We start from the raw sequence: 72,089 nt of genomic DNA on the forward strand, positions 1-72,089 counted from the left end.
TATGAGTCCAATAGGGCTGGTATGGTCAAGTGCCAAAAGTTTGTCATGGTGAGTCTCTGTCGTGGGTTTATTTTGAGTCTCATTGATTGCCCCTAAAGCTTGGTTATGCTTCAGTGGGGTAGCATACAGGTAAGATTGTCCTGCATTGTGAGGCATTATGGACCACACATAACATCCTGACACATTGCAATGTGAGGCAGTCACATTAGCATAACACCACCATGAGTTAGCAGCCAGTGGATGTATGTGGTCTTCACCATGGTTACGTCCAGTCCAAAAATGACCAAAAGTCGCATCATTATTTTCATCATCATGATACTTTACTACTGGGACAATACGACGTTCCTTTATTGGTAAATCGATGTTACCTCCCGTAACCTGAGGTTTGGCTTTTGGTATTAGGACGCACAGTTGAAAACTGAAATTTGGGTCTGCTCCCGATGTGTCTGGACAGAGGGCAATATTTAGACAACCTTGTTGTGTTGGTATGACTATCAGATTGATATGTGTTTGGGTCTTTGTCATATTTGGGAAAACTTTCCTATTATCTTGAGCTGTTTCAAACAATGGCCAGTCATAATGTGCGTTTTTGTGAGTTGGCCATTATGTGTAAAGAAAAACCATATCCCATGGTCCGCGATATGCTTTGTTCTTGCCTCGTAATGAGGCTTCAGTCTGCACGCCTGCATACCATTCATACTTTTTGTAATCACTACCTTTGCATATGTGGTCATATTGTGAAAAATCAGTACCTACACCTGCCAGGTAAGCTTCGCACATCGGGCAATGAGTTTGTAATCCTGACAGGGGTAGTGTGAAACACAGTAAGTATAAGGATATGCTGGACCTCCAGACCAAGTGTACGCCCCCTCTATTGGCTGGATGATGGGACATGTCTTTGCCAGGGTTTCTGGACCCCAGATTTTGGTGCGGATGTTGCTTGGCGTCGAATGGGCTAGCGCAAGGAGCAGGGCGATGATAAGGCCCCATTCTAGGATGGTGACAAGCATGTTTATTAGAGTTCAGTGACCTTTTTGCAGTGACTTTGGTGAATCCAGGTGTCTCTTTCAGCGATTTTTATGGCTGTTGGGGTGGTGAGCAGGACTGTATACTGGCCTTCCCACATCGGAATGTGGAAAGGTCTGCCTTTCACTGCCTCAAATGGTATGATGCCTGTGTCCGTTGGTGTAATTCTCATGTAAGTTTTAACTAGGCTCAGACGTTCTGGCCATGACTTGCCTGTTTCTTCCATTGTCTTTTTGAGTCTTAGTTTAACTGTACCATTTGTTCTCTCAACCAATCCTGCACTTTGTGGATGATAGGAACAGTGGTGTCTGGGTGTTATGCCCAAATGGGCGGCCATGTTGTCAATAATATCATCGATAAAATGGCTGTCATTGTCGCTCCAGAGCACTCTTGGAATTCCGTGCTCTGGAATGATATTTTTACAAATGGCTTTAGCAACTGAGAGTGCATTGTTATGTTTTGATGGTACAATTTCTACCCACTACCCACCCAATGAATCTACAAGCAGGAGACTATATTTATATGGACCACTTTTAGACAGTTCTATGTAGTCCATGTGTACAACTTCAAAAGGGTAAGTCCCAGCTGGGGTCTTCCCTCGTTTTGGCCTAATGTTTCCTTGGACGTTATGTCGGCAACAAACCAAACACGATCTACAATTTTTTTTTAAAATAGGTTTGTAATCCTAATGGAATTTTAAATGCTTGTTGTACCAAGGACATTATCCTCCCTGTTGAAACATGGGCTTTCCCATGACTCAACGTAGCGGTAGCTTGGTACAGGCTGCGTGGAATGACGGGTTTGTTGTCTTTGAAAAAGTCCTTCAGGAGTTCTTGTGACTCCCATGTCCGTCCATTGTTGTTTTTCTTTGTCAGGTGCATTGTCGTGCATGTCCATTAAAATTTGTGTTGGAATATGAGACAAATTTTCTTCATTCATTTGGGTGAAAGTATCTGATTGTCGAAGTGCAGCTTTCTTCACAGCATCAGCTTTTGCATTTCCAAGTGAAACAGGGTCTTTGTTTGCTGTATGTGCTTTGCATTTGCACACTGCTAAATTAAAGGGCACTAGTACTGCTTTCAACAGTTCTATTAGTAGTTTTGCATGTTGGACTGGTTTGCCGGATGAGGTCTTCATTCCTCGTCTTGCCCATATGGAAGCAAAGGTGTGGATGGTTGAAAAGGCATACTGACTATCTGTATAGATAGTGACAGGTTTATCTTTGAACAGTTTACAGGCTTCTGTCAGGGCAATTATCTCTGCAGCTTGAGCTAAGTAGTTGCTGGGCAGTGGTAGGGATTTTAAAGTCTTTGTTTGGCTGACCACTGCATAACCTGGGTTGTTTTGTCCAAACTGTTTTTTGCCTGACGATCCATCCACAAAAGTGGTGTCTCCTTCGTTGAGTGGTAAGTCTTTGAGATCTGGGTGAGGTTTGTAAACTTCTTCTGTCTTTTCTGTGCAGTTATGTGGTTGTCCATCTTCTTCTGTAGGTAAGAGGGTTGCTGGGTTGAGGGTGTTACACCTTTTGATGGTTAGGTGTGGTTGGGATAATAAGACAGCCGTCATTGCTATGTGTTTTGCTGGGGACAAGAATGACATCTTTGTTTGCGTGAGTAGTATGTCCAATGAATGGCTGACTAACAGGGTTAGTGGGTGGAACAATACTACTTCTGCTGAGGCTCGTATAGCCATTGCTGCTGCACAAACTGATTGGACACAGTGTGGCAAGGCTTGAGCTACTGTGTCCAATCTCTTGGAGTAGTATGCTACTGGGCGTAGTTGTCCGCCATATTGTTGCAACAATACAGATGTCATGAATCATTTTTTGCAATCCACTGTTTGAGTAAAGGATTTCTCATAATTAGGGAAACCGATGGCTGCTGATGAAGTTATTTTCTGTTTTGTTTGAACGAAAGCTTCTTCGGCTTTCTCTGTCCATATTAGAGTGGCATTTAATGGTAGGTCTTCTGTGTAGATTAAATCCAGAAGTGGTTGGGTGGTTTCCGCATAGTCCATGATCCATTGTCTGCAGAAATTCACCAGGCCCAAAAATGCCATCATTTGTTTTTTGGTGTGTGGTTTGGGGGCTTGGAAGACAGCCGTTTTCCTGTCGGATGTTAGTTTTCGGCCTTCAGCTGAAACCAGATGTCCCAAGACAACTACTCCTTTTTGAACCCATTGGAGTTTCTCCAATGAAGCTTTGTTTCCAGTTCTTGCTAGGTGTTTGCATAGTTCAATTGTTTCTGAAGTGTTTTCTTCTTTTAGATCTACTTTACAACTGCCAACACAGAAGCACTCTGTAGGAAAGGTCAAAGCCGACTTTACTTCCTCAGAAGGCTGGCCTCCTTCAACATCTGCAAAAAGTTCCTGAAAATATTCTATGAGACAGTTGTGGCAAGCGCCCTCTTATATGCGGCAGCGTGTTGGGGAGGCAGACTTTACTTCCTCAGAAGGCTGGCCTCCTTCAACATCTGCAAAAAGTTTCTGAAAATATTCTATGAGACAGTTGTGGCAAGCGCCCTCTTCTATGCGGCAGCGTGTTGGGGAGGCAGCGTTATGAAGAAGGATGCCTCTTGTCTCAATAAACTGGCGAGGAAAGCGAGCTCTGTTGTGGGCACAGAGCTGGACAGCCTGACAACAGTAGCTGAGAGACAGGCACTGAAAAAGCTGCGGTGAATTATGGACAATTCATCACATCCACTACACAGCATTATATCCAGACAGAAGAGCAGCTTCAGCGACAGACTGCTGTCACTGTCTTGTACAACGGACAGACTGAAGAGATATTTTCTTCCTCATGCCATGAGGCTCTTTACCTCCACTCGGCGGAGTAAAGGCCCACATTAAACCACACCCCCTACATTGCATATTACCGTATTTTTATTGCAGTGTGTATTTTATGTAGCACTATTTAAATATTCTATACGCTACAGTGGTTATTGGCACGTCACGTCACATTGGGTATTTGTATATTGTATTCCTTTTGCTTTATTATTGTATTGTTCTCAGCGCGGGGATGCTGCTGGAAATGTGAATTTTCCTGCGGGGATGAATAAAGTATCTATCTATCTATATGAAATGCATCCAACAGATGTTGGAGTGAGCACAGAGACAATTGGAAAGCAAACATCATCATCAATGTTATTCTTGTTTGGTGGTCTTGCATGTTTATTTTGTCTGGAGTGATATATTTGCCTCAAATTCAGAAAAAAACTCCTAAAAAAATCATGTTAAAACAATCTAATACACTATGTAAGGGCATTGAATAGTGATTGATGTTATGATTCATTTAAAATCCAACAGTTTGGTATTGAAGTCTGACCTTGTAACTATAAGAATATATGCTTTTCAATAATACACTTAAATGCAGTGTTGGATGGAAAGCACAATGGCATGAATCAGTCTGTAGGTGAAAAAAAAGGATACTATAGAACTACTTTACAGCAAAAGAGACAATTAAAAAAAACTGGAAAAAATGGGTTGTTTGCTTTTGTTGCGTTTTCTCGGGATAATATGATAAGAAGAAAAGAAAAAGAGGTTAGCAAGGTTCGAAATGAGTGCTTAGATGAACTATTTTAAAACTCACTTTTGTGGCCTTGGATTGACATTCATCATGAGAAGAATACGTGTAAGATTTTCCTTAGTGAGAGTTTACATTGCAGGAAGGTCTGGAAATACACAAAGGGGACAATCAATCACTTTTTAAAATGTTTACCGTACATTATTGAAAGTGCTTTACCAGTTGTTACATTTTGTTTGAAAATACATCAGTGTGTACCAGGACTTTAATCAATACTACTACTACTAATAATAATTAAATTTATTCTGTCCCTTCAGGGAAGTTAATTAATTAATTAATTGACTGGAAGGGAAGTCATGATTGCCAAAATGAAGACACCAGGGGTAATCGTTTGGCGCGCAGGAGCGCCCCCTCTAAATGGCTGGCACTCCCCTCTTAAGCTGTCAGCACCCAGAGGGGAGTGTCAAGCCGTACTTTTTGTCTCTCTGTGTGTTTCGCCAGATTACCAGTACCAAAGACTTCTCCTGCCTGCCTCCTGTTTCGAGCTGTTTCTGTCCCACGTTTACGATCTACTCTCCTGCCCTGGCCACCGATCTGCAAGCTAAGCTGTATCGATTCTGCCTACCTGTCACGGAGTTGCCATTTCGTCCAACGGTGCAAGCGACCGACAACCATCGACTTCCAAAGCAAGCTCCGTCAGCTCAATCCAATAAAGATTCCTTTAAAATGAATGCAATTGGGTCCGAGATTCCATTCTGGTTCGTGACAGAACAGTCTGGAAAGGACCCAGCGAACGTTTCTCATGAGCGCCGATCGGAGAAAGGAGCCATGCAGCGTTCGCATCGGACTGAGGCGGAGCTCCGACGGAAGTCGGGTGACGGGTCCGCCATTCTCCAACATCTCTGGCAGCAACAAGAAATGCTTCAGCGCCAGTAAGGAAAGTTGGATGCCCTCCCAGAGATTATAGCTCGTCAGCTGCACGCATCGGTCCCGCCTCCCGGTAATTCTCTGTCTGCTGTGCCGCCGCAAGGCCCACCCCTCCTGCTTGTGAATTCCCCCGCCATCGAAACGGCGGAGCCGCGGGTGGGTGCCCCGGAAAAAATTTGTGGCGATCCTACCCAGGCCTCAACAATTAACCACCTGTCCGGGAGGGATCGTCTTTGGGGAAAGGCCGTATTTGAACGAGGTTCAGCGACATTCTCATACTTCGACCTGCTGGCCCAAGAAATGCTGAAAGTGTTCGATACGGGCTCTTCTTCGGCCGACGCTTCCCGCTCACTCATGAACATTTGTCAGGGAAGGCGCACAATTGCCGACTACTCCATCGATTTCCGGACATAGCGAGCCAAAGCAATTGGAACGCAGAAGCGCTTGTGGATGCCTATCTTTTCAGCCTAGCAGACTATTTGAAGGACGAGTTAGTGTCCCACGCTCCCCTGTCCACGCTCGACAAGGCGATCGTCGTGTCCAGGGGCGACGCCGTGAAAGAGTCCGCCAGAGCCACCCAGCTTCCTGCTCGCCCGAGAGGACCGACGCCGTCTCGAAATTCCAGCAGCCACTCGCGATTCCTCTAGACCCACCAGAGGCTATGGAGGTGGATCGCACGTCGCTGTCCGTCGAGGAGCGTCAGCGTCGACTCTCTTCCGGCCTCTGTCTGTACTGTGGAGGGCAAGGACATCGGGCATCATCCTGCCCGTCAAAAGTGGGAGCTCACCGGACGGTTGAAGTTGTCCGGTTGGAGTCGTCCGGTTGGAGTCGTCCGGTTGGAGTCGTCCGGTTGGAGTCGTCGGGTTGGAGTCGTCCGGTTGGAGTCGTCCGGCTGGAGTCGTCCGGCTGGAGTCGTCCGGCTGGAGTCGTCCGGTTGGGTTCCGTCCACACCCCGATCTCCCCGAGTTCCAGGTCAACCCAGTCCCTGTCCGCCTTTGTGGACTCGGGCGCGCATGTCAACATCCTGGAAGCGGCCTTCGCCCGCAGTATGGGGTTGAGAGGCAGTCCCCTTCCAACCCCAGTTCCTGACCAAGCTCTGGATGGGCATCTATTGGGCACGGCAACACAAATTACAGAGCCGGTGGAGATGAGAGTAAGTGGATAAGTTTCTACCTGACAGTCGCAGCAGAGTGTACGCCAAATGACTATATATGTTGGGGAGGCAGACTTTTACTTCCTCAGAAGGCTATATACCAGTATATATATATATATATATATATATATATATATATATATATATAGAGAGAGAGAGAGAGAGAGAGAGAGAGAGAGAGAGAGAGAGAGAGGATCCCTCTCAAAATACCACATGAAAATGCAAATTTCAATAAAAAGTTTTTTTGTTTAAAGCATATTCAAGGTCATAAAAAACACATGCAGTGTGATTGATTAGCATAGGGGTCGGGAACCTATGGCTCGCGAGCCATATATGGCTCTTTCTATGAGTATCTGTGGCTCAGAGACCAATTTGATTGCATGCAAAATTTCTCCATCTTGTTCAAAACCGGAATTGTCTATCCTATTCAGGTACACGTAAAGCCAAACCAAAGCTAAATTCAAAGGCAACACTTCGCAGTATATATAGGGCACGTTTTTCACTACAATTTACAGTCAAGGTGTCACACAAAAAAAGGGGGAAAAAAACTCGTTACGGCTGTACAACGCTAAAGAATCCTTTATTTAAAAGTTCACTATATAATCTGTGTTCAGTGTTCAGATACTTTATGATGAATCCACAGAACTGTAAATACGCCAAAACACCGGAAGAGAACTTAGTCATTTGATTGGGTGAGTGGGAGGGATGGGTGGAGCTATGCAAAAAGTACAAGCATTCCCTCCCATCTCTCGCCAAAGGTAAGCACATAAGGCTCCCTATTCTCAGAATGTTGTGACGTTTTTACAAAATAAATGCTTGCATCTGGTTTTGCAACCAATATGTATGAAAAAAAGGGTCAAAAGGAGTTTAACCGATCTTGAGTAATTGCAAGAAAGAGACAAGTTTAAAGTGGTCTGTTTGTTGAATTTGGGACAGGGGCTCTGGCATTATTCTCTTTTCATAATTTTTATCAAATCATCAAAAATAAATGTGCTGAAGACTAAGCTTTTGTCTGGGGCGCCGGTTTAGCAATTTAGTAAATTTGTCTCATAATATATGGTGTGGCTCTTTCCCAAAATAAAGTTAATATTTTTTGCTTTTATGGCTCTTTGAGTCAAAAAGGTTCCCGACCCCTGGATTAGCACATACGAACGACCATAATGTACCTTAATCAAGATTCTCTTTGCGTCCTTCGCCACTAATTTATCCAGCCCCACCCACCCGGTGAGGCTTCTACTGATCCTTTACGGAGCCATTACACAGAATCACTTGCAGAACTCCCAGCAGCTCTACACACGCCATGCATTCCATTTTTGGCCTTGATGGCGGCCACAGCAAATGAACCTAGATAACAATTTGAAGATCAATCTCATCACTTAGCCAATTAGACAATAGGGAGACAGATGCCCATTACCCTAAGAACCAATCGATAGCCCAAGCCATGGGTTGAGATTGGCTGTCTGCTTCTACCCATGTCTCCTGGGTTTGGCTGCACATCATGATACAGGACAGTCGGTGGCGCTGGTGGGCGTTTTTTGGACACATCAGAGAGGAGAATAGTGGCAAGGATTAGAGGAGGATAACAACTTGTGAAATGATCCAAAGTACAAACAAAAAGCAACGAGTGGTCTCGTACAAGCAGATAAAGTGACCGAATGACTTGACGATGACAGGCTTTTTTTATACTCTGTACAGTTTAAGTGCATGATTCAATATGGATTGACAATTTGAGCGCCTTTGGTTAAAGTGCCCCACCATTCTCAATTCCTTAACTATTGTAATATGAAAAATATGGCTTGCAACCAGATTCAATTCTAGAATTTAGAGGTTTGGAACCTATGGCTCACAGGATAGCTATGGCATACATACATTTATTAACCTTATCGATTAAAAAAAAATTGTCCTACATTGGTGGAACATTTTGAAAATTTTAGGTTGAATTATCTCTGTTCCAAGATATTTTATCTCATTCCTTAAAAATAACTAGAGAAATCTCATCTCATCTCATTAGCCGTACCGCTCATCCTCATTAGGGTCGCGGGGGTGCTGGAGCCCATCCCAGCCATCTCCAGGCAGTGGGCAGGGGACACCCTGAACTGGTTGCCGGCCAATCGCAGGGCACACAGGGTCAGACAACTCATTCGCTCATTCACACCTAGGGACAATTTGGACCGGCCAATTCACCTGACATGCATGTTTTTGGAATGTGGGAGGAAACCGGAGTGCCGGAGGAAACCCACGCAAGCACGGGGAGAACATACAAACTCCGCACAGGAAGTTTGGAGCTGGATTTGAACCCACGACAGGTTCCCATGACATGAACTGTGCCGCACAAGCGCTAACCACTGCGCCGCCGTGCTGCCCACTAGTGAAATCATTCTTTTAAAAAAGCATGCTTGTCTTATCTAGCACATGCTCGAAATATTTTCAACCTGGATGAAAAATTATTGCTAAAATTGAGCAAATCGTTAATCATCTGATAAGACAATTTTGCTGATTTTAACTAAACATTTTCTCATTTTACCAGTAAAAACAGGGAGAAATATCTTAAATAAAGACATTATAGACTAACAATGTGCAGTATTTTCTACCAATGTTCTACAGAATTTCAGTTTTCCTTTGGCAGGCCAGACTCAAAAGCCTGAAAGGCTGCATTTCACCTACGAGCCTTAGTTTTTTCTTCTGTGCTTTAAACGAAGCCTGGCATTGGCACAGAAGCTGCATTTTAATTCACATTCTATTGCACCCAGACGTTTTGAAATACCACGAGGCTCTGCCTCTTTCTCAATTCAGCTGCAGAGGGTAGACGATGGGGAGAAACTGTCTTTATGAGGCGGGTCCGGTTCAGGACATGACCCATGAGGGGGACCCGTAAAGCCCCTTGCTAGTTATTACCCTCACAACCAAGGGCCATTTCATCTTCATCAATTCTTAAACTCATAAGTCCCCGCCTCTCTCATTCTCCGAATGGTATCATCCATCAAGCCAGTCACCTCCTTCCTTTCTGGTGCTTTCCTCTGCAGTTTCCCTCTTGTTCAGCCGTTTTGCTTTTGCTTTCTGCAAAACAAGGCAACTCCATTCCTTGTATCCCTTCATACTCTGCGCTTGGTACTTTTGCAGCCTTAGGTTGAAAAACATACTGCAATCCTTTATCTCTGATTGCATATTACTGCGAGTGATGAGCAACAGAGGGCATTTTTGTCAAACATAGAAGCTCTTTTTTGCCTTTCTGTCAAGTCAAGTGAAGTCATGTTTCTTTGTATAGCCCTTAATCACAAAGAGTCCCAAAGGGCTGTACAGACCACAGATTATTGAAAACTACAGACTATTATTACACCATCACTTGATCTAAAACCTACGTAAGGGCAAGGAAAAAAAAACAACATAAACATAAAATATAGGTTATTTAAATGCTATAGAATAGAAGTGTGTCAATCCTAGATTTAAACAGTTCCGCGGAGGTTGAAGATCGAATCTCAAGAGGAAGCGAATTCCACAGCACTGGGGCCTGAATGGAGAACGCTCTCAAACCTGCGGATCTCTTTTTGGCTCTTGGGTTCACTAGTAGACCAGTATTTTCAGAGCAAAGGCTCCGGACTGGAACATAAGGGAAAATTAAATCTGAAAGATATGAGGGAGCAAGAATCAAAGACACCAGCCGGGGTAGCATTAAACTCATTCATGAGCCTTTATAGAAAGGAAACGACGCAACTACTCCTGAATGAAGATCAGAGATCTCAGAAACTATGCCAGTGCAAATATTGTGACCGCTAAATCCCTTAGTTTCTTTATTAAAACATTTAGACAGCACCTCAAACGTAACCAGAAATTTTTCAGAAATACAGGTAATACACGGTAATAATAATAATAATAATAATAATTTCCTTTGTATTGTCATTCTTTGTAACAATGTACACAGAACGAAATGTCGATACACCTGACCCGTTGTAGCGAGTCGATGCAGCCGCAGCCAGAGGGCGCCGCCATTATACCAATTAGGTATGCCTCGGTCGAGGCGCGAACCAGCGACCTCCCAGTCTCAAAGCGGGCACACTACCATCTAGGCTACTGAGCTGGTAATACCGTCACATTTGAGGTTGAAACTCCTCAAGTCAGAACCATGTCTAGTGTGTTTCCATCTTTATGAGTCGGCAAATCAATCAGTTGATTAAAACCAAATGTGCCAATTAGAGACCAAACGCAACAGTAAGTGTTCATATGTAAGTTCATATGAATTTTAAAGTCCCCCATAGTGATCATTTTGTCTGCATAGGTTACTTGGTCAGACAACAGTTCAGAGGATTCATCTAAGCAAACCGAGTATGGCCCTGGGGCGCGATAAATATATACTGGACTGTCTCAGAAAATTAGAATATTGTGATAAAGTTCTTTATTTTCTGTAATGCAATTAAAAAAACAAAAATGTCATACATTCTGGATTCATTACACATCAACTGAACTATTTCAAGCCTTTTATTATTTGAATATTGCTGAATTTGGCTTACAGCTTAAGAAAACTCAAAAATCCTATCTCAAAATATTAGAATATCATGAAAAAGTATACAAGTAGGCTATTCAACTAATCACCTGAATCATCTAATTAACTCGAAACACCTTGCGAGGGTTTCCTGAGCCTTAAAAACACTCAGCTTGGTTCAGTAAACTAAATCACAAGTATGGGGAAGACTGCTGTCCAGAGGACCATCATTGATACCCTCCATCAGGAGGGTAAGACACAAAAGGAAAATTCTCAAAGAGCAGGCTGTTCACAGAGTGCAGTTTCAAAGCATATCCACAAAAAGTCTGTTGGAAGGGAAAAATGTGGCCGGAAACGCTGCACAACCAAGAGAGATGACCGCAGCCTTAACAAAATTGTGACGAAGAGCCGCTTCCAGAATTTGGGGGAGCTTCAAAGACAGTGGGCTGAAGCTGGAGTCCAGGTATCAAAAGCCACAGTTCACAGACGTGTCCGGGAAATGTGCTACAATAGCCGTGTTCCCATGGTCAAGCCACTTCTGAACTCAAGACAACGGAAGAAGCGTCTGACTTGGGCTATGGAGAAGAAGCACTGGACAGTTGCAGAGTGGTCCAAAGTCCTCTTTTCAGACGAAAGCAAGTTTTGAATTTCATTTGGGAGTCAAGGCGCCAGAGTCTGGAGAAAGGCTGGAGAGGAGCAAAATCCAAGTTGCTTGAAATCCAGTGTGAAGTTCCCACAGTCAGCAATGGTTTGGGGAGCCATGTCAGCTGCTGGTGTTGGTCCACTGTGTTTCATCAAGTCCAGAGTAAATGCAACTGTGTACCAAGAGATTTTAGAGCACTACATGCTTCCATCTGCTGAAAAGCTCTATGGAGATGAGGATTTCATTTTCCAGCATGATCTGGCACCTGCCCACAGTGCCAAAACCACCAGTAACTGGTGCACTGACCATGGCATCACTGTCCTTGATTGGCCTGCTAATTCCCCTGACCTGAACCCCATCGAGAATTTGTGGGGTATAGTTAAGAAGAAGATGAAAGACACCAGACCTACAAATGCAAATGAGCTGAAGGCCGCTATCGAAGCATCCTGGGCATCAATAACACCTCAGCAATGCCACAGGCTGATTGCCTCCATGTCACGCCGGATTGATGCAGTAATTCGTGCAAAAGGATTCCCAACCAAGTACTGAGTGCATCAAAGGACATTTTCAAATGTTTGATTTAGTTTTGCTGTTATAAAATTATTTTTTTACTTGGTCTGAGGAAGTATTCTAATATTTTGAGATAGGATTTTTGAGTTTTCTTAAGCTGTAAGCCAAATTCAGCAATATTAAAATAATAAAAGGCTTGAAATAGTTCAGTTGATGTGTAATGAATCCAAATTGTATGACATTTTTGTTTTTTTAATTGCATTACAGAAAATAAAGAACTTTATCACAATATTCTAATTTTCTGAGACAGTCCAGTACAGTGGAACCCTGGTTCTCGACCATAATCCATTCCAGAACCCTGTTCGAAAACCGATTTGGTCGATCACCGAAAATCGTTTTTCCCATTAAAAGTAATGTAAAATTATTTTAATCTGTTCCAACACCCTGAATGTTTAACATGAAGCTAAGCCAGGCTAATCATACGTTCGCGTTAGCGTAATCTTCCGTACGAAAGATTACGCTAACATGAACGTGTAAAAATAAAAAAATCAGGTCGTTTACACGTCTTTTAGCACCTTGGTCTCCACAACAAGTGGCTAGGGCTTCATTGGAAAGGGAGCTCCGTTCCAACACCCTGAATGTTTTACGTAAACAAAGCTAACCCAGGCTAATCGTATGTTCGCGTTATCGTAATCTTCCGTATGAAAGATTACGCTAACATGAACGTGTAAAAATAAAAAAAGGATTATGAATAGGATTTCTTACCTTTGTGGTGGACGGTAGGGAGAGAAAAATCCTCAAAAGTTTTTCAACCTCTTCCAAAACTTGCGCCAGCTGCTTGCTTATAGCGCTAACTTCCTTAGCCGCATCACTCGATTTCACAGCCTCCTTATTCTTTACTATCGTACTGATAGTAGATTTAGCCATGCTGTATTCACTAGCAAGATCGGAAATTCGTACACCTCTTTCATATTTAGCTATTATGACTTTCTTAAAGGCAATAGTTGGACGAACAACTTGTCTTTTTTCACCTGTCCTGCTTGCACCGACCTTCTTCGGAGGCATAATTAGGGGCTAAACCACCCGTACGCCGCTCAGCATCGCACCCTAGCGTACCGGCGTTCGAACTCTGATTTTTTTGACCGAACAGCGAAGAAAGAATTTCTCAAAATTTTTGGTCGAACACCGATTTGTCCGAACTGAGAGGCTTTCGAAAACCGAGGTTCCACTGTACTCCAAAATAGAGCCTGTTAAAAAGGGAGTGTTTAATTGCATGATTTAGAATCTTGATCAAGGAAATTGATTAAAAGAAATCAAGTGAATGTTTCTTTTTAATATTTACCCCAATTTGGGATCTTCAGGTTGATTTCTCTATTATAAAAAGGAACTAAAGCTTCTTTAAACTTCTGCAAAGACCCCCAGTGCTATTTTTGACTGTGTATTTTTCAATCCAGGTAAGTGCCTTGTCCGTGACTTAAATTTTAAGTCAAATCACATTGTGATGGTTTGTTTTTTTCAAATGTTCTCTGGTTGATAAATGGCAGTCTGTAAAGCTACAATGTGTCTGCTTCGTGAGTGAGGATGGTCTTTAACCAGTGGACATATTCAAAACAGCAGGTCATTGATGTGACTTCTTTGTCTTGTGCTTTTCTCAGCATCATTTCAGAATAAATCCGTTGGCAGGCCCGATCTGGCCCGGGGGCCGTAGTATGCTAACAGTTTTTTTTTCTGACTAAATTCCTCATTGCTCTGTTTTTGCTTCTGCTTCTGAGCTCCTCAATCCGTATCTACATCTTCTTTCCATCGTTCTTTTATGTCTCTGGGCTGCTGCCCCTTTTTCTTCTTCCTCCCATTTCCCTTCATCTTTGTAATTATGCTCAGAGACAAAAGGCGTCTCATTCTCCCTCCTCCCACTCTGAGCTGTCAGGCCTGGTGTAGGAGAGAGTTAATTTCACACCCGCTGCATGCTTTAATTAAAAAAGGGTGAGGCAGAGGGGGGAGTAAGAAAACAAGGGGTACATGCACACATAATACAGAAGGGAGGACTTTAAGCGGTAAAGGCTGCAAGTGCCTACAGGTACATGAATGTTTAATGCAAGGTGCGTGCTCGGTAATTCACGCATCTTATCTCGGCACCTTGAGGTGACTGACACATGCTTGGCGTCCCTATTTTTAGCGAGGGCTCTAAAGGTAATACTAAATTCCTAAACATGCAAAATGTGAGGAAATAGTACATTTTCTTGGCATAAAATCTATAAATATTTCGTTTGTATATTCCGATTATTTTGCGAGGTAATATACTTTGAAGACAGGATGTCTCGTTTTTGTCTGTGACGTCACTGGACGAACACTAGCACCCTAGCAAGCCAGTCACCACTTTGTTTTACGTGTTAGTCGAAGAGTTTACAAGTGTTTTAGGTTGTTTTTTTTTTTGTGGAGAATGCACAGGCTTTGTTTCGCAGGTGGATGCAGTAATCATACTACAATGGGAGAGCAGCCAAAAAGGGGCTAACTGGGAAAAAACACAAGGAGAACTGCCAACGGGTGGCCAACAGGGAGTAGTCAAAGAAAGATGGCCGCAGTCACAGGGGAAAAATGCGAGGCTGACCCACAGTAAGCAGCCGGGCTAATAGGGAATCGACAGGGAAAAGCTGCGATGGCGATGAACGCAGAGCTGGCTGGGAATAAATGAACCAAGGAACATGTCAAAATCGCTTCGCAAACGCCATGCTAGCCGATACAAAAGCATGTAGTGAACAAGCAGGCTAACCGGGAACCAACAGCAAAATTGACGCTAGAGTTAGGCGACCCCATCAAAAAGCCTGGCTTATCTGGGACTAACAATAAAAAGCGGCAATGGCAATGGCTACCGTGATAAACACAAGGCCGGTCGGGAATAAACAAACCAAGGGACAAACATACAAACAAACAGTGCGCACCCTATCGTGCAGTGCTCCCTTTCTCTCATATAGTGTACACCAGCTCTGTGGCATAAGGACTGGGCGCTCGCCCCCAAAACCGGACTTAAAAGATTTTTGGTTGAAATTCGATGTTTTGGTGAGATTGTTTACATTTCCAACCATATGCGACTAGTTTGCGTCTCGTGTGAATTTCAAGCTTGTCTTGTTTGATTGCCATCATATCCCACTTGCACGGAAGAGCGCAGGTGACGTCACACAAATTATTTGCGGAAGTACTCATGGATGCTAATGCCGTAGTGTATCTAGCAATTTGAAAGTTATTGTGCCACCGGAGGCGGAACAGAGTTCTCCCCCCAATGTTTCAAAACCTTACTTTCCCTACATTGAATGCTCTCTGTGTTTTCGACCGCAGTGTGTGTCGATTTCTACGCTACACGGAAGAAAATGGAAACCGAGCAGTCACGAAATAAGTGAAGATTAATGAATTGTCACATAGCGGAGTGGGGGAACAGGAAATAAGGACCCATTCGTGTAGAAGTACTCACCAAAGTTTAACAGGTGTAACAAACAATCCAGCAACGCACCCTTCAAAGGAATGCGTTTAAATACTGTCAAGAAGCAATCAGTCAATGCGAGTCAGCCGGTGTCCATGGGCGGGGCCAGCTAGGCGCCATGGCAACCGCGCTAGACATGACATGAATGGAACGTTCGCACCTGGGGAAGGCTGAAAAACTAACTGTGACAAGTTTTTATCTGTGTGTTTTATTTGGTAATAAATACTTTTAAAAACAAACAACCAATCTCAGTTTTGCTACCTCTGTATTTTTAAACTTGCATGCTTGTTTGCTTGTCTGTGTTGTGCTGAGCCCAGAATATTTGCACTGTGTATGCGCGGGGGGAAACATTTCATGCAAGCAGAGGGCCCTATTGTGTGGGTACACCCTCTGTAGTATTAAATACAGAAATGGAACCAGCTACGGGGACTGCGCCCTTTCACACAGTGCACCCTATGGTTGTGAAATTAGGATAGTCATATATATCATGTTGCTTATGTCTCAATAAATGTTTATATTTTACTGGTTTTGACTTTTGTAGGACATTTTTAAGTGGTAAATGTTGCAAGAGCCGGGCAGCACGGCGGCGCAGTGGTTAACGCGTGTGAGGCACAGTTCTGAGGTCATGAGATCGAAACTTCCTGTGTGGAGTTTGCATGTTCTCCCCATGCTTGCCGGGTATTCCGGTATTCCTGTTTCCTCCCACATTCCAAAAACATGCATGTCAGGTTAATTGGCCGCTCCAAATTGTCCCTAGGTGTGAATGAGCGAGTGAGTCGTCTGTCTCTGTGTGCCCTGAAACTGGCCGGCAACCAGTTCAGGGTGTCCTGTGGCCACTGCCCGAGGATAGCTGGGATGGGCTCCAGCAACCCCCCTGACCTTACTGAAGATGAACGGTGCAGATAATGGATGGATGGATGCTGCACGTGCCTTCAGGTACGCGTGTGTTGCATGCCAGGTGCGTGCTGGGTTATATTACGCAGCGCAGAGGCGTAGGCGGCAATGCCCGCTGAGATCCCGTCTCGGCACCTTGAGGTGGAATAAACACGCGTAGCGTGGTATTTTTACCTCGGGGCTTCAATGAAGAATCAATAGGAATGCTAATGGTCGGTTGCACTCAACTGTGCGCCCATTGGCTTGGATATCGTCTCCATCGGAAGCTGGAGAGTGATTCACACCTAACTTGGCAAATGCAGTTCACAACATTCATTTCATACTTTCATGACGGCGATTGCACATAGAGAGGACTTACGCTTGGCCACAAAATCACATTCATTTGCAGCACAACAGTCCATGATAATCGGCGTTAAGGTTTGGAAAAACGATGACATGGTTAATGCGAGACGCCATAAAATCGGGTAATTTATCATCCAAGTCCTCCGCAGGGCATAACACCTTCTCAATGAGACGTGCGCTGTAACTCGGCAAGGTCAGGCCACTGTGATGCTCGCAGGCTCCAGTTAGTTTGAAGCCCCTCAATAACATGAAAGGTAAAGGGACAGTGTGCATTATTTTCCCAACTAGATTTTGCTGTTTTCTGTCGTACCACAGAAAATGAGTGCTACACAACAGAAGAAGACAATATACGGAGACTAAGAAGTAGAAAGATAAAAGCATAGAATAGATTACAATAGGATCGAATAGCATAAAAAAATACAATGGAATTATTTTTGTTTATTGACAGCAACAAACCTTTCCGGGTAACGACAAAATAAAAACACGTGTTTCGAGGTGCTGGAAAAACTACGTTTTTGTATCGTTCCCTTTTTTCTTGTGTGTGCCAAATGATAAGTTTATGATGTTTTTTATATTGAACATGGACCATAAAATACCAGTTTGTTGTGTTGACAATGATTGTGTTGATGATGCATTGTCATTATTGGCCAATAATGTTGCTGTTCTTTGATATCCACAAACTTGAGGGCATATCTGCTTTTTGTAACCCAGGAAATCTAAAGAATGAAAAGGGCTCATTGGTGCACCCTTTAAAACACATTTCGAATTTTGCATATTTATTTTGTACAGTATTTTCTTGTTCTTCTTATGGATTCAAACTTCATTGAAGTCTTCTCTCCTGGGAAGAAATTTCTAAAGACACTGTTAATACGTCACAAATTAAAGGGCTGAAATCTATAGATGCGCAACATGGTGGCTGTCCAGGGAATTTTTCCTGATTTAGTGATCTGTCACTCGATAATCTTAAACAGGTGGTGAATACGGCCAAACCGACTACATGCCTGTTTGACTCACTTCCGGGTTCACTGGAAGCTTTTTGGGGTCCTTGGACCTTCAGTTCTAAATATTATAAACATATAACTCTCCTCAGGTGTAGTTCCAGCGGCTTTTAAGTCAGCTGTTATTAAACCTACACTGAAATGACCCAACCTTGATCCAGAAAGCTTATGTAATTATAGACCTGTGTCAAACCTACCGTTTATTTCTAAAGTACTTGAAAAAGTTGTGGCACAGCGGCTGAATTATTTTATATCCGATAACAAACTTTTTGAATCAATGCAATCAGGATTCAGGGCTAACCCCTCTACTGAGACAGCCCTGATTAAGGTAACCAATGATCTTCTACTGGCAATTGACTCCGGCGCTTCATCACTCTTGCTGCTTCTGGACCTGCTTATGACACTGTGGAGCATAATATCTTACTAGAACAGTTTAAAAAATGGATTGGTCTCTCAGGAAACGTCCTCTTATGGTTCAGATCCGACCTCTCAGATAGGACGCACTGTGTTAAATATGGTGAAATTACATCTGAGCCCTTTAGTGTTACTTGTGGTGTTCCGCAGGGTTCAGTACTTGCCCCCCTTCTTTTCAGCATTTGCATGCTTCCATTAGGTGATATTATTCGCAAGTATAAGATCAGTTTCCATTGCTACGCGGATGACACTCAACTATATCTTTCGTTGGAGGAATCTGCCACACTAAATTGTGGAAATTTGGAGGCCTGCCTCACTAAGATAAAAGAGTGGATGTCACTCAATTTCTTGCGTCTTAACTCTGAAAAGACCGAAATGTTAGTTATTGGTCCATCTAAAAGCCGTGACTTATTCTCAAAAACTGCTGTGAACATTGAAAAATGTCACATCACACAGAGTGACTCAGTTAAAAATGTAGGTGTCATATTTGACCCCGATCTGTCCTTTCAAACACATGTGAAGAAAATTACTAGAACCGCTTTCTTCCATTTTCGCAACATTGAAATGAAATGAAATGAAATGATCTGCATTTATATAGCGCTTTTAATAATAATAATAATAATAATAATTTCCTTTGTATTGTCATTCTTTGTAACAATGTACACAGAACGAAATGTCGATACACCTGACCCGTTCAAGTCAATACTTCCCAAAGCGCTTTACAGTGTGCTTCACATTTCCCAATAGCGGCCGTGCAGCCATGTAAGGCGCTAACCTGCTTATTGGGGGTATTAGGGGTTCAGTGTCTTACCCAAGGACACTTCGACATGTAACACGGAGGAGCCGGGAATCGAACCTGCGATCTCTTGATCCGAAGACGAGCGCGCTACCTCCTGAGCCACTGCCGCCCCAAATCCATCCTATGCTGTCTCAGTCGGATGCAGAGATCATAATTCACGCCTTTGTTACCTCCCATCTCGATTACTGTAATGCACTACTCTCCGGTCTCCCGAAGTCCAGAATCAAGAGTCTTCAGCTGGTACAAAATTCTGCAGCGAGGTTTTTAACTAGGACAAAAAAGTCCGATCACATCACGCCGATTTTGGATTTTGGTTCTCTTAGTATTATCCAAAATCATACATGGACTTGCTCCCTCATATCTTTCAGATCTGATTTCCCCCCTATGTTCCGGTCCAAAGCCTTCGTTCTGAAAGCGCCGGTCTATTGGTGATCCCAAGAGCCAAGAAGTGTTCCGCAGGTTCGAGAGCGTTCTCCATCCGGGCACCGGTGCTGTGGAATGCTCTTCCCCCTGAGATTTGATCTGCAACCTCAGTGGAAATGTTTAAATCTAAGCTTAAAACACACTTCTACTCTATAGCATATGAATAACCTATATTTTATGTTGACAATATGTGTATCATTTGCCCTCATATATGTTTTAGATGCGGGGATGGTGTCATAATAGTCTGTAATAATAGTTTGCAATAGTCTTTGATCTGTGCAGCCCTTTGAGACTCTTTGTGATTAAGGGCTATACAAATAAACATGACTTGACTTGTTTTGATTGCCTATTGAACTATAAACTTCTCACCTTAAAGAGACGACGATGATGAATGTGAATAATATTTGAATATCCAACAACTTTTAGTATTATATTACAAGGTACATCCCACTTTGCAAATGATTCATTTTCTGATGACAGCAATCCCCAAAACTCATTGCCAAAATAATTCAATTAAAATATCACCTATATATTCAGATAGCATGATTGAATGCTTTTGGGTCAGACTGCAGGCTTTGGAAAAACGAAACAAGATTTTTCTTCTGAGGCAATGAGGGCCAAATACAAATTTCTGACAAGCACACAATCAGGCCTTTTTCTGTAAATTTTCTGGTCCAGTGCAGTGTATGAGGACCAAACACAGTGACTGTAATTGAATCCTCTATTGTAATTTTCTGGGTTTTAATCAAGGCACATAATTGCTGCTTATAACTCTGCATTAGCACTCATCGTCCAAATTATGATTGCACGGCAAAACGATATGTGCCTCAATCTCACCTCTTGCCGCCGTGTTCATCAGAGATACGTATAGCTGCGAGTGACGGTATGGCGCCAGGCTGTTTTTCCGCCTTTTTCCACAGGTTTCTGCATTCTTAACCAATGCGTTTGTGGCGCTACCTCACAGGGGGAGGATGGCGGCGGATAAATGCTGCAATCAGCGCTCGGTGTCTCCCAAAGAGTCATAGAGGCTGATTGCACGGTAGGGAGCTGCGAAACTAAGCTCTTCAGTCTTTCGCTCCGCTTCGAATATCAAGCTCCATCGCCCACAGTGCGAAACAACAGACTGCTAATTGGAATCAGCACGGCTCTCCCTTAGCTTATTCCAACATCTTCTGGCTGCCCCATTTGTGACGTTATAGGTAGGCAGTGGAGGTGTGAGCAGCTGTTTTGTGTTTGTGACGCAGATTTACGCAATGGCGTGTTTGTTCAAGGGGCAGGATGATGGATCCGTCATTAAAATACGGTATGAAGTGAAGCCTGGATTTTTAACATGTTACCTAGTGTTTACTATGTTTGTGTACTGTAATGCTAAATCTAATTCACCCTGGTCATCAATTGTGAGGTCCCTTCTCAAGGTTTCTCTTTCTCCTCACGCGGAGGTTTTGAGTTTCTCATTGCCCGAATGTTGGTTTAACATCAGGTATTTGTGTAATTGTAATCCTGTGCAGTCCTTTGAGACATTTTTGTGATTAAGGGCTATATAAATAAATTTGGGTGAGGAGTGTCAAATTTATTTTAGCAGGGGGTTACAAAAAAGATCTCAGGAGGCCGTACTAGTAGATTAGGGAGATAGAGATAGAGAGAGTGTTTTTTTTTAATTTACTTCAGACTGCCCTCATCACTACATCCAGTTTTCTTTGGGTGGGCAGAGCTTCTCCATCTGGTAACACCTCTGCTTTTATATCTGGCTATCAAGCTCCCTTTTAGTTTTCGACCTGTTTACCTTTCAAGTTAACTATCAAGCTAAATTTTTAGCTATTTAGCAAAACATCTAGCTAAGTTGCTATTTTAGAAATGTATATCAAACTGGGTGCCCCTTAATTAGCAACAAAAAGTAGCCCTAACCTTGAAAGAGGTTGGAGACCCCTTACCTAGATAATACACACATTCTCCCTGTAAGTACTGGTTGGCAATTATAGGTAAGCAAAACTCTCGGGATGGTTTATGGGCATAGTAAGACTACCCGAGGGGACCATTTAAAAAAATGCAGTGATATTTTGAGCTCTTCGCATGTATATAACCACAGCAGAGTAAAAATATTAGTTGACACAATAATTGAATCAAACAAAATTATGATTTCAGCACCGTTTTACCATGTTGAGACGTCAACAAACCTTTACTGCTAATGCCTTCCTCCAGAACGTATAAATGGAAATGGAATTGATTTCAAATAAACTCTATGCACCCGTTATATCCTCCTGTATTCACTAAATTTGATTCATTTGCACCACAAAGTTGCATTCAATTGATTTAATACGACCGTTACATGTGTCACAGCATTTTCTTCTTGCCGCCACAGAGCAAATATTCAGGTTACATGTGGACAAAGGCTTTTAATTCGTGTCCTGTTCTCACCTAGGCGTCGTCACAAGGGGTGGCAAAACGGTAACTTTGGCATGATCCGATCCATGTAAATAAAATGTAATACCGTAAGTGCTAAAATCGTGCCTGTCAGTCAAGACAACTTATAAAGATGCCAAAGGTGCTTGGTGAGAGAGTAAAGGGCTGTGCTATCCACAAAGCGAAATAGCGCTTTAAAGGTGGGGTGCGTCATATAGAAACGTAAACCTGCAATCATGATTTTAAGCCAGAAGATGGCAGCAGAGTACCACATGCTTTGCCTTTATTTCTGTGACACGCTCGAATAGTCAAGTCATGTTTATTTGTATAGCCCTTAAACTCTTCTATTTTAATCTTTCCCGAACAGGCCACAATCGCGCAATGGAAAAAAAAAAGTAAAAGGGCTCTCACATACATAATAGAGAAAATATTTAACTTTCAACTTTTTGTGGACCCCTCAAACTACGCTCCCCCCCTTTAAATTGGTGGGGGAGTGAAGTATTGATCCAAGGACAAAAGTATCAATCCGATCAGAGTACTTACATAGCATCACAATTTCAATATTTGTATTAATCCACCCACCCCAATTTGTCACTGCGCTGAAAGGTAGCAGATAAATGAAAGCTGGAGAGAAATGAATCCCAGAGGCAAAGGTGAAGAGAGAGCGGCGCAGATGGAGGGGATGTCCGCCGGCTTATTGTGCTTTGAAGGCAGTGGGACATTACAGATGCCTAGGGGCTGCTCCAAATCGCTCTCCTCTGGACTGCCTGAGTGTTGCACACACCCGGACGTCCTAATGGCTCATTGAAAGGGGACAAAGGTTGTGTGTTTGGCTTCATATACTAGCGACTTGTGGCAGGTGGATGATGGGGAGTGCGGGGGCTTGTGATTCATGGATTGTCGATAGGAATGGTATGCTGTGGCGAGAGCGGGGAGCTGGGTTCTTTGCGAGAGTGTCGAAGGTAAGTCTTGTGTTTCCAGTGAAAATCCTCATAGAGTTTTTAGGCTTGATATGGATTTGAATTTTTTTCCCCTCTCCTTTTTGATTATTTACTTTTTACTCCTAGCTGAATCAAGTAGTCAGGAAATCGGAATAGGTGATTAGTAGATGTACAAGTTTGATAGCTGACTCCATCCTTATCAACTTAGAATTCTAAAAATCAGAGAACAAAAGAATTGGGGGGATGAGGTGACTCGGCAGGCAATCATGTGGAATATAGATTATGCTTTAACCCCTTAACGTTTCAGTAAGATTTGCTTAAAATACCAATATAAGACGTACCCAAATTCATTTGAATGTGGTCCTTGAGCCGCTTTGTGTATATGGACAGCTTTGGTTTTGTCCCAAACTAAAAGTGCGACATTGAGTAATCTGAGTTTGAATACACAGAATTAGGAGGTTATTATTCTCACCTGATTTTTTTTTTTGCACTCAAATGCCAGCAGATGAGTGTATCATGAGCATCTTAGCTGGAAAACAGCTGGGACAATTGCATGAAGCCTGAGTGAGGAGGTCAATTACTGATTGTGCACGTGATCTTTTCATGTAAAAACTGATCCAATGCGACAATCAAAATGTAATCGGTCACTATTGGCTAAACATTTTTAGGACAAAGTTGTTATGTCTGTTTTCTGAAAAATTAAATAAAGTCAAGTCACTTTTATTTGTATAGCCTTTTTTTACAAAAAGTCTCAAAGGGCTGCAGAGACCACCATCCCTTGATCTGAAACATACATGAGAGGAAATTTGAGAAGAAGCCACACATGAGGTAATTTGTTTTTTTATCTGTCGAGGAAGTTTCTGGGACATAATAAACAATCTGGCCAACTAGACCTTGTACACCTACCTTGCTCTTGCACCGTAAATGAATAAATGCCAGTTTTCACTCCAAACATTTAAATACTGTGCTGTTAAAAAGTACTTTCTGACCTCCGCGCCCTCTACATATCCAACACCCACAGAGGTTTCTGGCATTCATATGCTATGGCAGGCTAAGAACCATGAAAAAAGCTTGCAATTGGCTGAGAGTGGTGTCACACCCATATTGGAAATCATCAGACGAGTCTGTTTATTTTTTAAGGGGAATTATGGAGCTAAACAAACTAATTAGCACAAGGATTGTCAAACCAAGCAGGAATGCTTTTTAGGTAGTTATTTTTACCCACTGGACTCTCGTGAATGTAACCAGACCATGTGTATGAATATTCGTTTCATGAGTGGAATATTACAGCACTCTTTGGGTGAGTTGTACTGGTTTTATAGTTTTCGGGTATCTAATTTCAGAGTTATCGGTCTGTTTCTGTAAATGACTATATTTTGTAGTGGCCATCTTATCTTGAATCCCAAGAGTGTAAGCTTTCCAATGATATGTGGCATGACATATTTCAGTGACTGGTGATATCTTGAAGACACGACTTTGTTTATCAGCAGTCTGCAGCCCACCTGCCTATTATTTCCGAGTAAGCCAATGGAATGCCTCCTGAGTTTACATGAACTAATGCCAACATAATTTACAGTAATCCCCATATCACGGTTTACTTTTCGTGGTTTTAATAATTTGTGTTTTTCTTTCATTGTGTTCTACATTTCGATGGGCAAAACAGATGCCCCGCTCCTTTTCTGAATCTAAACTTAAAACTCACTTCTACTCCATAGCATATGAATAACCTACTCTTCTCGTCGGCTGAAAAAATAGTCTGTGTAATATAGTGTAATAATCTGTGAAGCCCTTTGAGACTCTTCGTGATTTAGGGCTATACAAATAAAAATGACTTGACTTGACTTGACTCTCCCCTCCATTCAGGACATTGGCCAGAAGCGCTGCCTATCCCAAGCTAGGAACATTATCAGGGACCCCTCTCACCCCCATCATGGACTGTTCACTCTGCTAGCCTCTGGGAAGAGGTACTGCAGTGTGCGGTGCAGGACCACCAGGTTCCACAATAGTCTTGTCCCCCTGGCCATTAGACTGTTAAATGGTCAATCAAACACATGGTAAATCTAACTGCTGCTAATCTGTACATCTGTTGGTTTTGTTTGACTTTTTGCACTACTGGCAGTTCTTTATAGCTAGCCACTTCTTGCACATCTGTTTCTCTGCACTATTGTACTTACAGTGTTATTGTTACGATGTTATTGTTACTGTTTACCTGACTTGTTTACCTGACTGCCCATTTTGCACATCTGGTTAGCTGCTCCTCTTGCACTATTTGCGCTACTGTAAAATACTATACATAGCCATAATTATTTAGTATATTATTAGTACTCAATACTCCAAATCAATACAACATTTTATTTATATCTGTACATTCAAGAAAACTGTGCGGGTCAGATGTATCGACATTTCGTTCTGTATACACGTGTACTAGAATGACAATAAAGTAGATCTGAATCTGAAAAAGTTCACTGAAGAGTCAGAAAATTCACATTATTTGTATTTAGTGGAATTAAAGGTTATTTTTTTCATTTAGAAAAAACATTAATTATTTTTGGGCAAAATGTTACATTATTCATATGAATATTATCATAATGATTGAAATATAACCGTCCAGGATATAGCGGTTGCAGGCGAGTTGTAGCTCCAGGTAATCTGTTTCATGGGTAATGGATCCGGTGTTGATGGGATACAGGCTTGGCAGGGGGAACTTGTGAGAGTTGTTACGTAGCCCAGCCGCAGTAGGCCCGACCTGTGGCGCTATTGAATTCCCTCCGACACCGCCTCAGCTTCTTCCTCGACCTGATAACAATCCACGGAGCACCCGCTGGTGATCACCATTTCGTTTCACTTTTCTGACTTTTCTCAGAGTCCGATTTAATTGATGGATATATTTTCAGCGTAACAAGCCGCTGAAATACTAGATGTAGCTGTGGACGTGGACGCAGTTTGTTTTGGGTGAGCACATGGACTTGTGCGCCCGCCCACCTCGACGGTTAGAATGATAGCATACACCAGCCTAAAACAGTCACAATCATGTCAAGTCAAGTCAAGTCATTTTTATTTGTATAGCCCTTAATCACAATTAGTCTCTAAGGGCTTCACAAGTTATTACATATAAGAAGTTTAGGTTACTCGTATGCTCTAGAGTAGAAGTGAGTTTTAAGCCTAGATTTAAACATTTCCACCGAGGTTGCAGATCGGATCTCAGGGGGAAGAGCATTCCACAACACCGGTGCCCGGATGGAGAACGCTCTCGAACCAGCGGAACACTTCTTGGCTCTTGGGATCACCAGGAGACCGGCGCTCTCGGAATGAAGGCTTCAGGCCGGGACATAGGGGGAGATCAGATCTGAAAGATATGAGGGGGAAAGTCCATGTATGATTTTGTATAGTAGTAGGAGAACCTTAAAATCGCATCTTAGGCTAACAGGGAGCCAATGCAGGTTAGCCAAAATTGGGGTGATGTGATCGTACTTTTTTTTGTCCTTGTTAAAAGCCTCGCTGCAGCATTTTGTACCAGCTGAAGACTCTTGAGTCTGGTCATCGGAAGACCGGAAAGTAGTGCATTACAGTAGTCGAGACGGGAGGTAACAAACGCATGAATTATGATTTCCGCATCCGACTGAGAAAGTATAGGACGAATTTTAGCAATGTTACGGAGATGGAAGAAAGCGGTTCTAGTAATTTTCTTCACATGTGTTTGAAAGGACAGATCAGGGTCGAAAATGACACTCTGTGTGATGTGGCAATTGTCCAAGTTCACTGCGGTTTTAGAGAATAAGTCACGGGACTTAGATGGACCAATAACTAACATTTCAGTCTTTTCAGGGTTAAGACGCAGGAAATTGAGTGACATCCACTCTTTTATCTCAGTGAGGCAGGCCTCCAAAGTTCCACAGTTTAGTGTGGCAGATTCCTCCATCGGGAGATAGAGTTGAGTGTCATCTGCGTAGCAATGGAAACTGATATTATACTTGCGAATAATATCACCTAGTGGAAGCATAAAAATGCTGAAGAGAAAGGGGCCAAGCACTGAACCCTGCGGAACACCACAAGTAACACTAAATGGCTCAGATGTCAATTCGCCATATTTAACGCAGTGTGTCCTATCTGAGAGGTAGGATCTGAACCATAATAGGACGCTTCCTGAGAGACCAATCCATTTTTCCAACCGTTCTAGCAAGATAATATGGTCCACTGTGTCAAATGCAGCACTGAGGTCCAGCAGCAGCAAGAGTGATGAAGCGCCCGAGGCCATAGCCCGTAGGAGATCATTGGTTACCCTAATCAGAGCTGTCTCAGTAGAGTGGTTAGCCCTGAATCCTGATTGCATTGATTCAAAGAGATTGTTCTCGGACATGAAATCATTCAGCTGCTGTGCCACTACTTTTTCAAGTATTTTAGAAAGAAACGGTAGGTTTGACACAGGTCTATAATTACATAAGTTTTCTGGATCTAGGTTGGGTCGTTTCAGTGTGGGTTTAATGACGGCGGACTTAAAAGCAGCTGGAACTACACCTGAGGAGAGTGATATGTTTAAAATATTTAGAACTGAAGGTGCAAGAACGCCAAAGAGACCTTTAATAAGTGAACCTGGAAGTGGGTCGAACTGGCAAGTCGTCGGTTTGGCCGTATTCACCATCTGTTTAAGATTATCGAGTGACAGTTCACTAAAACGGGACAAAATACCTAGACAGCCACCATGTCGTGCATCTAGAGATTTGAGTGCTTTAGTATGTGTTGAATTAATACTGTCTTTAGCAATTTCTTCCTGTATGCTTTGGATCTTCTTAGTAAAGAAGACCATTATGTCGTGGGCAGAATGGGTGGAGCTATCTGGGATAGTCTGTTGCCTTGTTAGTGATGCGACAGTGTCGAAAAGGACCTTGGGATTGTTCTTTTGTGACGCAATCACCTTCGAAAGGTAGGCTGATTTTGCAGAGGCCAGGGCCGCTTTATACTTCAACAAACTATCACACCAGATTTGATGGAAAACTTCAAGCTTGGTAGCGCGCCATTTTCTTTCAGATTTCCTGCATTCTCGTTTAAGGGATCTAGTTTCATCATTAAACCAAGGTGTGCGTCTTTTAGGTCGTGATTTATGCCGGATGGGCGCTACTGAATCCAGGGCATTGGCCAGGGTAGCGTTAAATTCATTTAGGAGTGGTTCGATGGAGCCTATGTAGGAAGGAAAGGACGCAACTGCTCCTGGAAGAATATCGGAGAGCTCAGAAACTGTGCCCATGCTTATATTGCGTCCGGTGAATCCTTCAGTTTTTTTGGTACTACATTTAGCTAGCAATCATATGTTTTTTCTTTTATTCTAACTTTTTAAAAGGCTCTGTAGAATTCTAAACTTATGGTCAGCATGATCATCATCAAAATTTGTCTTGTTTTCCATGCAATATGAACGTTTTTACTTTTTCTGACGTATAAATTAGAGAGATCCCAAATGCTCAAAGCACAAATTGAAGCAGTAGTAGCTTCTAAACTAGCGAATATTCTTCTAAAAGCGATTTAGTCACCTAAATAATCAGACTATTTAATTACCAAGAAAAATCCTGAGCATTTTTAGGGTTTTTTGGCCGAGAGTCCTGAAGTGTGCAGACGGGAGTGCTCTGAGATGCAGAGGATGCGTAGGAGGAGGCAGCTATGCGAGTCCTAGGAAAGCCTGGGAGGGGTGAAAGGTCATTATTGACTGAATGAATTTTTAAAGAGGGCCCTCGTCTGAGGGTGCAGGCGAGTAAACTCTGTGTGTGTGCGGGTAGGTGTTATGTCATTGGAAATTCTACCACATCTTTTTTTTTTTTTGGGGGGGTTCTCATTTCAGCGGGTTGCGTGCATATAGGAACATTTTTCACGGGGGGCTTCATCTAAGTATGATTTGAATCTACAAAATAAAATAAAAAAAGCTAAGGTGATCAGATTTGTAGAGTATGTTGGTGAAGACAATCCGTTCAAATCCTGGGAGTATTTTGGACGAAGAAAAGATAGGCTGAAGAAAAGCAGTTCAGTTAATGACATTAATTACAGACACATTTGGAAACTCTCATTACAAGGCAAAAATAACTCAATGTACAAGAGATCAAAACTGCACACAGCCTGAATTTAAAGGTTGCATGATAAGATAGGGTTGATGCATCTGAAGACCATTGCTTATACCATAGGCTATAAAAGGAAACATTCTCATGGATACAGCAAGTAAATACTTTATTAAAATATCTGAATAAATATGATTTCATTTATAACAACTAAAAGAATTGTGCGATTATGTGATAATGCTATGATTAAATATTACAAATAATATAACTGGAAAACTCATCAGTTATGATTACATATTCAGTGACACATTTTTGAAGTCTAACAGGATATCAAAGGAAATGTTTGCTGATACAAAGTTATACTATTTTTATGATCAGTGTTGGAATGCAATTACTTAATCGGTAATAAGCGATGTATTCACACAATTGATAAAACATTGTAACTCAACTGTCATCATAACATGGTGGGTTTCTCTTCTACATATTAAAAGCAGATCTTAAATGACAACGTCCTTTGATCAACAATTTTTCCTCCTCGCTCAAGAAGTAACATACAAACCACAATCCACCAGCAACATTTCCGAAACATGGGCGTGTTTATATTTAAAGTACAACTGGATGTGTGTTTTTTGTGGATGTGAAGCAGAGTCCACCATGGCTTTGCATCAAGGCATGCTCACCCATAGTGCAGTGCACTCTGTATATGTTTGTTGTGGAAGTAGAGGGCATTTAGCATTTCCATTACGGCAGGCTCCTTCTGACAATGGCGCTGATCACCAATGGCGTGTCGCTAAAGGCACATGATCTGCATGGGGTTTCACAGCCAATATGGCATGGAAAGTGCCTACAGTTATGAAAATGAAAATTGGTGTGTTTAATAGATATTAGTTCAATTCATAAACAGGGTAGTAGGATTTTTAAGGGTTTAATTTATGACAGTTATTAATAAAATAACATGTAAACATCACATTCATTTTTTTTCCTGCTTTGTTTCTAAGACTAGAAGTACCACAGCCATGACATTTGGCATTCATACATAAAATGACCAATAGACTACCAACGGAATGGATTAGATTCATCGTGGATCTGCAAATTAAGCTAACTCTGGTCTTAACTAATCAATTCAGTAATGACCCTTGGCATGATAATGTGAAGCGAATCATGTCTGGTGAGGGGCGCAACTAGCCGGTATTTGTACTGTAATAGTATTTTGTGGTGTGTGTGGTGTTGAGGGTCTATGTGAGGTCCTCAGTGATGTACACATTGAGGTATTTAAAGCTGCTCACCTGTTCTACTTCAAGCTCCTGGATAAATAGTGGCTGATGAGGTCTCCTCTTCTTTATGTCCACTATCATCTCCTTTGTCTTATGTAGTTAGGTTGTTGTCCTCGCACCATGTCACCAGACTCATCACATCCCTCCTGAGGCCGCGTTGTCCCCCGCAGTGATGCGTCCTATCGCTGCAGTGTCATCGGCGAACTTCAGTATAATGTCCTTGTCAGAGGCGACGCAGTCGTGTGTGAAGAGGGCAAAGAGGATTCGGCTGAGGGCACATACCTGCGGAGTTCCTATGTTTGTGGTGATGCTGGCTGATGTCCTATTTCCAATTCTGTCAGACTGGGGTATGCCAGTTAGAAAGTCCGGGAGCCAGTGGTGGAAACAGATTGTTTTTACATTGTGTTTACTATGATCTCCTGATGCTGTCGCTACTGTACTTGAGTCGCGCACCGCGCAAATTGGATGCATTTAAGGGACAGATTTACTGTATTTTCACGACCGTGTTAAATGGCGCAGTCTATGTTACTGGTTCTATTTTTGTATTTAACACTACAAAGACCGCGGTTGCCCTCTGCTTGCATAAGAAGTGGAAATGCCCCGTGCTTTACTGTTGTATTACATTCCCCCAAAATAAGATACAAACACGTTTTAGTAACGTTTGCACGAGGGGGATATTTCAAGAAGAGGGTGTGCATTTTCTGGCACAACACAGACAAGCATACAAGTGTGTGAATTTAGAAATGAGGCGGTATGTAACTAAGTTTGTTTGTGAATTATTTAAGCATTAATTACATATTAAAACATAACATTAAAACATATATAAACTTATCAGAGTTCATTATTCAGCTTCCTCCGCTTGTGAACCTTCAATTCATTAATCTTTAATTCTCTTGTCGCTGCTCGGTTTCCATTTTCTTGCGCGTGATGTAAAAATCAACACACCATTGCAGACAAAAACACAAAGAGCATCCAATGGAGAGAAAGTGAGGTTTGGAATTAAATTCATATTGAGGGGGTACAACTCTGTTTAGCCTGAGGTAGCACAATGTATCAAATTGCTAGATACACTACAGGTTTAGCATCCATGAGTACTTCCTCAAATAATGCATTGCGTGTTACGTCACACTTCCTCTTCTGTGCAAGCCAGATATGGTGGCATTGGATATGGAGACACAAAAAAGTCGCACTTAGTTGGAAATATCAACTATCGCCAGCATCATGGTGTCCTTAGCTATGCCCGCCACTTTACATCACACACAAGGCGCACTGCAGTATAGGGCAGACCACACAATTTTAAGAAAATCCTAGACTTTTATGTGTGCCTTATTGTTGTGAAAGTACGGTATGTGATCGTGTGTCAGATGGCTTTCATGTCATGTAGATTTGTTAAAGCACGCCGTGTCCATAATCCATAAAACAGTGGTCCGTCCATTAGCTTTTGCTCAGTTCTTTATGCATTTAATGATGAGGTGTGGCCGCTGAATTCACTAATAACCCCAGTAAACACAAAGTTCTCAAACCACGCATTGATTTCATTGTATCAATGCGTATTAATGTTGCTTAGCTCAAGTCCAATGGCATTTTTGTACCCTCCAGACCAACTTCCATCCGCACTAATTGATGAGCTATCTAGTGCATTTCATAGTTGGTACTTATATCGATTGAGGAATTAAAAAAAAAAAAAAAAGGTCAGGGTGGAAGGTGTGCTGGGGGCTCTAGGAACACACCGGGGAGCCAAGGGGGCGCCAGCCTGCAAAAGTTTGGGAAGCCAAAGAGGATGAACCGTAATCGATCGTCAGGAAAAAAACGTGAGACTGGCTGACCAAAAACATGCGGTAAGCAGCTGGGATAACAGCAAGCCGTTGACAAAAATGACCACAGCTGATAGAAAGTTTGATGAGATCCATGGCTCATGGAATATTTTGCATCATATCTGCATGATTGTGGGGAGAAACACAACAGGTTCCGTGTCTAATTGAAAAAAAAAGGTCTTTAATGCCTTACCCTGCAGCTCCTTGGTAATAAGGCAAGCCTGGTGGATGCAGACTCAGATGCGTGTGATTTTTTTATTCATTATTTTTTTAGTAATTTTTTGTTGGTGGGAAAGATGATAGGAACTTGGCATTTTGTGCGTTTTTCAGTACAATTGGAAATATATGGTCAGTGGCCCCGATAAATAAGAGATGACAGAGAGAGAACGGTATTCAATCATACTAATGAGGAATGGGAGGAGGAGGTGTTGAAGGATAAAAAGAGGATGCAATTGCAGGCAGGTTTGGCAGTGTTGGGCAAAGGCTTTGACGCAGCTTCGGCAGCTACACTCATTAGCGCCAACCACCCTCTGTTGGACAGAGCTGAAACACCAGCTAAGAGCCCCCCCAGCCCCCTACCTTCCACTCTCTCTTTGTTTCATTCTTTACACCCCTCTCCTCCTCCTTTTGTCTGGTTTCTAATGCTTTTCCTGGCAACCCATTTAACCTTCTGCTGTTGTGCATTTTTTAATAACAGTGTCATCTTAGGGGCCGGTCACACAGACATTTGCGGCTGAATCACGGCCAGAAATTTCTGACTTTGAGGCGGACGCTATAGGACGCATTGAGATCGCCATTCAGACGAGTTACGGCAGTGCATAACACGAGGTCGGAAATTCGCGCGCGGGTGGCAGCGCGAAAATATTTTGCGCTGTTCAATTCTTGAGAGCGCGTGGACACAGCCTTTCACGAGTTTATCGAGGCTGGACCGCGGCCGTAAACTTCTGGCCGTGAAGCAGATGTCGTTGGGCGCTGTTGGACGTTTAGAGACCGCCATATAGACGAGATAGAGCAGTACTTTACTCGCGGTCGGAAATTTTCACGTGGTTGGCCGCGTTCAAAACATTTGAGCTGCTCAAAAGTTTGAGCACGTGTTAAACCGCGTGCCGCACACGTGGTCAACACGAGGTAATGACGCGGAAATGACGCGGAACGACGTGCTCTGGCCGCGGCCAGGGCGTAGTTACACATGGGTAGGACGGGAAATTTCAGCGGGTAATCGTGGGCGGAGCATGGTAATAGCATGTTCTGCGCCTGTATCGCGGTGTTATTACGTGAAATTAGCGTGTTACGCGTGTGACAGTCAAACGCCTTTCTCCGCGTATATACAGCGCGATTTGCCGAGCACACCATTGTGCTCGTGACGTCAAGGGGGTGAACATGGATCACCGTCAGCGTAGTTTCTCTTCATTTCGAATAAATCTTTCGGTGCATTATCAATGGTCGTAGCAAGGCTTTGATGCTAGGTCCTTAACTTGGCCCAAGGCTTTAATGCAAGGTTCTTAGATTTGCCCTGATTGCAGCAAGGCTTTAGGGCTAGGACCTTAGCTTGGCCTTTTGGCTGAGAGTAAGTGTCCCGGCTCCTAGGCTTTGTAGCGTATTATGAACTGACCGATAACGGATAATGGATAATGAATAACGAAGATAGAACAATAACCCTTAAAAACCATGTTGCGTAGGAGTCGGATTTGGGCACAACACCGGCTTGGGAGCTTTTATACCCGTGGTCCACACGAGAAAATGACGCAGAAAATGACGCGATGAGGAAGCGGAACAGTCGCCGGCGTCTTTTTTCCGGCCATACCACAGACGAACGGCGGGTTGTCAAATTTTGCGCATTTTCCATCCCGGGCAACCACGGGCAAAAAAAAAACGCAAAATTTTAGCCGTGATTCAGCCGCAAATGTCTGTGTGACCGGCCCCTAAGATCATGTTTGCAAGCTTCTTTCTTCCCTTTGCTTTTCCTCCTTTGCATTAGGGGTGGACAGATCGATCAATATCAATGTTATCAATAATAAGGATGTACTTGTATCGGATCGATACTATTTTCCTGGGATCGGTTTATTGCTCCTCCCCCAATTTCCTCAAAGTGCCACTTCTCTCACTCACCTGGTGCCTTTGGCCACACCTTAAGTTTATGCTTGAGTAATTAACTGATCGACAAATTTTTAGCACCTCTTCCCTATACTGCTGCATTCTACCTGCAGAAGAGAGGGCCAAATGTATGCGCCCACAACTAAAAATGCACTTAGAAAGCGCAGCGTGTTGTGATTATTTTTTTTGTTTAACTACAGAAAAGGACATTGCTGGAGGTGACATGTGTGCTAAAGTGGTCTGCTACTGTGGCAACACCAACCATTTACATAAACGAATGAAAAAAGATTCAGAGAGCAGCAAACTAAAATAAGAAATGTAAACCTGAACAAAACCCTGTAAATCCATGGTCACTATGTAGTAAAAGAGAGACAATTGACACTTCATTTGCATCACTGACTTATTTTCAAAATATTGGGCAATGGGAGATATTTTAGCTGTCTCGTCGACATTCATATAAAGTATTTAAATTTTCTTTAAATTTCTGCTGCAAGCACATTCATACATACTTACATTTGGCATTAAAAAGCAGGTATATTTTGTTGTCTAATATTTTTTGACATGTGAAACATAATCCGTCACAGAAATATTTTGTAATGCACATAGAGTGTTTATATTGTTGTCATGGTTGCCGTGGCGCCCGTGTGTTTCATGGTTGCCATGTCGCCCACTTGGCCGTGCCCGTGTGTGTCACGGTTGCCGTGGTGCCCAATTGGCCCTGCCCATGTTGTGCCAGCTGCAACTCGTTTAGAGATTGATTTTCCGTGTATATAAAGCTAAACGCTCTCTTGCTTCAGTGTCAGCCCGTCAACGAACTTCTGCCCCACAAGACGTGGTTTCTGTCCTGTTTTCCTGTGATATCTGCAGATATCTGTTCCCGTTCATTTTTGTACTGTTTAATTTCGGGCACCAGTTTTGTTTTCCGTCTAATCTTGTCCTGTTGGTTAGTTTTTCCAGTTCTGGTTGCCGTCTAGTTTCTCCTGTTTATTTTCGTTACCCTGATCCTTTATCGATCTTGTCGGTCTCTTTCGTCCTGTCGGTGCCCATCTCAGCGATCTTCGGGCAGTGGACAGGGGACACCCTGAAGCGGTTGCCAGCGAGTCGCAGGGCACACAGAGACAGACAACTCACTCGTTCTTTCACACCTAGGGACAATTTGGACTGGCCAATTGACCTGACATGCATGTTTTTGGAATGTGGGAGGAAACCGGAGTGCCCGGAGAAAACCCACGCAAGCATTGGGAGAACATGCAAACTCTGCACAGGAAGGCTGGTAGCTGGATTTGAACCCATGACCTCAGAACTGTGCCGCACATGCGCTAACCACTGCGCTGCCGTGCTCCGGGTCAAGATATTCTTTTAATAATTCATTTAAAAAGAATTACAAAAATAATTTAAACCAGTATATGTTTTTAAAGGGTTAAAAGCAGCGGTGTTGGTTAACATGGGGTTGAACTTTGATTTCAATGTATAAAAGAGTATTTAATAGGTAAATAATAAAATTAATGTTTATAGTTTGCAGGTCTTGACTATAGAAGGTCTTTTTTGGAACACAACCCCTGCGAAAAAATGAGGGATTATGTATCATCTTATATCTTTTCTGTAATGGTATATCTTTTGTTTTGCTTTTCGTCACTGTGCATCCTGCAGTTGAGAGATGATTTTGGGGATTAGGCCGGTGTGGGCCCTGTTGCTGTGATAGTCTAACAGGAAAGGATCTGGACCAGTGCTCAGTGCCAATCGCTTCTTCCATGCCTGTCTGCAGGGCCCGTGCACAAGGAGCTCCTTCTTTCTGCCGTCAAAGCTAAACTGGTTCTGCCTCCTTTTTGTTTTACATTTACTCTTCTTGGCACGTTGTGGTGTTACCAGGGCCGTTGCCAGAGATGAGTCTCAGGGGCGCATATCAAATGCACGAGGTGGAGGGGCGTTGTCTGGTGGACAAGCGTTGTTACCCCTCAATTTTTTGTTGTTGCACATCACTGTTTTCAGTATTTTTCAGGGGGATGTTTCACAATTAGCACTTTTTAAAAATGTACAGTTCATCCTGTTTTTTATTTAATTTGTTGCTGCACTGAACAGTCAATATATTTAATTGACATTTTTTTGGGCCTCGCAGGGATTCTAGTTTGAAGTTGGTTAGTATAAAATCGTTTAAATGAGTTAAAAGTTCACGGCAGAGTGAAAAAAAAATCAGTAGAATAATACATTTTTCAAAAAGTATTAATTTGTTATGCGCTGAATATTACATTCTTAGTAATACACTGAACAAAGGGGACCCTTAAAACCTGCTTTTTTTCTTCCTTTTTATTTCTGTTTTTCTTTTCTTTTTATCCTCTTCCTTCTTTTTTCCTTGCATTCGATTATTTTTTTGCTTTTTATCTTCTTCTTTTTCTGTTTTCTTTTTTAATTCTATGTATTTCTTTTTTTCTTTTTTCCTCAGTTTATTTTGTTTTGTTTTTCTTTTTCTCTCTGTTTTCTTATTACCGCATTTTCCGCACTATAGGGCGCACCGGGTTATAGGGCGCCCCCCCCAAAAAATAGTTTTTGGTCCTATATCTTCCATAGATAAAGCGCTACAATGGGAACGTCGACAAAACAGTCAGATGATTCAGTCAAACTGATTACCCCCTTAACATTCCCAAAGCTTGCAAAGAAGCAAATACGTGTCGTAGACACGTGCGGATGCGGTGTCCGTACGATGTCACTCAAATGCATCGTTTCAAATATCATTCGGAAGGTTAAAGTCTTGGGATTCAAGAAATGCCAACCATTCCTTAGTTTCTATTTTCTTTTTCGCTCGCAACTTTACTGTGCATATGAAAATAAACACTTGGAATTGAGTTTAATTCACTCAACTCATCACAGCAACATCAAGATCGTTCTAAAACAAGATACCGGGAAAATATAAAGCCGCATAGCTCACCTAAGTTCTCACGTTCAATAATGATACGCGATCATATTCTTCTTACAACCGTGAGTGTAGTAAATCCAGGAGAGTAAAATGTTTACAAATACAGACTAATGAAACATGTTTCTTTATGGCGTACTTTAGCAAGCTTGCTATTCAGTCATCTTTTTCGGCCAATTGCAGGGTTTGTTTTGGCCCTCTAGCCTATCCGAGGCTCCGAATAACTTCAGCCAATAGCGATCGATTTAACGGATGACTGACACATCTTTTTCTGCCAATTGCAGGGTTTGTTTTGGCCCCTATAGCCAATCCGAGGCGCCGAATAACTTCAGCAATAGCGATCGATTTGACTGATGATTGACACATCTTTTTCGGCCAATTGCAGGGTTTGTTTCGGCCCTCTAGCCTATCCGAGGCTCCGAATAACTTTAGCCAATAGCGATCGATTCAAATTTTGATTGACACATTCGTTAGCCAATGAAACGCCAGTATATAAATCCAAGCATACACCGCAGACTACTCCACGTTCGGGGGAAAATCGAGTCGGCGGCTGTTGCGTAAGTTGCATCAGTAATGCAAAACACGACTTACAACTATGTAGAGCAGAGGTCTCCAACATGGTGCCGGCAGACACCAAGTAGCCCGTGAGACCACCTGTGTAGCTCACAAACTGGTTCTGAAAATATAACTTGGGTCATTGTGATTTTCTCGGTTCTATGATTTCCAACTGGCATGATGTTTAGTTGTTGACTGAAACTATTTTAACCTCATTATAACTTGGTGTATCTCTTTTTTTTTTGTCACGGTCTCCAGTGACCCGCCTCAAGGTTATGAAATGTAATAACATGTGTGTGAAGGGCCCTAACATTAAATTACAATGGGAATAGATGGTTATGGATGCATATAATTTGTGAGGATGTTGTATTAACTATATTGAGCGATACTCCTTTCTTTTGGGGGTCAGGAATGAGTTATACCCCGGAATCAAAGTGGACCCTCTAAGAACAGTTAGTGGTGCCAACTCCTAACAAAACATGAGGAATGAACATAGTAATAACATAGTAACAACATGGTAACAAGATAGTAATACAGACGCTGCCCTACTTACAAACGAGGTTCGGGACGATCGTTCGTAAGTTGAATTTTTTGGTAAGTTGCTCCAGTGCTATATTTTCTATGGAATATATGTTTAACGTTTATAGAAGCATGTTTAAGGCGTGTATACGTAACCTGTAATGTTTTGAAACTGAAAAATAAATGTTTAATGAATATTTAAGCGTGTCGTGGCTCTATAACGTTACAAAGCAAGCAGAATGATAAAGCATTGTACTGAAAAACAAAGCTACACATCCTCCGTGGTAAAAAGTGGACAAAAAAAAGCAATCCAACAATTTTCTCAATAGCATCAAGCTTACTTCTTCCACTTTAATTTCAAAAGAAATTGCTCTCCTCTTCTTTAAGGTTTACACCAACCATATCAAGTAGATGCACGAGATATCAAACAATAAAAACGTCAAAGTTCTTTCTGGAGATACAGTGCAGTGTGTGTACACACAAACCAGGAAGTAGAAACCGTTTTTTTTTCTTCTGGGTGGAGGCTGGGTCACCTCTCACAGCGCCACGTGGCGGAAAGAAGCACTACAGCACTGTCCTCTACTCGGATAAAGGTGCACACAATACAAAATCTAACTTACAGTAATGTACGGGTATTTTTCCACATTCCATAAAAAATGTTCGTGTGTACCGTTGTTTATAACTCGAATGTTCCTGAGTAGGGGAACGTCTGTAACTTGTTATTTGAGAACTGCATACCAACCTGGTACCAGAAAAGTAGTTCCAAGCTTCAAAAGGGTTGGCTTTGGCCTGATGTAAATTCCGGACTATAGAGCGCACCTGATTATAAGCCGCACCCACCACATTTTACGAGGATAACCGCTTTGGTGCTTACGCAAGGCGCACCTGTATATAATCCGCATGCCCCAATATTAAAACATGTAATACAATCACAAATTTGACCCAAACCCTACTTTGAGTCCCGTTGTTGTAACTGAACACAAAGTACACAGTCCAAAAACCACAGCCGGCATAATGAACGGAATATGATACCCGTACTTAAGGTTGGATGCAGACCTGCAGAGTCCGGGTTCCGTTGAAATAATCCAAGGAAAAAAAATGTATATTTCCAAAGGTAAGGGTGGGAAAAATATATATCCACAATTGTCCGCTGCGTCCACAAACACGTCTCACCTTTACTCCACTTCCCGTCAGCCCCTGTGGTTTTCGCCCCTTCTTTTTGATTCGCCCGTGGAAAACATATCAGAATAAGTCTCTAAAATAAATACTTTACAAAATATACAGTTGCAAATACATATTATACAGGGTTACACTTATTTACAAAGAAAGACGGTACACCGAGAGAGTTTTCAAAACTTTAATAATAATATTATAACTTTCATCCCAAACCATGCCTGTGAAGGGTAGCAAAACGCTACTAGCAACACGCTCGCAACACAGTCGACGGCTTTGTCAAAAAAAAACATACCGTACTTGTAGTAATCAAGGTAAACCTTCCTCCTTATAACTGACGTCATCAAAGTCGTCTTCCCCAGTATGGAAAAGAGATTATGTCATATAGATGTCGTCCCACGCTCCCTTATTCAAAAACACGCTAGCAACACGCTCGCAAAGTAAAGTTTAAGTGCAGTAGCTCTGTTTCCTTCTTTATCGGACTGCTCGATTGCATCTAGCGTGAAAGCTGCGTCATGTGCCTTTCTTTTTTGCAATTTGCATGGTGAGGATATTTCTACGCTAATTTAATTTGTGCACAAGCTAAGAAGTTGCAGTCGGAATTCGTGTTGTGAAAAATAGACTTGCATTTGTAGAATAGAGTTGCATACATTTAGAAAGAAATGTAGAAAGACTTGCTTACAGTGTGACAGAATGTTGACATCATTTCGGGAAGGTCCTTGGGACCTTCAAGGACTCTCTGAGCAAACTAAGGCGAACAGCATGTCCTAATAAGGGTACGACAGCATCTTCCTTGTTTTTACTGAGGACTAGGGCCGCCTTTTGGGTTGTACTCAAACTGAAGCTATAAAAGCATTGTTATGTCTGGAGTTCTCTGAGTTTCTTTGGGATGACGAAATAAAGAGCTCCCCCTCATGGCAAGTCCCGGTGTACTTTATTAAATCACGTAAGAAGACTTAAAAGATTATCGAACCTACATTTTCTCCTACATTAAATGGCGCCCTAACGTGTTTATTGAGATGACTTCGCGTATAGACAGCGACTGAGGAGCTGTGTGTGTGAAGTGCTGACGTATTTTCGTTCTGAGCGATATCTCGCTCGGGAATTTTCTGCACTCTGAAGAGTTATACCGGCAGGGGTACAATGAGCAGATAATCAGGTGTTGTATTATCGAGATGACTTCGCGTATAGACAGCGACTGAGGAGCTGTGTGTGTGAAGTGCTGACGTATTTTCGTTCTGAGCGATGTCTCGCTCGGGAATTTTCTGCTATCTGAAAAGTTGTACCGGCAGTGGGTTAATGAGCAGATAATCAGATGTTGTATTATTGAGATGACTTCGCGTAAAAACAGCGACTAAGAGATTCTGTGTGTGAATGGCTGGCATGTTTTTTTTAGAGACGGTTAATTCCGGTCTGTATGATTGTCTTGGGATCAGTCTAGAAGGCGGTGATAAAACGTCATCGATTGCTGAAGTGACAGTTCGAGAGTAGACGATCTATTATGGTTCGTACGGGGCGTGTTTTTTATGTGTTTCCTTAGTCGGTTGAGAATTGGGAATCTCTGGAATCTGAAAAGATAATCGGATGTTGTATTATTGAGATGACTTCGCGTAAGGACAGCGACTAAGTAACTATGTGTGTGAATTGCTGACATATTTTCGCTCTGAGTGATATCTCGCTCGGGAATGTTTGGCTGTTGGTGTGTGCGTCAGTATGTTTGAAACTTGTGTAATCAGAGCGTGGAGTGTGCAAGTTAATTTAGCTCTGGCTTTTCTCCCCCATCTCCGGTTGACCCGTTCTCCGCTCCATCCCCCCTTTTGCCTTCTTGTCTCCCTAGACCAGGGGTCGGGAACCTTTTTGACTCAAAGAGCCATAAAAGCAAAATATATTAATTTTATTTTGGGAAAGAGCCACGCCATATATTATGAGACAAATTTACTAAATTGCTAAACCCGCGCCACAGACAAAAGCTTAGTCTTCAGCACATTTATTTTTGATGATTTGATAAAAATTATGAAAAGAGAATAATGCCAGAGCCCGTGTCCCAAAATCAACAAACATACCACTTTAAACTTGTGTCTTTCTTGCAATTACTCAAGATCAGTTAAACTCATTTTGACCCTTTTTTTTCCACACATATTGGTTTCAAAACCAGATGTAAGCAGTTATTTTGTAAAAACGTCACAACATTCTGCAAACAGGGAGCCTGATGTGCTTATCTATGGCGCAGACGGCGTAGGGCGAGAGATGGGAGGGAGTGCTTGCACTTTTTGCATAGCTCCACCCATCCCTCCCACTCACCCAATCAAAAAACTTTAAGTTCTCTTCCGGTGTTTTGGCGTATTTACAGTGTGTTCTGTGGATTCATCATAAGGTATCTGAACACTGAAGGCAGATAATATAGTGAGGTTTTATATAACGGATTCTTTAGCGATGTACAGCCAGAACGAGTTTTTTTTTTCTTTTTTTTCGTGCAACACCTTGACTGTAAATTGTAGTGAAAAACGTGCCCTATATATACTGCCAAGCACAAACTTCGTGTCAGCTTTGGTTTGGCTTTGTGAGTCTTTGAACATTATTAGCTTACGTTTTGGACGAGATGGAGAAAATTTGCATGCAATCAAATTTGTCTCCGAGCCACAGGTACTCATAGAAAGAGCCATATATGGCTCGCGAGCCATAGGTTCCCGACCCCTGCCCTAGACGATGGTTTCAAAACAAGGTGCGAACAAATTTTGTAGAAATTTCACGAAGTACTCACGACGACGATACCTTTTTTACCTTGGGTGCAGACGGCAGAGGGGTATTTGGGACGGATGGTCATGCTGTGTCTTTTGATGAATGTTTTTTTTCTCCTCGGCTACGCGTGTGAGTATTATTATTATTTGTGTGCTGAGAGGGTTTGTGTGAGGAACGCGCAGGCGAATTTAATTATTTCCTTTTTTTCGGCTGCAATGGGGGATTTGTAGAGAAAAAAAGGAAAACGAAAAAAAGGGCAAAATAATAAATAAAGAGGGGAGTGACTATTTTTATTTGTATGCAAATCTCGCCAGCTTCGTCTGCGTGTGGCCTCTTGATTTGTTCCGTTAAACATGATAGGTATAGTTTGGGTAAATTAAGAAAACGATTTGTCAATGGAGAGCATTTTCAAAGGACAATGAGGAGCAGATTATTCAATCTTGAGGAAGACCATGGAAAATTTAAGAATATAATTGCTAAGATAATGTCTGCATGGTCGTTTAACCTAGAGTAAACATCCGAGTTTGTATACATGACCGATTTAACAGGATTCTGAAGTCAAACGGACTGTTGAACAGGACTGAAGAGGACAGAAAAACAAACAAAGAACAAAGACGTTCACTCATCCATTGTCTGCGCCGCTTGTCTACAGCAGGGTCGTGGGGACACTGGAGCACATCCAGGCTGTCCTCAAACAGTGAGCAGGGGGCAATATGAACTGATTGCAGCCAGTTTCTAGGCGAAAGAGAGAGAAAACTGGTGACGACCAAGGTCAGTGTTGCACTGATAAGGCTCATGGACGCATTCCAGCAGCAGATTGCGAGTGAACGTCACAATGGACTGAGCCAGACGTCCAAGGCCGTCGACGGGGCGGTGATAACGAACAACACGAGTCTGCATTGAATCACGTTAGGATCTTGTTGATTGACGTAGTGTTTACAAATCTGAGGAATATTGATACGTTTGGATTGTAAATTATTTTATTTTTAACACAGGAATACTGCTAAAATTGTATTTTGGATCTGCTTTCCAGGAAAACGGTGATGTGTCTCTCCAGATGCAGGAGCATCAGGAGGATTTTTAAGGAGAATAGGTAACAGGGGAATACCTTTGATTTTATATCAGTTGACATTAGCACAATTTAAATCATTGTGCAAGGGGGGAGGTTGTGAAAAAGATGGAGAAAAAGGGTTACAGGTCTCCGTATTTACAGGCCACGGTAGACGAAGTGCTCAACCAGTATGAAATCTGTGCAGAGAATAATATCAGGAGCAGTTCCATCAAAAGATCTAGGTGCGGAAACAGTAATTAAGTTTTTGATCAGAGAAGTTATTCCGCGATTTGGTATACCGTCTGAAATAAGCTCAGATAATCATAATAAGCATTTGTTCAAAAGGTCGTGGAAAGAGTAAATGGAATATTAAAATCAAAGATAAACAAGATCTGTGTGAGTACTAGGCTCAACTGAGGGGATGCGCTACAGTTAGCGCTGATGAGTTATCGCATGCAGACTCATCGGATCACGCATTTAACACCGCATGAAATGCTAACAGGCAGACCAGACCAGCGCCGCATCTGGGAGGTCCCTATAAGGGGCCGCCACTTGAGCACTACAAACTGAACTGAGAGATTGTATGAGACAATTGATGGCTGTCATCTACCGGCTGGTTAAGAGACAAGAGTCCAAGGTCGAACAACCATTTGAAAAGTCGGTGGTACCAGGGGATCTCGTCTACATCAAGGTTTCGACGAAAGTGGAACCAACCGAGGCGTGAGGGACCGTACACCATCGTGAGGGCAACGCCGACCGTAGTCCAGGTCGAGGGCAGCTCAACCTGGTACCATCTGAACCACTGTACCAAGGCTCACGCTGCCACCGTCAATGGGATCAACCAAGATCAACAGGGCAGTAATGTTAAATTAGGAAAACAAGATGTGTATGATAAAGTGGTGTGTGGTAAGAAGTTGTTTGATATGGTTGTTACTAGGAGCAGAGCTCGAGAAATCGCAACGGCAAATGGAAATCGCGGGTCCGGAAGTGCAGACCTTGACGCATCGAAAAGACAGCAGCCCGGTTAAGTGTGACACTACTGTACAACATGCCAAAACGGTTGAGAATTTGGAAAGTACAAGTACATTTTACCTCATGAAGGGCTCACTGGACCTAAGGTATGGAAGCTCAAAAGTACCAAAATTAAATTATTACGGAAAAGAAAAAAAAAAAAGTGAGATAAGACGAAAACGTGTAAAATGTAATTTGTAAAATATGGTGTCATAAGAAACATGCACTCAAAATCTTTTAAAGGGGCAGTGTGTATAAATTGACCCCAAGATGTCTCTGCATTGTGTAGTGCAACCGAAATAAAAGTGCTTAACAGGATAAATAAGGAGAGTCACAGTGCCCAAAGAAGCACTATTTTCTTCTAATTATTGTGTCATATCCACTGCCTCTAGGTGATGCTCATGTTATGGAAAACTCCAGTAGCTCCCTGTTTTGGATGTAAATTGCTAAAGATACTTTATAAGGTAGCTGATTAAACAATTTAGGTTCACTATCGAGACATTCTTTAATAGAAACTCACAGGAAAAAACTTTAACCCAAAACAAACGTTCACGTTTTATCCAGAAGCTGTAGCAAAGCAACTCAAACGCTTTGATTGGGTAAGTGTTAGGAACAATAAACAGGACATGCGCACTTTTACTCCATTGCCCAGCGCCTGTGCTAAAAGTAAATACGTAAGTATCTTCAGTTTTAGGAATTTTTGACATTTTCACAAAATAACTTTGCTTGCACCAGGTTTTGAATCACTAATTTGAGACAAAATGACAGACAAAATGAGCCTCAGCACTCATAAGTGACGGCGGGAGGGAGTCGAATTTTAAGTCCTACACCTCTATTGATATGGAACACTCAAACGTCACACAGTGAAATTAAATTCGCTGAAGGAAAAATACCGTAGAAATACTACGACAGTAATACGGTAATACAGAAATGCCACTAGAGATATACTAAACATTATCACAAAACTAACGATTCAATATAGTGCTTTAAAACAAAGACATAGTACACTACATCAATTAAAAATAAATAACTACAAAACTAAATACCAAGTTAAGTGCAAGAAGGGCATTTATGAGCCGGCTCTCTTCAATGAATTGAGAAAAAAGCCGTTTTGTCTAATGAAAAAGACTGACTTAACCAATTACCAACGACAATGACGTAATCTCGTTAGCCAACGGATTAAAGGATTTCGAGACATATCATGGTGATTTACAAATATACCTGCATGAGAAATGAATGGATAGAAATTAATTAAACTAAGATAATGTCTACTAGTACTTGAATTTAGAGAAAAATTTAGAAATCTGGCTAATTTACTAAAACATCTCAGTACGTAAGCACGATAAAACTTAGCGAGACTCTAAGTGCCCCTGAATTCCACAAAATACTTAACCTAGTATATTGTTTTGCTTTAATTCTGAAAAAAAAAAAAAAAAAAAGAAACACTAAGGCAAACGTACAACGTAGTAATATACAACATATCGACGAAGCGACGAGATCTCGTTAGCCAAGATCAGCGTGCAGAAAAATAAAAACTCATACCGCAAAACCAAATTAACGATGAAAAGTTGTAGTGCAGTAAATCTTTGTTAAAAAGTGGAATTAAATGATAATGACAATTTAAAGGAAAAGGTTAAATGAGCATAAATGATGCGTCTAGGACACAGGTACATGGGCAAATGAAAACACTGACTGTATAATACTAGATAATTATACAGAATAGTTTAAAAAGAAAGAATGTTTAAGTAACAAAACTAATCATCTCTCGTTGAATATGCGAAACAACGCATTATGTAGTGTTTTTGGAGTTCCTCAGGGTCTTGGAAAGCACTATATAAATGCAGACCATTTATGATAGAATAGAATATACCTTTCCGGACATAGTTACCAAACGGGTTAACATATTATAACTGACAATTAAATTTGGCATGACACTCCATCTTCAAAGTAAGGGAACGGGAAAGATAAGGTTTAATAAAAAAATGTTTTGCATGTAAAATGTTACATATAGTTGAGGTTTGTGTAATATGCATTTTGTGAAAAGAAATAGTCATTGTAGTGAAAAAAAAGTTGTCAGCATTGTGCAAAGCATATAACAGTATTTTTATAGATAAGCTATAAAATAAAGAGAATTATTAAAAGGATGAATATCTAATTGAAGGCAAATAAACATAGGCATAACATGTTGTTTTGCTTTAGAATAAGAAGATACATACCACACAATACATAAAAATTGTATTATAGAAAAAGATGCTGAGCACAGGGGTAAACAAGTTAATCAAACACATTTTTCCACAATTGGGTCAGAATTAATCCTCTGTACCTCTACTTTTACGTTTAATTGGTTCTAGCAGTAAATATGGAATAATGAAACTGTTGTAAATTGAAACACGTTATCCAATTGAAATTGATTGAAACGGGGTTAATCCGTTCTAAAAGCAACCTAACCCTGTTAAATCAACTGCAACTGCCCTGAAGGTATGTTAGTGTTCAGTAAAGGTTCATACATATACACAAAATAAATAAACATGAATTAATATAATGAAATATAGCATCATAATTGTAAATGAGAAAAACTGGATGTGTCCCCAGGCCCGTGACGCAAAAAGTTTGCCCACCCTTGACCTAGAGCTATTGTTTTTGGGACGATGGACTGGTGGTTAATTGCACTTTTAATGACAGATTTTTTTTAGGTTCTTTCTATAAAGCAGAATGAAAGCAAAGTTTTGAGCTGTTTATAGGTGATGATGAAATACGTCAATATATTCTCTATAGAGCGTGCCGTCTTGTTTGGTCTCATGTTATAGTCATCATAGTTCCATTCCACTCCATTTAGTTATTAATATCGATACGACGAAACACACACACACACACACACACACACACACACACACACACACTGCTGTCGTCTTAATAAAACTGAATCGTCTCCAAGTCTCTTCACCACACAACACAGTCGGCACAATCGCACTCTCAGTCCACTCTTGGCGTCCATACTCATTCTCTTGTTGTTCATCACTCTCCTCAGAGCACCCAAAACCTTGCTTCCTTGATTGAGTAGAAGGACGTGTATAAATAGTGCAATTCTTAATAGAAGACAAATTTGAACTACTGAGATTCCGAGTATTATGGGAAGAGTCAGACGAAAGAGAGACGTGCAACCAGTCGGAGTGCCGACTGACTACCAGAAACCAAATATGTTAACGACAGTACAGACTAGAGAAACGGATAATAAGCCAAGCCTTAAGAGCTTGTGGACCACTCCAGCACCTAAAGTGACGATACAGACGAGAGTGGTAACGATACACCAAAGATCAGAGAAACCTACACCCACGGCGACAACACTGAAGAGTGAGGTTACAACGCCGACGGCCAAAAATGAGTGCACTGTCAGTACGTAAAATTCAGGATAATTGTGTAGAAAAGGAAAACCATAACCAAAACTCGGTGGTTGTGTAGGCGCATGGCTTCAATGTGCACTGACTTAATTAAACTAATTAAATTAAATTTTTGTGGGCCCTCTGTCTTGTCATATGTTTTATGTTTGTTCAATGTTATAAATGTTTGTATTATTTCCTGTATTCTTATCTTTCTTGTCTTATATGGTTGTCCAGCGCTGGCGTTTAATCGGCCCACGTAACTGAAAGAAATAACAGAAAAATATCGAAGGAAAAAAAAAAAAAAGGAAGGAATACAGTGCTCATTGAAACGAGAAAAACGTTTTTTAAAGAGTAAGACGGTTTAAAATGTATTGATTTAGATGGAACCGATAACACGTCTCGTAAGGAATCGAAAACGTTTGTTTTTTGGGAAATCGTTTTGACGCTATGGGTGTGCAACATAACGTCCGGGAGCCTATGGAGTTCCCAGAAAATAAATGTTTTTCAATTGGAAAACGATAAATTTGGGAGTGAAAAGTTTAGAAAAATTATGTTTGAGTTATTTTAGATGCATTAAGTTAATGCCAGAATATCACCATGAAAAGATAAAATAGTAACAGAAAATGAATAAAAATATTTCGGTTTACAGTTCAAAATTGGAAAATTAAGGAATGTAAAGACGAGGAAAAAATCAAATTGAGTGAGTTGGGATGGATTAATGTGAGATGAAAGCATTGTTATGCGAAAGTAGTGAGTGAGTAAGATGACCCGTTGTAGATCAATGCACGTCATTTTCACATTAAGTAGGCGATGCGAATAGTAGATTTAGTTGGTTTGGACAAGAATTGAAATTAAAATAAGATAAAATTAAGTGAGATGGTTATATGTCAATTTCCCATTGAACTGGTGGGCTAAAAAGCTTTAAATTCCGGATTGGGATCAATATCTATCTGGATAACTCCGGATAAGACCGCAGAATGGATTAATTACATTTATTGATTTATTACAACCAACGACGTTTTATTTGTTACACTAACAAGGCCTTTAGTACAATAGGAGAACGTCATGATTTTTATCTGGCAACATCAACAGTCGGGAAAACCTACACTAGATGATGGAGCATCTGCGGGAATGGACACATACGATGATCTGGACTAAATGGAATATCTAATAGTACTTTCGGTTGACACACAACAAACAATAGCGCTAGGAATAATAGCTACAAGTATGTTGTTTTCTAATTGTGATTCTTTTGTTGGTATGTCACACTGCCGGGGAGTAAGCTGCTGTCTAGGATGGTCAGGATGCATCGTCGCTTCCGGGTTTTGGGCTGCATGGAAACTGCGCGTGATGCCTGCTGGGATGAACACTCACTCCAACATCTGACTTCACGACACCCGTTGACGAATACGACAATGCATGGTCTTCAAAATGTTCACGGGGGTCAGGCCAAAGGCCGATGTGTATACTGTATCGCTATCCAATCATGCACTCATCTTGAAATGTATCAACGACTGTTACCAAAATTTGTTAACACTTATCAGTTCATTTATTCATTTACCTTTATCACGTACCGATCAACCGTCGACGGTCTACGTGTATAATCCAGTATGTACGGATAAAAATAAATGAGGGGGGGTTAGTGCATGGGTCAGGTGTTTGGAGTGTTGGGGGTTTTTGTTATCGAAACATGAATAACAAGAGTTGGGATAATCGCAGCAGGCTGACCGCCAGAATTTTATTTTTATTTTTTTTGATTCCGATAGTGCTGTCCGTGTAGCTATGATTTAAGATATTTTACCACTACCCTGTATTGGTTTTTTGATTTTAATTTCCATTCTAAGTGGGAGTTATAAACGCCCAAAGGGGGGATATGTTGTGGAAAATAAACTTGCATTTGTAGAATAGAGTTGCATACATTTAGAAAGAAATGTAGAAAGACTTGCTTACAGTGTGACAGAATGTTGACATCATTTCGGGAAGGTCTTTGGGACCTTCAAGGACTCTCTGAGCAAACTAAGGCGAACAACATGTCCTATTAAGGGTACGACAGCATTTTCCTTGTTGTTACCGAGGACTAGGGCCGCCTTTTGGGTTGTACTCAAACTGAACTATAAAAGCGTTGTTATGTCTGGAGTTCTCTGAGTTTCTTTGGGATGACGAAATAAAGAGCTCCCCCTCATGGCAAGCCCCTGTGTACTTTATTAAATCACGTAAGAAGACTTAAAAGATTATCGAACCTACATTTTCTCCTACATTCGTAAGTTCAATTTGTTCTTAAGTTGTATGTTTAAGGTTTTTATAAGTCTATTTGAGGCTTGTATAAGTAACCTGCATTGTTTTGTACTAAAAAATAAATTTCATAAAATAATATGCTCTATAAAGATAAAAAAAGGTAAATCTAACTTACTTTTAAAAGATGGGCTTCAAGAGTTATTTTACTTCCTCCTCCGTGGTTAAAAGTGGCCGAAAAAAAGGGATCCAACCATTTTATCAACAGCATCAAGCTTCCATAATCATTTCAAATGAAACGGCTCACCTTTTCTTTTCACATTACACCAACCATATTGAATGGATGCACGAGATATTAAAGAATATATATGACAAAGTTGTTGGCGTGCTGGAGATACAATATAGAATGTTTACACACAAACTAGGAAGATGAAGCAGATTTTTTTTTCTTCCGGGTGGATGATGGGTGACCTCTCACAGCGCCACACGCCGGTAGCGGCGGAAGAAAGTACTACAGTAGTGTCCTGTACTTGGAAAAAGGTGCACACAATACAAAATCTAACTTACAGCAATGTCCGAATGTTTGTATCTACCGTTTTTTGTAAGTCGAATGTTCGTAGGGAAGGGGAAGGTCTGTATACACCAGACGCAACAGACGCGCCAGACACGCGCTCTCTTTCTCCTTTGCCCAGCTCGGACTGCACTGACAAGAAATACGTTGGTATACTCGTTTGCAGTATTTTTGTGACATTTAAAAAAATAACTTTTCTGGCACCTTATTTTGAAACCATTATGCGTCCATCCATCCATATTCTGCACTGCTTATCCTCAGTCGGGTCGCGGGGGTGCCTGAGCCAATCCCAGCTATCTTTGGGCAGCGGGCAGGGGATAAACTCAACAGGTTGCCAGCCAGTCGCAGGGCCATTATTAGGAAGAAAATTACAGTCAAAATCGGCCTCAACACTTTTAGGTGACACATCACTTAGAGAGACACAATTTAAGTGGTTTATTTATATTCATGTGGGACACAGGCTCCGGCATTATTATTATTTAATAGATTTTGTGAAATCATCAAACATCACACAGTGAAGTAAAATCTGCTGAAGGATTAGCTTTTGTCTATAGAGTGGGTTTGGCAGTCTTGTAGAATTTTGTTTTGAAAAAGAAAAAAATCAAAATATTTTGGTTTAACTGCTTTTTGATTAAAACAGTTCCCGACCCCTATGCTAACCACTTACTAAAGATTTAAATATATAAGTAGATCACCCCACCATCAACCTGTGACTGTCCGCTTTTTATGAGTGCATTATTTTTGGTTTCATGTAAATTGAATGTATGCATGAAAATTTATTTCTGTATGGATGCATATACACACGCTAAGAGGCCTGTTTACATGCTCCTACATTCTGATGCGCTTGCACTTTTTTATACAGGAAGGAGACTTTGGGCCATAACAGAACTGCCGTTCCTGCCCATTGATCTTTAAAGGGCCTTGCGCGTACCACATTCAAATAGAAGCGCATGCATTAATGGTGAATACCTTAAAAAAAGACAACACCGGCAAACGTCAAGATTTACTAAGATAACACATTTTAAAGAGTCTCGTCTAAACTCTGATGGTGGGCAGTGTTGGGAATAACCGCATTATAAATAACGTCAATACTTGAAGTACAGAATGCATCTACTTGTCTGACTCACTAGAGATTTTGATTTATTATAATAGAGTGAAACTCAATTCATATCGTTTTATAGTTGCCTTTTGTAGTGAACAAATTTCTTGGGGCGGCAGTAGCTCAGGAGGTAGAGCGCTCGTCTTGGGATCAAGGGATCCCAGTTCGAATCCCGGCTCGTCCGTGTTACATGTCGAAGTGTCCTTGGGTAAAACACTGAACCCCTAATACTCCCAATAGGCAGGTTAGCGCCTTACATGGCTGCAAGGCCGCTATTGGGAAATGTGGAGCACATTGTAAAGCGCTTTGGAAGTCATTGACTTGAAAAGCGCTATATATGTCTCATCATGGCGGCGCCCCTGTTCGGCTGCGGCTGCATCGGCTCGCAACAGTTTTTTACACGTCGGCCATAAGACCCAGTCTTCGACTCAGTTTTGACGACGCACAAAGTCGGCTCGAACTGCAGATTAAGATACGATCGCAGTTTTTTTTGCTGGATATGCGATCATCCAGACATCAAGCGCTCGGTGCTACGACCACTCGGGAGTGTTTATTAGCCACGGACTGCTATGTCAACAATACCCAGCGGCCTACAAAGCAGCGAAGCAGAGTGGCAAGACAGCGGCGTGACCGCCGGACGAGGAAGCGAGGTTGTCGGGCTAACAGCTAGGCTAAAGGCTAAACGCCTCTCCCATCCATTCTCCAACGTTCGCTCTCTGGACAATAAACTGGACCATTTAACAACTGGAAGTGGCATCGAACCGCGAGATGACGAACTGCTGCGCTAAAATTCTGACGAAGACATGGTTAATCTTATCTATCCCGGCTGACGTTCAAAGAAACTGTGCGGGTCAGATGTATCGACATTTCGTTCTGTATACCCGTGTATACGAATGACAATAAAGTAAATCTGATCTGATTTGATCTGATAAATGCAGATCATTTCATTTTCATTTCATTTAAGTACAGTAGGCTTTGTCTACCTGAGCTGTTGTCTCAGGCTATGAGTTAGATTTAATGTATTAATCTCACTTTATACAGCATTGTTTACTGCTGATCGTTATCCTATGAAATTGTTCACTGTTTATTTTTGTTGCACTTCAAGTGTAGGATAAAATCTCTTGCTGACCAGGTGCAATGACACAACTCCCTGTCTGTTCTTCTCTATTCAACTGACTCAAATACTGCTGAGAAAATTTCAAATGATTTGACATACAACTTTTTTATGGCAACTGATATAATTAATTTCCCTAGTAACTAGTTACTTTTGCTATAGAGTAACGCAGTTACTAACTCAGTAAGTTATTGGAAAAAGTAGTAAGTAAATATAACTAACGGTGGATAGAGTAGCCAAAACTCAAGTAAAAGTACTGTCACTTCAAAATTATATTACTTGATAAAAGCAAAAATAGTCACCCAAATACTTACTAGAGTAAAAGAGTACTTTGTGAAAAAAATTACTCACGTTCTGAGTAACTGTAGCATTGTCGTATTTATTGATTTTTTTTAAAAACGACCAATCAGATCATCAAGTTATCAAAGTCCATCCAATAAACAAAGAAATACATTTAATTTAAAAGTATATTCAAATTATCAACGTAAATTCAAGTGCTTTAATAAACAATAAAATACAAATAGTATAAATTAAATAAATAAATTAATCACTGTCAGAAAACCAGAACAGACCAGTGGACCCCAGAGCATTCATTTTAGTCTTTCATTAAAGAAGCGTTCAGGGCTTGCTGGAGACGTGATGGCCGTCAGACGTCAGCAGCGGCGCCGGGGAGATAACTTCGGAACGAGTCGTCAATCGTAGTGCGGAAATCAGGCAGGTCGTGTTTACCGGGGCTGGAGAAGAAATCAAAACGTGGGACGGAAACAGGTCGGATTGGAGGCAGGCAGAATCGGGTAAGCAGAGTTCTAAACGAACGGGATATCGGGAGAAACACACAGTTACAAGAATGTACGCTCTGACACTCCCTTCTGGTTGCAGGGCCTTAAGCCAGGAGTGCCAGCCAGTCAAAAGGCGCCCACCCAGGCGCCACATGATTGCTCCAGGTGATCTGAGTTAGTAATCATGATAATCACACGTAGTACCAAGCAGTACATTCAAAGCCCCAATACCTATCTTACTAGGCTTTGCAAGCGGATCAACAAGTTTGTTTAGGTAAAACAAGGAGACATTGTACATTGTAGTTGGACTTTCGCACCCTTTTAAAGGGGAACATGATTTTGATTTAAGGGGAACATGATTTTGATGTGAAGCCAGTGGTGCAGCTCCTCTTCTGTGTTTTTATAGTCAGTATTACTAAGCAAAATTTTCGATTTGTTTCCTCCTTAAACAAAATTTCCCCCGCTGAAGTTCATGGTCATGTGACAAGGCTGCTATGTTTGATTGGTTAAACATAGTAGAGGCTGGCGGAGATCTCCTTTATAATAAAGACATTGGTGTGTGTAACACCGAGATGGCTCACAATGTGAGTAATGCCGGCATGCCATTTTAGTTTCACAGCAAACGCCCTTGATCAGGCGGATATCATCTGAGTTGCAAAAAGCGATGGAAGGGGCGCTGCGCGGCGCTCATGTGGTCTGGTCGAGCTCTTGTGGTTCACTCAGTCCAATGCCAATTTAAAGTTTAAAATTTTTCACAAGACAAGTGGCATGTTTGTCACAGGTTTTACACACTATATTATTGTTAGAGAGTAATGTTTTTTGAAGGTATTAGTAGGAGGAGAATGATGTGGAGGAGAATGATGTAAAAACCAATAATTTCTCAGAAACTGTCAATCAAATGAATGAATGAATTAAACTTTTATTTTGAACACGACAAAAGCCAAAACAAAACAACAAATAAAAAAACAACAACAACACAATAGTAACGTACATGTTCCAAAGGGAGTAGGAAGAAGCATATGCTTATCAAATCCTACCCCCAGACTTCCTTAACAATTGCATCCCACATCAAGATCCCTTGTGTATTCAGATGTAAAAAACACGTATGAATATACATATTTACATTGGCTCTGTGGATACATAATGTCTTCATTATGATCACCATCACTACTTACATCACATTTTTACCATCATCGTTATCATCATTGCTGTCTCCATACATTTTCAGCATATTGTATACTGTATTAGAGAATCTATTATGACAACAGTTATCTTGGGTGCTCATAGTGAAACTGACTCCTTTGTGGTGTGTTGTCCGTCATACAAGTATCTTTGGACCTGCTTTCAGGCAGCAGGACCAGCCTTTCATCAGTGTCCTGATCTGTGCATTAAAAAGATAAGTGACGAGAGCTTGAGCCAGATGCCTCCAGCACCAAGGTCCCCATTTATTTAGTTTTTGTTTGTTTTTCACATGCTCATCAACATATTTATAGTTTTTTGATTGTGAGGGATTTGCATAATATGAAAGTGACAGTTATATAATAACAATATTCACCAATAGCAACAAGAATAGACATATAGTTGATAATAATTATTAGCTTGACGCATAATACCAGATTAATTTAGTTTAACCCATATGTTACCTCTATAATGCTAGTAATCATTAAATATCATTTAGACACCAATAAAGACAATAATAATATAATAATAATATAATAATAACAATAACAATGTTGATGTGATTATATCTTTCATTTGCTTTATCATTCTTTCTGTATTTTGCCTTTTTTTTTTTTGTATATGGATTTGAACGGGTGAATATTTGGATGCGGTTTGAGCTCATCCTGTAATTTTTTTCCAAAGTTTACCTCCACTTACAGACACACACATACTTTTCCTGGTGGTTCTCACCGGTTAGATCTTAAAGATACTACATTCCTTCAAGTTATAGCTTCCTTCTTTACATGTTAATACTTTTTGAATAGTAATTGGGAAGTGGAAAACTCCACTAGGTCAAACAGTTTTAATAATTTGGACTGCAGAAATAAAGTATAATTATTATCACAGCATCCTGTCTTGTGTATGATCCGTATTGCACGTTTTTGTACAAAAAGTACAAAAAAGGGCATGGAGTGAACTTTTGTAATTATTGCCCCGAACTTCTGCACAGTTTGTTTAGTATGGCAAAACTAAAGAACCACATAAAAAATACAGTGCATTAATTCAAAAATATTTTTAGCTTTGATAGTTGATAATATGTGTTTTCATATCCATTTTCACCGCCAGGTCTAGATTTGCCTTGTTATTACCGAAAAATATCACTTTAGTTTCATTTAAATTTAAAGATAATTTATTTGTATCCATCAATGTTTTTAGGTTAATTAATTCACTATTAATATATGTTACTTAATTAATATAAATATCATTGGAATAGAAAATGTTAGTGTCATCTGCAAAAATGACAAATTCTAATAGTTTGGAAACATTAGATATATTGCTAGTAAATAAATTAAAAAGCTTTGGTCCCAGGACGGAACCCTGTGGTACTCCACAACAGATGTCCAAGTATCCAGATGTCAACTCTCGTATTTTGAAATATTGTTGCCTCCCAGTCAAATAGCTTTGAATCCATCGCAAGGCCACTCCCCTGATGCTATATCGTTCCATTTTTTTGAATATTAAATTATGATTAATAGTATCAAATGCTTTTTTTTAAATCAATAGATATCCCAACTGCATATCTCTTCTATTCTATGCTATTGGTGTCACGATTCTGTCACTTGCCCGCTAATTGCCCTCACCTGCGCTCACTCACTCTTTCAGCCCCAGCTGACAATCGTTCTCTAGTTAGCCCTATCCCTATTTATTCTTGTTCACTCCTTATCAGTCCGCCAGCGAACCTCAGCACATGCAAGGCAAGCTTTTTTGACACTGGCTCCCGTTCTGTTCCCGACCTCTTCCTGTATCCTGCCTGATTCCGTCCCCTGTTTTCTGTTCAGATCTCCAACCACGCTCTGTTCTCCTGCCTCGGCTAACAGACTTGTTCCGATCTCCTACCACGCACCGTTCTCCGAACACAACCACCCGACTTGTTCCGATCCACAATCACGCTTCGTTCTCCTGCCCCGGCTACCCGACTTGTTCCGATCCATGATCACGCTCCGTTCTCCTGTCCCGGCTGCCGTACATGCATCCGATCCCTGCCCACGCTTCGCCCGCGAGGGCTTCCCGCTCCTCCTGCCCAGCAAGCCTTAGATTGCTGTCTTTTTCCTCTCGCCCTGACTTCCCCGATCCCTTAATAAAACGTGTGAAACGTTACGCACCAGTTGTGACGATTGGCAATTTCTTCTACTGCATCAATATCTGCCATGGTTGTTGATCTGTTAGCCCTAAAACCATATTGACATTCATTAATTAGTTTACGCTTATCTTAAAATGTATCTCGTCTATAAAGTTTCTCTACTACTTTGGAGAACGAAGGAAGCAGAGACACGGATCTGTAATTTTTGAATATGTATTTTTTTTCATTTTTGTATATTGGTAAAACTTTGTGGGCAGCATGGCGGAGCAGTGGTTAGCGCGTGTGCGGCACAGTTCTGAGGTCATGAGATCAAACCTCCTGTGTGGAGTTTGCATGTTCTCCCCGTGCGTGCGTGCGTTTCCTCCGGGCTCTCCGGTTTCCTCCCACATTCTACAAACATGCGTTTCAGTTAAATTGGCGGGTCCAAATTGTCCCAGAAGTGAATGAGCGTGTGACTTGTCCGTCTCTGTGTGCCCTGCGACTGGCTGGCAACCAGTTCGCAGTGTTCCCTGCCCACTGCCCGGAGATGGCTGGGATGGGCTCCAGCACCCCCGCAACCCTACTGAGGATAAACGGTGGATGGATGCATGGTATAACGCTTGCTATTTTTATTTATCTGGAAATTCCCCTGTTAGAATAGATAAATTACAGATGTAGGCTAATGGTTTCCCAGTGGTATGTATAATTTGCTTAACTGATATCATATCTCGGTTAATACAATCAGTAGAAATTTTATTTCTAAAATTTCTCACCACATCTGACTCCGTTACTCCAAACAGAAACATGGTCTTTGAATTTATTTTTATCAAGGACTCTAATTTTCTTCTACTGCACTCAGGAACATTTGCAACTATTTCTGGTCCAAAAAAACTATTAAAATTCCACAATTTGATTTAAATTATAATTTTCAATGTTCTTGTCAATGAAATAGTTTTGATATGCATCACCGGTACTTACTTTATTACCTTGTATTATAGTATTTAATATGCCCCAAATACCTTTGATATTGTTTTTATTCCTATCTAATCAATAATTATAATATAATTTCTTACTAGCTCTTAATCTACCCGTCAATTTGTTTTTAAACGTTTTACATTGGGATTTGACTCCTTTGGTTCTTGGTTTAATTAATTTTCCATTATATTATGTACTGAATATTTCCAATAATAAATGAAAGGCACTATCCACATCATCTGTACCATATATAGTACATAGTAATTATAGATGTATAGTATTCCAGTTATATATATATATATATATATATATATATATATATATATATATATATATATATATATATATATATATATATATATATATATATATATATATATATATATATATATATATATATATATTTATTTATTTATTTTAAAATTGCAATGTAAAAAGTGTTGTACGGCGTACACAATATGAAATGCTCCAAATAAATAAAAAACACGGGGCAAAACAATAAGTTGACAGGTATCTGGATCTCTGTAACTTGCACCTATCGATGTATTTTTCTTATGTTTAATTACTATTTGAATGTGTTTAAGTGATCAGGAATATGTGTTTTGTTGCTATTTAAGGTTTACTAGATGCTTTCAGGAGAACGGGAATGGACCCTTTAGTTTTTAATTATTTTATATCGGGAAAATTTGCTCGATACATGAGCAGTTCAAGCTTGGAGCACGATTCTGAAACTAATTAAACTCGTATGAAGAAGTACCACTGTAATTCAGATCTGTCTATTCAGTTAGGCTTTTTTTGCAACACACACAAGTTTGAGTCTCTAGTTGAAGTTTGGAAGAAGGACCTGAATCATCTTTGCCATTCCGTTTGATGCTCGGTGCAACGCATCCTGCAGGCTAAGTCAGATCACAAGGGAGGACCGCACGCGCTAGGCTTCCGTGCAAGCGCCACTTATTCACACTTGCAGGGAAATGCCTATCTACAAGTTCAACCGTTGATGTGTGCGGCCTTGTTCAGTATGTGGTTTAGGAGACTTTTGTTAAGGGAAAAAACACAGCTGCCAATGCAGAAATTGTACAAAAAAAACTATGAAAAGTAGTTTTAAATGATTCATCTGGCAGAGAAATGTATAAAATATATTCGTAAGTAAAATTACAGGAAGTCTCGGAATCAGTGGTAAGAAATTGATCCATCCATCCATTGTCTGCACCGCTTATCCTCAGTAGGTTCACGGACAGTAGGCAGGGATCACCCTGAACTGGTTGCCAGGCGGCTCATTTTAGTGATTTTAGCCGGTTCTTCTCCAAAAAGAGCCACAATTCCCATCACTAATTTACAGGGCTAATGTATAAAATGATAGTGACATCCATCCATTCATTATCTACACCGCTTATCCTCAGTAGGGTCGCGGGGTGCTGGAGTCCATCCCAGCTATCTTCTGGCAGTGGGCAGCGATCACCCTGAACGAGACAGACAACTCATTCGCTCTTTCATACCTAGGGACAATTTGGACCGGCCAATTAACCTGACATGCATGTTTTTGGAATGTGGGAGGAAACCGGAGTGCCCGGAGGAAACCCACACAAGCACGGGGAGAACATGCAAACTCCACACAGGAGGTTTGATCTCATGACCTCAGAACTGTGCCGCACACGCGGTAACCACTGCGCCGTCTAGATTTATTATGCATTTGTTTCATGTTCTGATGCTCTTTAATGATTTATTCATAATACTTTTGTGGACTTGGAACAGATTAGCACATTTACTTTTAAAAGGCTTTTTTAGTTACAAATGTTTCAGGTTACAAAGCTACTCCCAGATCAAATGAAATTCATAGATAGATTTACCACTGTAGTTGAATCGGATCAATACTTAATCCCAACAACCTGAAGAGCCATTTGGGAGCCACAAGAACCAGTTCTTTTTAGTGATTTTAGCCGGTTCTTCTCCAAAAAGAGCCACAATTACCATCACTAATTTACAGGGCTAATGTATAAAGTGATAGTGACATCCATCCATTCATTATCTACACCGCTTATCCCCAGGAGGGTCGCGGGGGTGCTGGAGCCCATCCCAGCTATCTTCAGGCAGTGATTACCATGAACTGGTTGCCAGCTAGCACACAGAAACAGACATAAGCATGCCAGAAGAACATGACGCGGATCTAAAAAACAATACCACAGTGAGAAAGAAAAAAATTCTAAACCCATATTTTTTTTTTATCAAAATAAACATTTGTATGATATTTAATGTGTTTATGACTGGAATTCAAATCACTGTTTTTTTCTACTGAATGAAAGTTTTTTTGTACCACTGGGAGGCACTAAGTTTTACACTCCGTTTTTCTCACCACAATAATGAATTAAATAATACACAATGTCCCTTTGAGATGATCAGCAGGAAATGTGACCTTTTTTCTGCAGCACAGCTGTAAAGAAAGGTAGAAACATGCAACAGCGGACCCACAGTTTTGGCTTTTTGAGCTCGAAATTCTGAAGGGAATTCTAATGGTTACAAATGAAATGGGGAAAAAGCATTAACGTGTGTCATGCTAACATGCAGATAGATACCAGTTATTACATATGGACAATAAATCTGGGTTAGCAACATTTTTCTAAGTTGAAAGCTGCTTCTGCTACTTAATAGTCTGATGGACTACCAATTTAATATTTATTTCAAACGTGTATTGAATCATGTTAGTACTACGTTATCAGTTTACTAATTTTGTATTACTATATTTTTTGATTAGAGTAATAAGATTGGGAAAGTAAATATTTTGTTGGGAATTAATTATCAAAATGTACCGTTTACCAAATTGTTCTAATTAGAAATATGACTCCATTAACCAAACACAAACTCCATTCACCGAACAATTTATGCGCGCTGGTTTCTTGATGAACAGGAAAGCTGACATTTCACATGGGGGCAATTTTAATTTCCTTAACAAAAGCACTCAGTGAACTCCATCGAAGACGGCCAAAGAAGCAATGTTGGAAGCCTTTTTCTGAAGTCCTTTGGCTTTCTCCCATTGGCCATCTTCTCCCCGCATAATGGTGTGCCGGCTCCTCCCATGGGCGTGCCAAGGAAGGCCCCTGGGCTTCACCATCTCATAAATGAGCGTCCCGATGTCTGGGGTCCTCAAAACAACACCGAGCCTTTCTGCGTCATAAGGGCCTTTCTGCATCAACAGCGTCTGGGTGTGCTGTTTATCTTATGAGCTGTACGTCCCATTCCTGCCGTTCCTGTAAACAACATCTTCCACCAGCCTGCCCTGACCTTGTACTACAGCCCAGTCAGTGAATATCTTTTGCATTAAATGTAATTTGTATTCAATCGTATACAATGTCAAATGTATAAAATCCTTCAATTTCAACTGCAAAAAATGGCTCACAGAAAGAGCCATGTTTGTTAGCCTTTTCTGTTTTTATTAAGATTTGAAAATGTAGGTGTTCTGATTTACCAATGAGAAGGACCTTAAGTCTTACCAAACGTTTACAAAATTCAGTCTGGACTAAGGACTGGTTAAAAACTGGTGCCCTGGAAATTTTCCTCTCACATCTGGATTCCGCTCCTTTTACTATCAGCCATTTTGAAAGTGCACTTGTGAAACCATTACAGCCTTGTTTTGTACACAAAAGAGTAGATTTGTTTTCTTTTTCATTTGTTTTAATACAAACCTGAAACTGTAGACTCCAGCGCTTGTTTCACGACCCGGATGTATATTCGAACAACCTGAGGAAGAAATAGTCTGTCATCCTTCAGAATACATTTTGTCACGCTTGACTTTGATAAATCATTTTTAAACTCTGCAGTATGGCAAAATATGTACATTTTTTCATAATGGAAATAACTGTAATAATGGACAGTGGCTCGCTCTGTTAAACTTCCCTCAGAATGTGATCCATGATTTAAATGTGTTCTGAATAAATCCCACGATTACTTGGTCAACACAATAAAACAAACTATTTATCTATTAGCCTTATCCGCCTAGTTGGCTAGAGTCAAGAACCCACTCGATTCACCAAATATTTATTCAACTTTGCTCTTCCCAACCTGACGTTGAACATTAAGCCCACAGCACAACATGAGGTGAGGTCTTTCCATATGTCAAAACCATCTCAGAACATTTTCATCAACCCTCTCTGCAAGTTCCCTCACCACACCAGTTCTTTTCCTTACTTCCTCATTCCTTAACTGATCCCCTCGTATCACTCCACCCATTCAACACAAACATTTCATTTCAAAGATATTTAACCTGTTACACTCAATACAATAAAATAAAACACTAAAATACAACTCCACATTATTCTTTGAAAGTAAATACATCCGTTTGATTATTGTTTCTAACTGTAGCAAATGTCATGTCACGTGTTCATATCCTTAATCAGCAATCATTAGTGTTTTGTTTTTTTTAAATTAATTGGGATGATGCCACATATAGGCAAGCCCATTCTTGACGGAAGCGCAGCACACTGCAGGCTGAAAATCTTTGCCAAATGATGGGTCTGAGGATGCAGTCACTGTGACCTTGGCTGAACTCACAAGTGCTTGAATCCAGCTGGGCAACCATTAAAGAGCTACACAGCAGACGCTGCCCACTGAGCCCAGCCAGGGGTCACAATCTATACATGCCACAATTCACACGCCAACACTGAATGCACACATCAACACAATTTAATCCGGGCATAGTTTCTGCAAATATGTTTTTCCCTAAATTCCCTTTTCGACTTGCAATTTGATTAGCCTTTCTTATTATGCACATTGAAGTGTTCATGTGGGTCTATCTGTACCCATCACAGACACACGTATATATATATATACAGGATATAGACAGTAAATATACATTGTGTATGTGTTTATATATATATATATATATATATATATATATATATATATATATAGATATATATATAGATATATATATAGATATATATATAGATATATATATATATTTATGTATATATATATATATATATATATATATATATATATATATATATATATATATATATATATATATATATATATATATATATATATATATATATATATATATATATAGATAGATATATATATAGATATATAGATACATATGTATGTTTATGTAACAGGTGTAATAATAACTTTTGTTGTGTTGAAATTCCTGCTGAAATATGTTTGCATAGTTTGTGTATAAGTGTCCTGCAATGACTAGTCCAACAGTGCCACCTGCTGGTATGGGGTAAGGTTTAGTTTAGCCTCTGATTTTATGACCGGAAGGCGGATATTGTTAGCAGTCTCCAACGCGCTGCTTATGGTAAGCCATGACTTTTTGGTGCCCCGCAAAAAGTTAATTGTCAACATTAAAACCACAACTGACAAATCTTGCAACATACACAGTAATGTAATCGATGTTGTCAAGCTGTTTGGATTTATTTTCGTTTTGTTTATGTTAGTTGCCATACGTTGCACTGTACTGAAAGGCTAATTTCCTACATAGATGTTGAAAACCAGCGGAGGTGCTAACCACATGGTGTCTGTATGTTGTGTCGCTCATTGCAGTCTCCAGCGCGCTGCTAACGTAACTGAAATAAAAGCCTCATCATCCAGTCCAGCCTGAATGAGGATCGCAGTTACATTGGTGCCGTGACCCATGACTTTTATCAAGCTTGCCGAACTGATGACTGACCTACCTGCCACATTGCTTCATGAAGCCATAGGCTCACAATGTTCGAGTTTTCAGTTATATTGTCACGAGGCGAGGTGGAGTGGAAGGGGTGACCGGACCAGAACGGAGGCAGGAGGCAGGAAGGGAGAACTCAATTGCGTGACGATCCATAAGTTTTATTTAACGAAATAAAAGTTGTCCAAAACTCAGGGACAAGACAAACAAAAACATTCTTACACTCAGAACAGAACGGTACAGAGTTCCTCCGGCACAAACTCAACAGGACAGGGCATAACAGACGGAAAATGTTTAAAACTAAAACAGGACAAGGCATAACAGACCGGGGAATGTGTAATGAACCAGCGCCCGCCAAACCCACAACCCAGCCTTAAGTAGCAGACCAGCAATCAGCTGATCTGCTACAGCTTGAGTTCGGGGGCGCGGCAGACTGGTCGCCACGGCGACCGTGACAGAGCCCCCCCTTTAAGGGACAGCTCCTGAGGTCCCCAAAAAAGGAAAAAAAAAATACTACCTCACGGTTCGACGCTCGGCAGGGTCCGGCAGGCAAACTGGACCGGCGAACACGAGGACAGACAGAATCAGGACCGGCGAACACGAGGACAGACGGAATCAGGACCGGCGAACACAGAGGACAGACGGAATCAGAACCGGCAAACACAGAGGACAGACGGAATCAGAACCGGCAAAAACGGAGGACAGACGGAATCAGAACCGGAAAACACGGAGGACAGACGGAATCAGAACCGGCAAACACGGAGGACAGACGGAATCAGAACCGGCAAACACGGAGGACAGACGGAATCAGAACCGGCAAACACGGAGGACAGACGGAATCAGAACCGGCAAACACGGAGGACAGACGGAATCAGAACCGGCAAACACGGAGGACAGAGGGAATCAGAACCGGCAAACACGGAGGACAGACGGAATCAGAACCGGAAAACACGGAGGACAGACGGAATCAGAACCGGCAAACACGGAGGACAGACGGAATCAGAACCGGCAAACACGGAGGACAGACGGAATCAGAACCGGCAAACACGGAGGACAGGCGGAATCAGAACCGGCAAACACAGAAGACAGGCAGAATCAGAACCGGCAAAAACAGACGAGTCAGAATCAGAACCGGCAAAAACAAGCGAGTCAAAATCAGAACCGGCAAAAACAAGCGAGTCAGAATCAGAACCGGCAAAACAGGCGAGTCAAAATCAGAACCGGCAAAACAGGCGAGTCAAAATCAGAACCGGCAAAACAGGAGCAGCAGAGTCGGACTGGCAGGCAGCAGAGTCGGACTGGCAGGCAGCAGAGTCGGACTGGCAGGCAGCCGAGTCGGAGTCGACCCGGCAGGCAGCGGAGTCGGAGTCGACCCGGCAGGCAGCGGAGTCGGAGTCGGCCCGGCAGGCAGCAGAGTCGGAGTCGGCCCGGCATGCAGCGGAGTCGGCCCGGCATGCAGCAGAGTCGGAGTCGGCCCGGCGGGCAGCGGAGTCGGAGTCGGCCCGGCGGGCAGCGGAGTCGGAGTCGGCCCGGCGGGCAGCGGAGTCGGAGTCGGCCCGACGGGCAGCGGAGTCGGAGTTGGACTGGCACGCAGGGGAGACGGGATAGCAGGCAATCGGCACGGGAGTCGGGCAGGCAGGCATGAGAGTCGAACAGGCAGGCGTCAATCCTTCCCGGGACCCCATTCGAATGGCCACGACGGGCGGGGCTGTGGTTCGAACGGGCAGGGAAGGTTACCTCAGTGGGCGCTTGCCAAACTGCGTTCTCCAGCTCTCCCCAAGTCGCGCTGGGATCTTTCGCTGAGTTCTAGTCGTGGCTGGTTCATTCTGTCACGAGGTGGAGTGGAAGGGGTGACCGGACCAGAACGGAGGCAGGAGGCAGGAAGGGAGAACTCAATTGCGTGACGATCCATAAGTTTTATTTACAAAATAAAAGTTGTCCAAAACTCAGGGACAAGACAAACAAAAACATTCTTACACTCAGAACAGAACGGTACAGAGTTCCTCCGGCACGAACTCAACAGGACAGGGCATAACAGACGGAAAATGTTTAAAACTAAAACAGGACAAGGCATAACAGACCGGGGAATGTGTAATGAACCAGCGCCCGCCAAACCCACAACCCAGCCTTAAGTAGCAGACCAGCAATCAGCTGATCTGCTACAGCTTGAGTTCGGGGGCGCGGCAGAATGGTCGCCACGGCGACCATGACATATATAAGCATTATCGTCAGACTTACATCTACGCCCAATCCCACGAGTGACATTTCTGAGTGTGTAGCTGATCAGATGACCACTATTATTCAGGAGATAGGACATAGGTTTGCTGATAGCATCTTGTCACGCATACAGTCACTGAGTATGGTATCTCCTAGCGCTGCTACCACACAAGATGTAGCAAACATATTGAGTCAGCCTAGACATGTGTCAGATGTGTCACAGGTTCAGGTGGTTACAGAGAGAAAGGTTAAGGAACCACTGTCATTTATTGGGGATGGCTCTGACTCGGTCAAAGTACATGAGTGGAAAGATCTAATGAGGACATTTATTAAGAAGAGTAATGTGAGGCTTGGAAAGCAGGCCGAGGAAATCCTTATGCATTTGAGAGGAAAAGCTAAATATATATTTGGGTTTGGCATTATAATCAATAATATAGACATGCATGCCCACCCTGACATGATTTAAAGTCTTCTCAGGAAACACATTAGCTGTACCAAGGACTCTGCTGTCCCTTAAGCTGACTTTTACTTGACCTTGCCCAATGACCAGGAAGACCCCGTTGACTACTGGCTGAGACTAAACAGAGCAGCTGACCTTGGCGCTGACTGCCTGGGAGAGCAGGGCAGCACTGAACAACCCTGAAATTGAAGTAACTCGCATGTTTATTAGGAACTGCCCCTGCAAAGACCTGGCACTCACTTTCAGATCCAAAACCATGGATGATCTATGATCTACGGTATTTTTGTGTCAATGGGCTGCTATAAACTGACATGAGAAGTACTTGAGGTGCTGAATGAATACCACGCTGAGATGAGCTACAAAGCAGCTTCCCCACAACAACTTGCGAAGAGGGCGAAAATTGCCGTACACAAAGCTGACGTGAGCCATTGTCCAAACCTCCTGCACGAGCCACCTCTGACTCCGAGCCCACAGTATGTCCCTCTAACGGACGTTACTATTATGTTAGAGAAAGTTCTGCTGCGTGGTGCCTCTAACCAGTCTCAAGAAAGAAGGTGAACACCAATCAGGCAACCTGAAGACAGAATTGACGGTTTCACTGACAAGCCATGTATTATTTGCAAAGATGACGAACAAAGTGCTCTCTCTTATTGCCGAGAAAAAAAGCTTTGCTTTCACTGCCATGCGCCAGGGCATTCTCGACGTGACTGTCCAGTGAAGAAGGCTGTCCCACTGCTTCAGGGAAACTGACTGGTCTGCGCGTAGCATACGTAGCACTGTACTGAAAGGCTAATTTCCTTCATAGATGTTGAAAACCAGCGGAGGTGCTAACCACATGGTGTCTGTATATTGTGTCGCTCATTGCAGTCTTCAGCGCGCTGCTAACTTAACTAAAATAAAAGCGTCATCATCCAGTCCAGCCTGAAAGTGGATCCTTGGTGGGACGGGTACACCGCAGTAACATATAAATATATGTTTTTATATACATATATATATATATATATATATATATATATATATATATATATATATATATATATATATATATATATATATATATATATATATATATATATATATATATATATATATATACATATATAGATATATATATATATATATATATATATATATATACATATATAGATATATATATATATATATATATATATAGGCAGCACGGCGGCGCAGTGGTTAACGCTTGTGCGGCACAGTTCATGTCATGGAAACCTGTCATGGGTTCAAATCCAGCTCCAGACTTTCTGTGCGGAGTTTGTATGTTCTCCCCGTGCTTGCGTGGGTTTCCTCCAGGCACTCCGGTTTCCTCCCACGTTCCAAAAACATGCATTTCAGGTGAATTGGCCGGTCCAAATTGTCCCCTGGTGTGAATGAGTTGTCTGTCCCTGTGTGCCCTGCGACTGGCTGGCAACCAGTTCAGGGTGTCCCCTGCCCACTGCCCGGAGATGGCTGGGATGGGCTCCAGCCTCCCCGCGACCCTAATGAGGATAAGCGGTACGGCTGATGAGATGAAATATATATATATATATGTATATATATATATATATATATATATATATATATATATATATATATATATATTGTCTTGTTTTCAGTGTACTGAACTCTTGCCTCCTTTTCCAACCACAAATTCTGCCTGTACATCATTTGGACTGACGCTTTCGCCGATGTGAGTTTACCGGATCACCGTCAATTTGCCTGCCCCTGGACAACAAAAACTGCCTTTGGTGATCAAGATACTGTTGCCTCGATTTTTTTATCTCACCTGTTTGACAAACCTGGACCAAATAAACAACACATTGTTGCCTTAATCCTTGCTATTGCATTGTGTTTCTGCACAACCCTGAGCGGGTCCATGACAGAACGGACTGGCCAAGATGGAAACATCAGAAACGGACAGTGTGTGCCACGCCCTCCGGGCACAAGGAAGGAGACTATCGACACAGGAACAAACCATGGCTTCTACGAATGCCAAATTTATGAGGTAGGTGGTACAAGAGAACACTGTTTGGTTGGCCCAACTCAATAAGGTCAAAGCCGGACTGGCAAACATTTTCAGACCCTATGATTTTTCAGCGGCGATTCATGCTTTCTCCCCCCGAAAGATTTGCCGGTGAATCCAATAATGTGCAGTCATTCCTGACCAAATGTGAGATCCATTTCAACTTTTCCTTTTGAGCGGGCAAAGGTAGCCTTCTTGCTCTCACATCCCGCTTATTTCTGTTGAGTCTTATTCAGGTCTGCCTATGTCAAATGGGTATCTCAGTCATTTTTACTGTGGTTGACCGCTTCTCCAAGATCGTTCACTACATTCCTTTAGCCAAACCCCCCTCAGCTAAGGTTACTGCTGAGAGCCTTTTTAAGGTCTTCCACATTCATGGTTTCCCAGATGACATATTATCTGACCTGGATCTACAGTTCATCTCTAGGTTCTGGAGGGAGTTTTGTAAACTAATTCGGGCCACGGTAAGTTTTTCGTCAGGGTTTCACCCCCAATCTAATGGTCAGACCTAACGACTTAACTAACGGTTAAGCTGTACCATGCCTTTATTTGGTCACTTCCTCCTTGGCTCTCATTTCAACTCACACCTGGTGTCACTTGCCCTGATTGCACCCCAATCACCTTTCTTTCTCACTTTTTAAGCACTTCAGGCTTTGGGCATGTTTGCAAGTTTGTTACCATTCTTGTCTCGTTCCAGCGCTGTTTCAACGAGATGGGAGAGAAATTCTGTTGATGCCTTTCTGATGGAGACCTTCTTCTTGCCTTTTGGAAGGAAAATGGAACAATTGGTCCAGAGTGCTCTCTGTTTTATATTATTTTGTAACTTTGTAATAAATGAACTGCTTTCTTCAGCTTTATTTTTTTTCTCCCAAATACTGGGTATGTCACAAGAGTTTAAAACGCTGCAAGTCACGGAATGTCTTCGCCAACTAGACCTAAAAAAATATATATTTATTAAACGGCCTGACTTATAAGTTGATTGGCAAATCCAACAAAGGGCTGCAGAAATTTCTCCAAATAGCATTTATCAACGCTGGAGTGCTGCTGTGGGCGGTCGTTTAGCTCCCCGTCCTGAGAGGAAAAAGCGGAAAGCTCATTTGGGGGGGTCGGCATCGGGGGTACCCGTCGGGGTGTGATGCTGGCATGATGCAGATGCCATCTCACACCATGCCATCATCCTCTCTCGCTCTTTTTCTCATTTTAACCGGAAGATGCTCAATTCCGACACTGCGAGCGTCATTAAAGTTTTCTGGATGATCACACACTTTAATTGGACCGTACCACTGACCTAGTCCAAAACCACGCCATACTAGCTCAGCTACAAAACAAAGTGAAACAAACAAGCAAACACAGTTACGTGTAACATGAAACAAAACAAAAAAATGCATGGTGACTTGCGAATTGATTGATGAAGTGAAATAGAGCAAGTCTGCAGTGGCTAAAGACTGGTGATTATTGGGTGGTTCTTGAAAACGTTGGCATCTTTTGTAATTACATAATAATAAAAATGAGAAAAAAAACGTAAACAAATTTAATCTGCACCGTAAAACTCAAAAAATGCCAGAAATGTGCAAGTGCGACTTATACTCAAGTGCCCCCTAAAGGCCGAACAATACGGTAAATGAAAATGGAGTATAGTATTGTGTGTATAAGTGTATAGTCATAGTAGTATGTGTGAGAGAGTATGGTAGTGTGCATATGAGACTATAATAGTATGTGTGAAAGAGCATATTAGTGTGTATGAAAGTATAGTAGCATGTGTGAGAGAACACTGTATAATAGTGTTGGATCTAGCTCTTTTTACCATGAATTTATTTTATTTCTCAAGATATATCAATTACTTCTGAGCTTGCTGTATTGCATTTTGAATTATGTAATGCATATTATTTAAGGTAGTGCTTAAAAATGGGACATTTTGGGATTTATTACTTTGCATTAATTGTAAGCTTTTCAAAACAAATTTGATTAAATTGTATTGTATTGTATTTATTTATTCAGCCAGTATAAACCATAAACATGATATATACATGAAATCATTTGACACGCGAACCTCTCGACCCTGACACGTCGCCTTCGATCAGCACCGGGTTTTTAGACCCAACTGCTGTGTTGGGAGGCATTAGGTGACCAAACCCCCCAATTCCAACCCTTAATGCCGAGCGCCAAGTAGGGAGGCAATGAGTACCAATGTTGTAAGTCTTAGGTATGACTCGGCCGAGGCTTGAACCAGCAACCTCCCAGTCTCGGGGCGGGCTACCATCTAGGCTACAGAGCTGGTTTATTTGGTAACAAAACAGAATATAATCTAACACGTACTTGTATAAAATACGAATTTACTAAAATAACATAAAAAGTGGCCTACATTTTCTTTTTTCCTCAAGCTTTGCCAAGGTATTGGATTCAAAGCTACGTACCCCAAAAATATTTTTTACCCATTTCTTTAATTGACTCAAAAAGTTTGTCCACCTTCACCCAACAAATATGAACAGTTCACACAAGTTGGCACAAAGTCTCATGTTATAATTTGTAAAATTCTCACATTATTTGTTAAATCATTTGAAAAAATTATCCATACGTTTGGAACTTTTACATGTGTGTGTTTACAAACCACTGATATACAATGCAAATTAAATAAAATGTCCTTTAGACAAGAAGATAATTTGATTTATCCATCCATACCTAATAGGGTCGCGGGGATGCTCGAGCCCATCCCTGCTATCTTTGGGCACTGGGCAGGGGACATCCTGAACTGGTTGCCAGCCAGTCGCTGGGCGATTATTAGGACAAAAATGACAGTCAAAATCAGCTCACAGCCAACTCACTCATTCACACCTAGGGACAATTTGGACCGGCCAATTTACCTGACATGCATGTTTATGGAATGTGGGAGGAGACCACCCACGCAAGCTCGGGGAGAAGATGCATTCTTCACAAAGTAAGGCTTGTAGCTGGATTTGATCCCTTGACCTCAGGACTGTGCCGCAGATGCGCCAACCACTCAGCCGCCATGCCACCTGTTAAATCAACTCATTTCAATTATAATTTTCTTTGTATGTATGTTTATTTTAAAGGTTGTTTTAAACATCTCATCTCATCTCATTAACTGCACCGCTTATCCTCAGGAAGGTCGCGGGGGTGCTGAAGCCCATCCCAGCAATCATCGGGCAGTGGGCAGGGGACACCCTGAACTGGTTGCCAGCCAATCGCAGGGCACACAGGGACAGACAACTCGCTCGCTCATTCACACTTAGGGACAATTTGGACCGGCCAATCCACCTGAAATGCGTGTCTTTGGAATGTGGGAGGAAACTGGAGTGCACAGGGAGAACAGACAAACTCCACACAGTAAGTCCGGTAGCTGGATTTGAACCCACACAGGTTCTCAAGAGAACTGTGCTGCACACCCGCTAACCACCGCCGTGCTGCCCTGTTTTAACATGTTGCTAATATGTTAAAGATGTAAGCATTTGGAAAAGACAAACAGTAAGAAAAATAGCAATTGAAATGATCAAATTATTATATAAAAAATGAAAATTTTAATAACATTAGACAAAGAGGAATTAAAGACAAGCAGATGAAAGGGCCAAATTAAACAATTGAGCGACTAGCCAAGGCCCAAACTGATTGAAATCTAGAATGATGCATATAGTCCACTCAACCTATTTGAACCTACTTTAAAGCTAACAAATATATTGCAATATGATCACCTAAATGAAGCAATATTTGTTTGTGTCTGTCAGGAAGCTTTAATTTTAGACATTAAATGAAATAATTTGGTATTATTCCAGCACCATTGGTCACCTATAGTTTATGTAAGAGCAGAAGTGAGGTAAAATCACTTTAAGAAAAAAATAATAGCCTTTTTATATTATTCACTAAACTACAATAAAGTGAAAGGAGACGTAACATACAGTGAAAACAAACACACAGCGATTCCTGGTGTATCATACAATAATGAATCAAGGTCTTCTAGGGGGCCAAAGAAAATCTTTTTGGAGGCTGGATGTGGCCTTGACTTTGACATGTGTGTTTTAGACTCAGCTATATTTCGATGAAACAAAATTGCTTTTAAGTATGAGTATTGCCCGTTTAAAATCTCTAATAAAACTGTTCCTAGACTGCTCAGTAGCTGGATGAATTTCAAGTTTCGACTTTGATTCTTTAACTGTAAATTTGGAACAG

The 72,089-nt window shown here is 41.5% G+C and overlaps 1 long non-coding RNA gene across 1 annotated transcript; it reads left to right on the plus strand.

Annotated features, from left to right (window-relative positions):
* Window positions 1-22,919: 22,919 nt before the first annotated feature.
* LOC148351303 (uncharacterized) lies at window positions 22,920-53,458 on the plus strand. The gene is made up of 3 exons (XR_015852960.1): window positions 22,920-22,963; window positions 53,127-53,308; window positions 53,394-53,458. It is a non-coding gene; the product is annotated as an uncharacterized LOC148351303 (long non-coding RNA).
* Window positions 53,459-72,089: the final 18,631 nt, after the last annotated feature.

Source organism: Urocampus carinirostris, chromosome 15 (assembly GCF_059441175.1).
Source record: "Urocampus carinirostris isolate Australia breed hairy pipefish chromosome 15, RoL_Ucar_1.0, whole genome shotgun sequence".
Taxonomy (NCBI): Eukaryota; Metazoa; Chordata; class Actinopteri; order Syngnathiformes; family Syngnathidae; genus Urocampus; species Urocampus carinirostris.